A 72089-nucleotide genomic window follows, 5' to 3' on the forward strand; every position below is an offset into this window, starting at 1 on the left:
ATATTGTATAAAATAAATAGTCAGAGAATTGTGTGCACACGTCAAGGATTTGGTATACTCAAAATGTATCATTAACTCTATAGTTTACTTTATAGTTTATTTAAAGTTTTTCCAAAACAATTAAAAATTAAGTTTAATTATAACTCTTGTTAAGCAATTAAGTGTCCCTTTATATATTTTTTTTGAAAATCCCTTCTCTAATAATTTTAATGTTATTGTGATAAAATAATATTAGCAAGAAAATAAAGTTAGTAGTAAGTGTCAATGATCCACCAAACCGACGGATTTGTTGGAGACCGTTTTTAGAAGGAGCGAGAACAAATGAGCTACCATCATCATTTATATACTTTTCGATTGAACTTCCTCTCTATATAAATCGAAGGGTGGAGCACCATCAATTTTCAATAAAAATTGAGTTAATGTTTGTAGCGATCACAAACCGAACAATTAAATCATGTTGTAAAATTCCCATGATAAAACGTTATTGTAAGTTGATTAAAACCACGACTAAAGCAGTTTTTGTATTGAACACTAGCTGTGTGTCCGTTCTACGCACGGGGCTTATATTGTCTGTGCTTATAGTCAGTTGAATGTGACAAAAATCACACAATGTTGGGTTTCTGGACATTTGTAATTTTATTTCTTAAGTAGGTAGGCCATGTATTCTATGGAAAAGTACCGGTATCAAGGATCGTCGTCGAAAAAGGTTGTTATGAATAAATAGGTAGGCGCACGTACCCAAGAGATGGGCTATGGGCCTATTGGCTGTATGGTCCAGCGATTGCATCACACGGTGAGTAAAAACAGAAAGTGACACATTGGAAAAGCGAGTTTAGCATAATCCGTAAACCTCTGTTACAATCACCCACTGCAGTTGTGATTTTTTTACTTTACACTTTACACAATCGCCATTGAAGCGCCGTCAATGAGTGGAGACCTTGTTTGTAAGCTATTGGCGACGATCATTCATTGTCCCAGCCCAATACAACACTGATTCAAGGTCTTTTTTCTGGTTATCAAAACTCAAGAACAATTTTATACACAAATAATTGCTGGTTCCTGACCTGGATGATGCCTAGTTATTTAATTTCATTTACGGTTATACTATAATATTGCACTTGCGATTAATTAAATCCGTTATGTAAGAAAAACGTTTTTAATCTCACTTGGTCGGGATTTGCTTTCAAAACGTAATCGGAAATGGTTGCGATATTTGTAAACAACATTTGTAAACATATCAGTGATAGCTAGAAAAAATAATCTTGATCCGAACGGATGTTCGTTATTTCATAGATGATTATGTGATAAAAATTGTACGAAAATTTGACAAAAATCGCATAAAACTGCATTTTTGAACGTCCGTAATTTTATTTACAAAGTATTGAGGTCATATTTTAATTACTAAAGACACTCTCGCCAATCCAGTGAATACAATAAAATGTCTTGGATCTTGATAGGTACTCTCGTTTTCATGGAGAAGATTGCGTAAAATGCCATCTTGAGTGTTACAGACAGACAGACAGACCGAAATAGAGATAAGACTTGTTTCTGCTTCTTTAATGTATAAAACGTAAAAATAACCTAAAAATATATAATTCTGAGCAATGTACAGACAAAACTCTAATTTTATTTATATAGAAGATAGTTACTACCTTTATACATTCAAAGCTAATACTGTATTAAAATATCTTTTAATTACTTAGCTTTAAAAATGCATGTTACAATAACGCGAAAATATAACCTTTCTAAATATTTAAGTAAATAATTACAACTGAGCACCCTGAATATTATATTTTATAAAAAGAAGTGACATGTTTTGGACATTAGTCCATTTTCAAACTTCAAAATACATTAAACACTTAACCATTGTTTATATGGTTTGTTTGTAAATAAATATGATTTATATATACAGATGGTTTATAGAACTAGATAGGATTTGGAAAAACTTTTTTGTTACTGATTATTTAATTTTAAAATTTGGTCAAAGATTGGGTTTCTTGAAGGAATTTGGCTATTTAAAATATGATTTGGATTTTTTAGATTTTCTTCGTATATGAAATATTCTTCAGTTGAATCCATTCGATTTCCTTTGTTTAAAACTTTTAGAATTTTCATGTTGTTTTTTAAATTTGTGTAATTGTGGTTGGTCGATAAAAGGTGTTCAGCAAAGTTTGATTTCATGGATGTTCTGTTGTTACTCTTAAGAGCTTGAATGTGTTCTTTGAATCTAGATTTAAAAGAGCGTCCTGTCTGACCAATGTATAAGTGTTCACAATCAGTGCAGTTAATTTTGTAAATGCCAGATTTGTCATAGATGTCTTGATGTTCTTTATTTGTATTAATGTTATTTGCTATCATATTGAAAGCGTTATTTTTTGTTTTAAAGCCAATTTTGTATTCAGAATTTTGAAAAGTTTTTCTTGTAGTCCTGTTAAGAGTTGTATTGAATGGGATACTAATGAATTTCTCTTTCTTCTTTCTTTCTTTGTTTTCTTGATTTTGATTTTTCTTTCTTTTGATGTTTCTAATCATATTGTAGATAATGTTTTGCTTATATCCATTCCTTGATACTAAGTATTTAATTTTGTTTAATTCTATCTCGTAATTTTTCTTTGTCATTGGAATGTTCAAAAGACGATTTAGCATGGAAATTCATTAGTATCCCATTCAATACAACTCTTAAAAGGACTACAAGAAAAACTTTTCAAAATTCTGAATACAAAATTGGCTTTAAAACAAAAAATAACGCTTTCAATATGATAGCAAATAACATTAATACAAATAAAGAACATCAAGACATCTATGACAAATCTGGCATTTACAAAATTAACTGCACTGATTGTGAACACTTCTACATTGGTCAGACAGGACGCTCTTTTAAATCTAGATTCAAAGAACACATTCAAGCTCTTAATAAGTAACAACAGAACATCCATGAAATCAAACTTTGCTGAACACCTTTTATCGACCAACCACAATTACACAAATTTAAAAAACAACATGAAAATTCTAAAAGTTTTAAACAAAGGAAATCGAATGGATTCAACTGAAGAATATTTCATATACGAAGAAAATCTAGAAAATCCAAATCATATTTTAAATAGCCAAATTCCTTCAAGAAACCCAATCTTTGACCAAATTTTAAAATTAAATAATCAGTAACAAAAAAGTTTTTCCAAATCCTATCTAGTTCTATAAACCATCTGTATATATAAATCATATTTATTTACAAACAAACCATATAAACAATGGTTAAGTGTTTAATGTATTTTGAAGTTTGAAAATGGACTAATGTCCGAAACATGTCACTTCTTTTTATAAAATATAATATTCAGGGTGCTCAGTTGTACTTATTTACTTAAATATTTAATATATCAGCAGCCCTATTAAGTGAACACCTAAATTAAAACCTTTCTAAAGTATAAGAAAAACTACATTTTTGGTTTAATAACGTTTGGTTTGTAAAGCAAATTAAACCCAAGTGATTTAGTGTCCTTTTAGTGCTATGATACACTGAAATATAATCCTGTGTTTCAATTTATCAGAACCGACCTGAATTATAATGCCGCAGCATTTCCTCTACCCTCGAGGTTTACCAACTAAGCATTCAACAACTACATATTCATTGTCGCGGCATGACATTAATTGTCTTACACTCATTTTCACGTCGTTGTATGTAAAATACCATCAACTTACTCCAAAACATGTATTATTCAACATATATCGTGTCCTAATTCCATTACTCACTGTTGACGATGTGTTTTCGGTAACAACAACGTCTCATGGGAGAGAGGTGGCTATGCGTGTCGGGCTCTCTGCTACTGTTGTAAATGGTAATGGATTGGAATTATCAATATTGCTTTGACCATGATAACTTTTTAATTTGTAATGGAGTCACATATGGGTATTTAATACCTTTCAAAACAGACCCTTTATTGAGTTGGGAGTTGTACCATTGATTTAAAATGGATGTACTAGCCTGTAATACAATATTATCTACGGATAAGTATTAAATATATACTGTAATATATTAATAGTGGCTCGTTATAAGCTTATCACACCACGATATTTATTCTTATATCTATTTAACAATCGTATTTATGGGTTTATTTTGATAAATATACTATCCGTCACCTCAAACGTGCAAATTCAAAAGGTTCTCAAACCGGTTGTTTGGAGCCCAATTTCTTTTCATGTCATAATCTGTTCATCTACCAAACTAAATCCAAAATTAACTCTTTCCAAAATTGAGGGATTTTACTACGCAAAGGTTTAATCAAGCTTTCAATTAAACGTGAAGATATTGAAATAGTTGTCATCGTCCCTTGCATAAATGATTGATTAGTAGTTAATCGCCTCTCAGAAAAAGTGTACATCCATTTTACAGCCTCGGTAAAAGTCTTAATCCTTCACTCTCCCCTCTCGCAACACCAAGGTTTGTGTATGCTGTAAATTTCCTGATCATTTTAACCACCGTAATAGTTTTGTTATCTAAATATAGGTACTAATTGGTTTTTCGTTAATGTTAACAGGTTAGTGGGCTCACATAGCCTTGAACTAGCGACCACACAGTGTTTTGACCTATCCACGAAACGTATAGGGGATACTATATGATTTGATATTTAACTGGACTGTTTAGTAGGCTACATAAAAAGATAAATGAGTCGTATGAATTAATCTTTTTAGCGAATTTACCTATAGGGAAGTAGCTATTACCCTAGGTGGCATAGTAGTCAAAAGTGGCACTGTAAGACTTAGACACAGGACAGATATGATTTTTCACAAAAACACTATTTGTTAATACTGTAATATATAAGAATATACAGGGTGATTGATATAAGTGTGGCAGCTGTTTTATTAGAAAACTATAATAGATATAAAAAATACCCCCGCCACAGCAAACCTGCAGACTAAGCGAATTTCCATTTGCCTGATTGGATTTACACTAACATGCCTCCTTAAATATATCACATTTATTCCCTATTTAAAAAGAATTAGTTTAACGAGTACTTAGGTTTGCTGCAACAGGGAGGGTAAAAAGGTGTTTTTGTTGTAAAATGTTAATAATTTGGTAAGAAATTAATGTATTTTTCAAATTTTATCAATATGTTCATAAACAAGCAAACTACAACTAACAGTTGATTTATTCTCCATAAGAATAACATGGGAATTTTAAATTTACAATTTTTAGAATTTTCTCCGTAACCATTAGGTGCACAATAACGCTTCAATTTACTATTTGTTTTTTTATGCTCTACAAGATGGTTTGGAAAGAAACTGTGACCAATTTATACCCCATAAAACCCCCCATAAAATCCCCCATAAACCCCCGTTCCCATAGTCCGATCATGCTGGTTCGCGAACTCGTTCGAATAAATGTAGGTTTACACGTTTATACCAAATTTAATGAAACTCGTATCATTTTTGCTCGAGTTATCGTATTAACGGACACATGTATATATATATAAATATATATGTAAATATATATATATATATATATGTAAATATATATATAAATATATATGTATATATATAAATATACATGTAAATATTTATATATATCTTAGGCAGCATGCGGATGCCGATAATGGGATGAACCGCATTGTAAGTGGCTGACGGTGCATATGACTGCCGTATACGGCCGTCGTATGCACGTCGCATGTTAAATCAACTCTAGACATGGGTACAAATGAATTCCCAAAGTTTGAGGTGGCAGTCAAATGACGCATTTTTGATAGGAGTATGTACAAATGTAGTTCACCACTTTGCCACAAGGTTCGCTGATGCTTTGATAATATACACTAAGGCTGCGGCCAGACGGGCGTTTTTTTCACGCACAAACGCAGCGTGAAAACACGCGAAAAATTAGAGTAGCATTGAAACAAATAGGCGCCCGCTACTGCGGGAAAACACTCTGCGTGTGGCATACCTCATTACATTTAATGCTGCTCATATTTCTTGCGTTTTTTCACGCTGCGTTCTTGCGTGAAAAAACGCCCGTGTGGCCGTAGCCTAAGAGTATGTTCGAATCAGAACATGGCGTAGAATGACAGCCTAAATCTGGCAACACTGTACCATGGAAAGTGAATACTGCTTGTAGGTTTTTGACTGAGTGTGGCTGCCGGAAATAATTGTAGTCTGACCATCTGGTTTTTATTTCTTTAGGACTATACGACCTGTTTTGCAACGCGAAGAGAATAGTAGTGCAAAAGTTTCACATTATTCAGTTTACAATGAATGCTTAACTGTGCTACTTATTTAACTAAATTTGTCCAACTACTTTTAGACGTGGGGTTTCCTAGGCGATCATTACGGTGTGACTGTATCTTACGAGTGTTTAAAAATACTTTACTCTATAACGTGACTTTAAAAGATAAGCTTTCCGGTATATAAAAATGTAGAATTACTTTCTTCCAAACCACTCTGAGGCCAATAGATCCAAAGAATCTCACAACGTACCCAATTTAAGCAATTACATTTTTTACCCAAGGGCGGTCCCTGGGGGGTCAAGTAAGGTCGTGCGCCCACCCTGCAAATAAACCCGTCATACTAACAGTTACACTGCAGTCATCGATCACATAAGACCAATAGATGGAGCACGCCTACCTAACATTCAAGCAGCTGAAGCCAGGTCCGCCATCTTACTTAAGGATAGAAACGCTAGGTGCCGATGAAAACGGCACCAAAACTCAAAGTTCCGCTTCAAAATAACTTGACATTTAACCTACTTAGATTAAAGGTAAATCGTTGAAATTTCGTGTGAGAGATGTCAATAAGTCTAGGACACTGTTGCTTCTAATAAAAAGCTTAAGAGTTAATATTTTCTATTTTGAATATTAAAATAAATCTGTACTTTTAAATGAGTTTTAAAATATGACATGAAAAAATTCGTCAGCCATTTTTTTTATTTTTTGGTCAGGTGTTAAAAAAGGTGTAATTTGTAGCAAAAGGATTGCATTTTTGAATCATACATTTTTAAATATTTAGCTTTGTACTCCTTTATAGTACAAAATAGCTATAGTACAAAAACTGTACTATAGCGGCTACCCACCGCACCGCGTTGAGTTATGCGGGCAGGTTCTTCCTACTACCTCAATTGTAATTCAGTTTAGATCATTGACTATTGGGTACTGAAGGTTTAGATACTCAAGTTTAGAGCTATACAGAAAAGTTACTAAACTAATGAGAAAAACACGGAGGGTATATTCTTCGTTTTATTCTTTGTATTCATCTAAAATTAATATTTTTTAACTCTTTCGTAAAAATTAATATGACAGTCAGAATATAAAGGAGAGTTGTTAAACGAGTTTCAGAAACTATCTTGTGACTATGAAAATTTATACATTGAAAACCAAATTCCAGAAAATTATCAAACTTTAATACGATATAGATACATGTATTATAAATTAATTTTGTAGCTAATTATTCGTTTGTCTAAGTATAGCATGATTCTTATTTATCGCCTTTTTTGTCGTTTCAGAACTGCATCTAAATTTTGTTTGGACGTTCCTCCATAGATTGCCAGACCATAAGACAAATTGGAATGTATATGCGCAAAATATATTATAGAGTGTCCAGGCTACATAATAGTGACACAGGCCTCAAAACATATAACCCTGAAGAAACTTTTTGTGTATGATGATCCCATTTAAGATGTGTGTCTACGTAAAGTCCTAAAAATTTAGTATGCTTAATATTAATTATTAATTTTTTCACTTTCAACTAGGATGTTTAGTTCTATTGTTTCTTTTCTTTGTGAGGCCGAAAATACTATTTGGTTGGTTTTCTGACAGTTAAAAGTTTATTTTTTAAGAAAATAGGGTTGAACTTTACTAAAATTTGCATTACAGGCAAGTTTAAGATTTTGGTAGTTTTTAGCTTAACTTTTCGGCTCTAGGTAAAAAATATACTATTTCCTACAGTAACCAGACAAAGTGGGCTTTCTTGTACAAATTATAAAAATTGATGCCAATGTCGGTTATCCTCTTTGCTCATAAGATTATTTTTTATATGTAGAGTTATAAAAAGCTTCTAGAAAAAAATGTTCGTCCACCTAATATAGCAACGCTCAACACCTAGTACAGAAAGCCTTACTCCGGTGCACAGTCTTTACTTTGGCGCACAACAGTATTCCAACCAAACTAAACAAAACAGAGCGTGCGTTGATTATGCACGTAATCTGTGTATGCTTGAAAGATAATTAGGCAATAACTGAATATATTACGACTACGATCAGCTGGTGCAGCGTTTCCCTTTCTGTTTAGTGTTTGAATTCAACAAACCTTAAAAACGTGTTGTACAATGTTTAGAAAGACTAATTATTCATATGATTTATAATTATAACTAGTATAACTGTAGGGAAAATATAATGTGTAACACAAGTGCAAACTTCGTTTGCTCCCTAGTTGCACAAATAACTATAGTTTTCTAGCTTATTTTGTTAATTAATGATGCACCAGGACAAAAAATTAGAATGCGAAAGCCAAACAGATTTCAGATTTCAACAATACAGCGCAAATGATTAGGCCTATCGACTGTGCTCCAAGAAATAAATTACTGTGTGAGCACAATGAAAAATAAACAGCCTTGGTTAGATTTTGAGTGCATATCTGCAAGGAAGCGGGTGTTTATAATAGTTTACGCAACGATTGCATAAAGTTAGCAGGTGCCTTAAGAACTTCTACGAGTGTCATTAACACTATTTACGCGAGTTGCGTACACACTAATTTACCTACGACAGTGTTTTAATAATTCAAAATTACTACTCATAACTCCTAAGAGAGGTTATGTTTTCGTTTATGTCATTGCCACTGACAGTGATGCAACGAAACATTGTACCAGTGCACCGATCTACAATTAAATTAGCCTAAACAGCTGATTAATTTAAGCTCGAATCATTTTCTTTTTCCTCTCAACCCTTGAACCTCGTCGGTCAGTTACCCGTTTTGTTATGAGAAAACTATGCTGTTATGAAAGTAAACAATTCTGTTATAGAAAACTTTTCAATTCCAGGAACTGAACTAAAATGGCCATTAAAAAAACAGTCGTTGCTTAATTACTAAATTTATATCGTAAGACAAATACAGTCCAAGTTATATTGCAATATTATGTTGTAAATAAAAATGAAGTCAACAAATTATAAAAGCTTAGAACGAGCCAATCATTGCTTTTGTAAAATAATGGAAAATTCTAGTGTTACCATGGATTCTAAAATTTGTGGAATGCTCTCAACAACCTGAATAGGAAAGCTGATTAATGTTTTTCGGGTACTAACACCGGCAGTTTGTGGTGATAATTTTTTAGCGATTACCTAATCTACCGACCGCTTTTGTCGACTAGATTCGGTTACGCATTCATTACCTCTAGCAATTGAAAAAGTTTAAACAAAGATTTCACGTTGGCACGTAAAGAAATACTGAGTGGTGCACCTTAACGCTCGAATCGAATTGTGATTCTTGGAATTGTTAGGATTGTCTGGGAATTTTATTTAGACTAGAACAAAAGACCCCCGCTGCCTCACAGCTTTAAATTTTGAAATCTTTAGCCGGGTTTACACGATGCCAGTTGGCGAGACAATTGTCTTTGCCAATTGGCATCACGTGGTTTTGGAATTGTCGTAGGCCAGGCAAGTTGAACGAGAACCTGTTCACACGTGGCCAACACTTGCCCAGGCATTTTACAGTGAACCAGGGTACTACTACTTTAAAGATCTCAACACGCCTCTATAGGTATAGCTTCACACAAGAGATCTTTAAACTTCGTAATGGCAGATCAGCTCCATTATTGAATACTGAACAAATGAGTGTGTTTTAAAAATACTTCTGACCTTTATGCAATCTTCTAATATTGATTATGTTAAGTATTTGGTTTGTTAATTGTTCAGTTAATAAGCGGTAAAGAGGATTTTTTGAATCACCTCTCTTAAAAAGACATTTTTAATTTCACACTTACTCAGAAAATGTAACATTTTAAAATCAGGACTTAAGTTTTGATGTATTAGTTTTCAAAGAAATGAAATAATCAATCCTTTCATTCAAATTCTGAAAAATGACTATATTTGGCTCAAATAATTGCCATCTGAATAACTAGTATCACGTTTTAAGTATGATTGTTAAAACCGAAACTTTAATTCTGTCAAACATAATGTGGCTGTATGAGAAGCTCAGAGCCCAAGACAGGATGTGTATTTCCTGTTAAAAAATATGAGTAACCTAAGTAGAATTGGCAACAGTGTAGGCAGCCGTATCAACGCAAAATACTTATGATGTATACTGCTGACAATCATATGGAGGCCAGATATACATGGGAGCGCCATATGAAATGTAAACTGATGGTGGCCAATTTACATGCTTTTTGATACGCCTATTTATAAACAACAAATTAATAATATTGATTCACAATTGTATAAGTTGTGTAATTTACAGTTAATATACGCTATAAAACTCAAATATACTCTTTTGGTTCTGGGGGCAGCCACAAAACCTAAATTCTGATTGCAGCCATATAGATAGTGGGATGTATATATATAGGCCTATATATAAATATATATATATGAATTTGAACGGATGGTGTTTTTGGCCTCTAGGGACCTCAAAACCAAAAAGTAAATCGGTCCCGGGTCAGGTCTTACCATGAGTACTACGGTAATAGCTTATTCCCTATATGGGAAATTCGCTAAAAAACGTTAAATGGTAAGTGCCTTGTATTTTTTATTTAAAAAATTTCAATTAAGTCGAAAAAATATATTTTAGCCGCAATTTTTCCAATATGGCCTCTAACTTTGATTTTTCTTAGGGAACACTTTGTATCTTATGATGCATTCCAGTAGAAAATGTAATTTTAAGACGATTTTACTCTTGCGTTTTTTTTTTCATAAACCTAACTGATATATATTCAATCTTGTATCAATTAATAATATTCAATTTTCCTATATTTTAATACCAGCTGATTGGTTAAGAATTTATTGTTTTCTGTTGTGAGTCAGTTCTACAATTTAATGTTTTTAGTTTCAGTGTTTGTACATTTTACAATGTTCAAATATATTTCTCAATGTTTAAAGTTTATTTAATTTAGACACAATATTGGCGACGAGGATGAGTGAAATACTTAAGCTTAAAAAGGTATTAACTGCAGTCAAAATTCAAATTAGGAAAGCTTACAATGCAATTGTACAAAATAAAACAGTTAGAGAAGACATGAGTAGTGATGAAGTCACAGTGCGGTTGTCTTCATTACAGACATATTGGAACAGATTCGAAAATGCTCAATCTGAACTTGAATCTTTAGTTGATGAAGAAGATATTGAGCAATTAGCAACTGGCAGAAGCGAAATTGAAGAGCTGTACATTACAACCGAAGTGGTGTTAAGAAACAAACTGCAATCCGCAACCACAGTTACTAATCAGTCTTCAGTAGGTCTACACCCTTCTGTTACATCAAATATTGCTTTTGTTCCATTCGATGAAGGAGAATCATTTACAAACTTCGTTAAAAGATTTGAAAATTTTATTTCCTTGAAGGAAATTTCTGACGATAAAACCAAACTTTGCACATTACTTGCAGTGCTTCCACCAAAACTACATGAACAGCTTCAAGACCTTGTTTCTCCAGATGATCCATACAAGATGAATTACAAAAATGTGGTAACAGTGTTGAAGTATTATTTGGAACCGTTACCTAGTGTTATATCTCTTCAACACAAATTTTTGTGCCATGTTCAGCAAGACGAATCAACGATGGATTTTTCAATGGAACTGAAGAGACTAGCAAAGGATTGTCGTTTTCAATGTGAATGTGGGAAATCGGTATCAGACATGTTACTAAGAATAAGAATGCAGTTTGTTAGAGGACTTAAAGATAATGATGTAAGAGGGCAGTTACTACAGAAAGAAACAAGTACTTTCAAAGAATCAGTACAAGCTGCAATTTCCTTCGAATCCTCAAGACTTGAGAGCAGCATTATATCAAATCCTACAACAGCTGCTGTTCTTAAGCTAACAGGAAGTACTGAAAGAAAGATGCCGGAACAACAACAATATGCAAGCAAAGGCCCAACCAAGAAGACCGAAAGATATCATACAGTTCGCTCTACATTTGACCAACTACGTGGACGGTGCTATCGATGCGGGGATAAATTCCACAAAGCTGACAGTTGCAGGTACAAGGATGAATTCTGCAATTCTTGTAATAAGGTTGGTCACTTAGCCAGGGTCTGCATGGCAAAGAACAGAGCTAGGCATATCAACCAGATCGAGGACAGTGAAAATGTAAATGATATTGACCACGCAACGTACGACACATATAAGATACAAATGAATGGTTCTGACAAGTTCATGGTTGAAGTTACACTAGAAGGAAAGCCAATTCAAATGGAATTGGACACAGGAGCAGCTTTATCGTCAATATCATACAAGGATTATAAGAAACTAAATTTGAGTAAAAAGCTATTTCAAACTCATGTACAACTAAGAACTTACACGGGCGAACTTATCAAACCAAAGGGGGTAGTGTATGTCGAGTTTAACTTCAAAGACAAAGCATACTTTGGTAAGCTGTATGTTATTGGACAAAATGTTGAACCTATTTTCGGAAGAGAGTGGCTTAGGGAGATTAACTTAAAAATTGGGGATATCCGAACTATTCAAGAAAACTCGTGTGATCTTTCTAAACTCCTTACAGAATTCTCTGATGTTTTCAAAAAGGAAATTGGATGTATTCCAAATGAAAAGGTTCATTTATCCCTCCAAGAAGGTTGCAAGCCCATTTTCATCAAACCCAGACAAGTTCCATACTCACTTACAGGAAAAGTAGAAGACGAACTCAATCGACTAGAGGATACCGGTATAATCACTAAGGTGAACAATGCTCAGTGGGGAACGCCAATTGTCCCAGTGGTTAGAAGTATTATTTGTTGATCAAGTTTAGATAAAGACCTCTAGTTTGCGTTTTTGGTTTTCTTTTACTAGGACCTTCAAAATGAGGGGTCACTCGATGGGTCTTTGGATTTGAAATTTTTGAGTTTCCCCCAAAATCCCCCATTTTGGGGATGTACACCAAGTGGTGGTTATAGCCAAAAAGTACTTCATAACACGCCATAAAGGTGTGCCGAGTTTAGTTTTTCTAGTATGGGCCATTAAAAAAATAACAGGGGGTCTCCACACTTTTTACTAACCCTGTATATTCAATCTTGTATCAATTAATAATATTCTATTTTCCTATATTTTAATACCAGCTGATTGGTTAAGTATTTATTGTTTTCTGTTGTGAGTCAGTTCTACAATTTAATGTTTTTAGTTTCAGTGTTTGTACATTTTACAATGTTCAAATATATTTCTCAATGTTTAAAGTTAATTTAATTTAGACACAATACTAACCGTTTCAAAGATAATAATGGTTAAAGTTATGAAATTTCGAATAATTTTCGAATAACACAGTTGGCATGCTTGCTTTTTGCTTAGGCCTTTATCGAAACTCTTTCTTCTGCCGAAATTTAAAAACTTTAACCATTATTATCATTCAAACGGTTAGGTTTATGAAAAAAAACAAAAAAAATCGTCTTAAATTGGGGTTTCTCATTTTTGGCCTCATATCCCAATTTCGCTTCAAACCATTTTAAAGAGTTTAAAAACAAATGATCAAGTTTTTTGTATGGTTAATGGTTGAGGATAAAATAAAAAAAATGTAGATCTAAAATTCCATGTTATTCTTATGGGGAATAAGTAAACTGTTGTTGTTTGCTTGTTATTAAATATATAGGGCCTACTGATGACCTGGAAAAATTATTTATTTTATACTAAACTATTACTATAAAAAAAAAAAAAACACACACAAACAATATTACCCTTCCTGTAGCAGCAAATCTAGGTTAACCTAATGTAATTTAAATAGATTCAATTGTAATGTAAGACTAAATTACTTACGTAATTCCCGTCACAGCTCAATGAAATATGTCTATTCAGGACATGTTTCGGTGTTAAAACACCATCGTCAGCTTCAACTTACATTATGTCCAACAGCTCAGGGGCTACACACATGGATAAAAAAAAAATTCAATTGTAAATCCTATCAGTCAGGCAAATGGAAAATCGCTTAGTCTGCAGGTTTGCTGCGGCGGAAGTACTTAACTTTATAATAAGTTAAGTATGGTTTTTTGCGTGATAATTCTAAGTGTTAAATTCTAGCTGCCTTGGATTTATTATTTAAAAAAATTGTTGTTAAGTTGTAAAAATAATTTTAGACGTCATTTTTCCAATATGGCTGCCAACTTTGATTTTTCTTATGGAATACCCTATGTTTTATGTTTTTTAGAAAGTAAATGCAATTAAAAACGTTTTTATCCTTGGGATTTTTCTCTAAAGTTACTCGTTTAGGAGTTACAGCGTGTTATAACTAAGAAAAAATGACTTGCGATGTACATTCTGCATCATGTAGCTCCTAAAAGAATACGTTTAGAGCGAAAACACAATGAGTAAAAAATTCTTAAAATTGCATCTAGATTCTAATAATACATATACACATATAACACAGTTTTCCTATTTTTAAATTTCGCCGAAATTTTGGAAAATGGCCATTTTTGAAATAATGGAATTAATATTTGTTACCTATGTTGTGGGTTTTTTTAGAATCTAAATGCAATTTAAGACTTTTTTACTCCTTACATTTTCGCTCTAAACGTAGCGGTACTCGGTTAGGAGCTACACGATGCAGAATGTACACTGCAAGTCATTTTTTCTTAATTGTAACACGCTGTTACTTCTAAACGAGTAGCTTTAGAGAAAAAATACCAAGAATAAACACGTTTTAAAATTGCATTTACTTTCTAAATTCAATCATAAAATATAGGGTCTTCTATAAGAAAAATTAATGTTGGTGGCCAATATTAGAAAAATGGCGCCTAAAACTATTTTTTCAATTTAAACAAAAAATTGAAGGCAGTTACAATTTAACAGTTTGTTATAGGCAAGTATTAGAGTATTACTTAGTATTAATTAACTTTTATTGTGTTCGTCAAATATGAAAATGTAAATAAAGGTGTGTTGGGATAAGCTTAGTTCTTGGTCAAAATCGCTAAATTAGCACCCTAACCCAGTTATCATTTCTAACTTTATGCTCCTTTTGTAAAGGTTTAACAAAATCAGTGTAAAAAAGGCACCCTATTGACCAAACTTAACCCTAGATTTGTTTCTGATCATTATTTAAAAAACTACTATTAGCCTAGTGTGAGTTTCTCTAATATAAATGTTAGTAAATCTACAAAATAATTGTAGAATTAATCTTTAACCCATATTTTAAAACCAAAACAAAGAAAAAGTTTTTCATTTTATCTTGAATCGTTTATTATTTAGTCAATGTGGTTATTTCATGTTAAACATTCCCTCAACACAACAATAACCTTCAAATTAGAAGGAAAGGCTTAATTTTTCAGCCATTCTAAGTTTAATTCCTTTGATTTAAAAGCTATCTCCTATGATTCTACTACTTATCATACGCTTAACTTATCTACACAAGTTTGCAAATTGCACAGTAAAACGATTTCTTTAAACTTTCTAAGGCGTAACTAAAAAGTCTTAATTATTATAGGTAACGTTATCCCTGGTTTTATACAGATTACAGTACATTTTAGCTGACTAGCAAATGAGTACATAATCCAAATGTTAAATTGCTTACTGGCTTAGTGATAAATCACGATCAGCTGTACTGAAGTAAACACAAATCAGCAGTAAATGGCTTCTAATCCTTTTATTATGGAGAACATTTTATGTTCTATCTAATTTTGTGTTAACATTTTGGGAATCTTATTTTTCCATTTTTCCTGCCGTCACGGGATCGAGACTTCCTGCTAAGATTGAACGACCACCAAAAGGATATCTCTGAATATCCACGTAGAAAAATATTAGAAGGGGGGGTCTTCTAATATTTGTTGTGAGTTTTAATTCACCCTGTATAATATCCAAAGTGTTTCCCATGTGCCCTAATATGTCTTTTGGAAGGATAGTTATACAATTTTAAATTAAACTCCGCAAAGTAACGTGTTGTTATGAAAGTAGGGTGGGGCAGGGAAATATCCCTACTTTGAAGATGGCACTGTGAGTAGTGGGGGTGTGCTGGAGGAATGGGGTTAGGCTCAAATGAAGCTTTTGTTTTGGGAATTTCTAAGAATATCACTGTCAGTAGAAGACATGGCTTGTTTGAGTGAGCAATGTGCTTTTGCACTCGAATTGTATTTTTTTATATCAGTAATTTTTGTTGTGCAGCTAGCGTGCGCTGCGAACTTGTTATCGGATAGCCTGCCGCAAAGTTGTTACATTTTGGTGTGTGTGAAGGACATCCATGTATGTGGTGGTGTATTGCGAAGGATATTTGGAGCTCAAATAACCGTCCGGACTCCTAAAAACATGCTGAAGATCGATTTTGCAGTCTCCTCAACGTTCTGCTTGTAAGCATGCATCCGCGCTGGCGATGTCTAATCGTACTGTGCCTCGTATTATCCATGAGGACCTACGCCTCCATCCATAAAAGATGGTTGTTTCTCAAAAACTCACACAACGAGACTGGCAACAACAAATGCAGGCATGTGAAATCTTAATTGTGGGACTGCCTTATGCTGCTCGGATTTTGTTTGGTGACGAGGCACACCTCCATATTTCCAAAGCTGTAAATAAGTAGAATATGCTCTATTGGAGTAATGCTAAGGCTAGGGTAGTTCAAGGGAAGACCCTAGATGCCTTGAAGGATGCAATTCACCTTGAAGTTGGCCGCATCCCATAAAAAATGCTTCACAGAGTTATGATGAACTCCAGAACCAGATTACAGCTGTGTATTTACGATTAGGGAGACCACATGCAGGACATGTTGTTTTAAACCAAGTAAAGTTATATTAAAATAATCTCCCAGATGTAACCTTTTAATCCAAATATAAAGTTTGGTTCTAACATTTTTGGTTGTCTTTTAATGTACCTTCAAAATTAGGGATACTTCCCTGCCCCACCCTGTACATATATATCCCATAAATAAATGTGCATACTCAGCGTGTCTATTTAACAAATTACTGGGCAATATTGCCCCTTTGAAAATTTATTTTTATACTAATAGTAAAACTAATTGGGGATTTATAATGAAATTTTTATTCATTTGTATGTGAATTCTGAGGGTTTTCAATTAAACCTCAAAACTTGAATATCTATCCTATGTCATTCATCATATCCGAATCTTTATACCCTTAAACTAATGCATTAAATCTTAATTCAAAGGCAATTTAATTAATAAAAGAAACCCCAATGGATCCCTATTGCTCAACACAGCAATCTATTCTCCTATTGAAACCTTCAATCCAGTCAAAAACCAGCCATGGAGGTAAATACTTTTTGACTTCCAAAAATACTTAATTTCCAAAAGACGATTCCCTGATATTAAGTTCCACATATTTGCATGCTACTATACGAAGATTTATGAAATGAAAGACAGTAGCAACAACATTTAGGATTACCAAAAAATACTATGTCAGTGCAAAATGTTACTTAAAGCTTTTCTTCGGGCAATCTAACAGCCTCCTACAGTGCAAACAGTTTCTGTCATAGTTTTTATGAGAAGTGCAGAGACGAGGGTGCATTTTCTGGTTTTCCTGCTAAGGTTAATTATTTAATAGCAAGTTCGATACCTATTTCTCACCTCTGACCCAATACTCGCAGGAATATGGAGGTTACGTAATACATTGTATTAGCAAATGATATAGTATGTAAATGTAGTATTAAGTAATTAATTATAAGAACAGGCCAGAAACAAGTTCAGTTAGTTCCATTGGAAAATACCCCCTAATTTAATTTAATTTCATCATTATATTATGAATCATCTATTATGATAGAGTGAAAGAAAGATTGTATGCAAGCACGTATGTGAGCTGTTCCAGATTCTGCGCCACAGGGACAGAGCATTGACGGCCCTAGGGCTACCAGCCGCCTGTTGGTGTCGGAGTGAGTGCAGCAGTGTGTATGTGTGTGTGTGTGTGTGTGTGTGTGTGTGTGTGTGTGTGTGTGTGTGTGTGTGTGTGTGTGTGTGTGTGTGTGTGTGTGTGTGTGTGTCCTTAAACGTAATAGGTTAAGTAATTTTTGTAAAACTTTTTCGAGATTTGGCTTGTATGTTTAGGGCGAAATAACCTTGAATGAGTTCGCGAACCAGCATGATTGGAACATGGTTTAATGGGGGGTTTTGTGGGATTAAAGATCGTTTTTCCCATTTTTAACCCCTAAAGCATAACATTTTCTAATTTATTCTCTATAAACTATTTTTAAGAGCTTAAAAGTAAACTTTTGTAGTTTTCTCGTTGGTCCACATATTCTGAGGGAACGTGGACAAGTTTATTTATTATACTAAGCTACTAATCTATATCTATAAAAGAGGAACTATTTATGTGTATACGTTATAGATTCCGAAACCACTCTACAGATTGTAATGCAACTTTCAGGCATTATTAAGCGTTATTCAAGGATGATTTTTGTGAAGTTTGGTGCAGATCCGTCAAAAGGGCTCCGCCTCAGTGGCTCTGGAGTTTCCCTTGTTAACCTTATGAGTACTCATATTTAAATGGAATTACAGAATCTTAACAGCTGGTTCAAATAAACAATTTGATTCTGTGATGTTCAATAGCATTAAAAAGTTAATAGGTTTACCACCATACATTTATGACAACAGCTAATTTGCAACCAAAAGGTGAGTGAGCGTAGTGAACGAACTTCAACCTGGAGGCGAGTTAGCGTAGCGAACGAGCTAACCTGAAGGCAAGTGAGCGCAGCGAATGAGCTCCAATCTAAAGGTGAGTAATCGTAGCAAATGAACTTCAACCAGGACGTGATTGAGCGATGCGAACGAGCTCATCTTGAAAATGAATCAGTATTTGACATATAACCACATTAGGACAGGACAACGTCTGTCAGGCCAGCTAGTATTTTACTAAAAACGCAATTTATTACCCTATCCGTAGCAGCAAAACTAGATATTCATTAAAGCTAATGTTATTTAAATACAAGTAAAATCAAATCAGGAAAATGAAAATTAGCTTTGTTTGCAGGTTTGCTGTAGTGGGGGTAATTTGCAATAATATGATTGAGTTTGTTTGTTCCATAAACGTTTTATATACATATTTTAACCGTACTATACAATCATAAAATAGCGTACACATTTCATCTTTGTGTGTAGAAACGATTAGCTACCCTATGTTGTGTGTGAATCTCCTATTGTACTGTTTATCACCCAAGTGTTATGTTACATAGGTTACACATCGCTCAAACACCCCAAGATCCTGTTTGAGAAGAACTGTACTGTTCAGTGAAGACATTCTCAAACAGAATTGTAAATTGTAGGCCGAGTATGTATAATGTAACATAATATTCTACGTTGCATGGACACGAATCGGCGATCAGTATTTAGAATTTTTCTACAGTACCAGTATTGGTGGTTTTATTATTGTAAATCTGCACTTCCATAAAATGTATCAAGAGAAATGGAGTAATGGAACAAAGATGTCTGTCCAATAATATTACTAACTTTAAAAAGTTTGGGAATAGGTTAATCAATAGTTATTTTGACTTTGATTTGAAAAGTAAAATATTGTATATTGTACTTTAACAACTATTTATCTGCTGTAACCTTTTTAACTGTTTATGCAAGCAAGTGAAATTGTGTGTACCTAATCTTATGATTGATTTCTGTTTTAAAACTATGATAAATGTAGGCTCCCTTTTTCTTGTATTCTTTAAATGAATCTTTATAATGATGATATAGTGTTAAATAATGTTACTCACACTTACCTCGCTGGGGGCTCCACCCCCGGGCCCCCTTACTATTAGTCGTAATTATTTTTAAAAAAATAGTAGATAAGAGTCTAGTTGGAACAAAGCAGAAAGTGGAACGTTATATAAGAAACTCGCCTTTGGCTCGCTGGGGGCGGAGCCCCCAGGCCCCCTAGCTGTTAGTCGTCATCAGTAGTTTGGAGTTGTAATAAAGTTGTAGCAAAGCAGGCAAAAAACAGTCAATATTACTTCATATTAAACAATTTCACGAATACATTAGATGAGGTTGGTAAGTTAATTTCAAGCTCCACCTTAAAGAACTCCTTATAAACAATCTTTTTTAAAGTTGATAAAAAAAAATTAGCAGACAAGAGTTTAGTTGTAACAAAGCAGGAAGTGAAATTGTCGATATTCAAGCAATTTTATGAATATATCAGATGAGGTAGGTAAGTTAAGTCCGATCTCCAATTCAAAGCCCCCTCTAATAACAAAATAAATGAAAATAACTTTTTTAAATGCTGTACGATTATAAGATGGTAAGGAAGGTAAGGTACAAGTGAGTTATTGGTCAAACGAAGTGATAAAATAAGGATAATTGGGATCGTAATAGCGAAAATCAATATTAAAGTAATAACGATTCCAAGAATATATTAGATTGATAAGTTAATAAGTTGATAACAGTAAAGTATTGTATGAAGTAGATTTATGGTAAATATTCGTGTATATATTTATGAAAATAGATCAAGTAATGTTTGCTTTCCTGTCAGTTAGCCATAAACTGTATGGCAAATCCAGTTCCGCCACGAGGAGGCCAGGAAACGTTGGAACCATATTTACAATTATTTACAAATGTACAAGTTATTAAACTTTTGTGTAAGTTAAGTAGATTGATAAGTATGTAGATTGATAAGTGAATAAGTTGATAATAGTTAAGTATTATATGAATTGAATAGATTATAGTAGATATTCATATAGATAAGTAGACTGATAAGTATGTATATTGATAAGTGAATAAGTTGATAATAGTAAAGTATTATATGAATTAAATAGATTATAGTAGATATTCATGTATATATTTATGAAAATAGATCAAATAATGTTTGCTTCCCTGTCGGTTAGCCATTAACTTTATGGCATATCCAGTTCCGCCACGAGGAGGCCAGGAAACGTCGGAACCATATTTACAATGATTATAGTAGTAATATTTCAAATAAAAAGATGGTAGTAAATATCTATGAATATTCATGAAAATCAATTATGTAATGTTTGTTTCCCTGTCAGTTAGCCACAAACTGTACGGCATATCCAGTTCCGCCACGGGGAGGCCGGGAAACGTCGGAACCACAAACGGTAACACAATACACACTAAACACATAAAACCACACAAAACCACACAAAACACACAAAAATAAACTTAAGGTCGGGGGCTTTTGTTAAGGCAGCCCCCCTGTTGTACTGCCATGGATGTCAAATCACGACGGGGAGTTTTGTTTAAGCAGATCCCCTAGCCTACTGCTTCAGTCAAAGTAGGAATTAACGAAGGAGCTCGTCGTATACAACGTTCTTTGCATAGGCTACTCCTTCGTGGACCCTGTCAGGCTTTTGTTCGTAGCGTTTTGTTTGTAGCTTTTGTTCGTTGTGACCAGAACAACGATGTCGTCAGGATGTCTGACTCTACTGAGAAGGACGTACAGTTGACCATGCGTGAAACAGTCACTGCGAAGATCGACTCCAACGCGATCAATCGTCTGGCCCTGGCTTTTGTGGCCAGTCATGGAGTATGCCAGCATGAGAGGAAACTGGAGACGGCGGACGCGAAGCGGTGACCCCTCGACAAACGGGAAAACGAATTGAATCCGAGGAATACAAATCGGATCATGTTGTCCAGGGAGTCGCACTGTGATCAGACGAGGTCTAATAGCGGTCACGATCACTTTAGTGCCGTTTACGAGTCCGCTGTCAATGTTCAGGTTCCTCATGACGAGACACACGGAGCCAATCTTTAGTCGCAGGACATGGTCTGGCACGCCCTTGCCAGTAGCCTGGTTCAACAAGTGAACGTCCACATTCATACCGTCATCGTTCTCCTTGTCCACAGAATCAGCACTTCTCAATTCATGAACGAAACCGACCGTCAGATTGAGAACGGTGTTGTTGATCTGCTGGACATTGGCGTTCATGGTTGAAAGAATAGCCCGGCCTGCGATTCTATCTGTATGGTTCAGGTAACAAACGGGGAATACGAAGTCAATTAAATCGTGAAGTGATGTCACATATCTAATACCGCACAACGGAATCAGACTTGAGCAGCCTCAGAAAGTGGAACGTTATATAAGAAATACTACGTTATATAAAAAAGATGTAAAAAATATAGTAAAAAGATAACAAAAAGATAATAAAAAGATCGTTTGGTAAAAAGATAACCGACGCTGTCACTGGCAGTGACCCTGTTTTGTTGCAGGGGTTGATGCGGTGATATGCGCTGCCGATGAGAGTAGTGACAATAGGAGAATATGACGTCACTTGGGGCACGTTTTCCCATAAGAAATAACATGGGATCATTTTTTGGCCACTAAAACCAAAAATCCTGATCCCATGTTATTCTTATGGGAAAAAACATGGGGATCATTTTTTGGCCACTAAAACCAAAAATCCTGATCTTTGCCTAAATATCCCTATATAATTGTCAAACCTTATTTCTTACTTATTCCCTATAAATATATTCTATGTTAAGCTAAAAAAGCTATTTCTTATATTTATTGACCCTTACAAGTGTAAATGTAGAGTAGTGACAATAGGAGAGTATGACGTCACTTGGGGCACGTTTTTCCCATGTTATTCTTATGGGAATCATTTTTTGGCCACTTTTTTAAAAATCCTGCTCTCAGCCTGTACACCCCTATATAAATGTTCAATACCATTGTACAACTCCATTACTATTTCAAATCCACATCTATTCACATGTATATTCTCAAAATCATCAACTTGACAGTGCGAGGTTTGTGCGCGAACTCGGGCGCGCTCCCGGCTCATGGCGCGCTGCCTTGGACATCCTTAGCGGTAATCCATGAATTCTGACTACTTGGGAACCCAAGCCATTTGACATACAATAAATCACCCTTTCTCCTAATTACATTTTCTACTAAATACATGTCGTTATACTTGGTCTTTAACAACTCCTCTGTATAGAATCCTCCTCTGATTATAATACCATTTTCATCTTTCAAGATATAAGTCACAGGCTTTGTATTCTTAACTTCTGCTATTGTAAATAGCTCCCCTGTCCAATTCGGGGTATATCTTTTACTAAAAACATGTTTATACTTTGAAATTCTCACGCTATCACCTACCTTATATATTGGCTTTTCAACTTGTACTACTTTAGAAGTCAACCTCTCATGCACATATTTACTATTCTTAATATTCACTTGGTTAGGCTTCATACCTTTAGATCTATGCACCTTATTATTATATTTTCGAATTAACTTTGGAAGTAAATCCAACCATTTATAACTCCCCTGAGCACTAAATTCCCTATATAACCAATTCTTTAAAGTTCTCTGAAACCTCTCTACAATTAATTGCAGCCTTAGTTGTAAAAATGTGTGATAGTGATTAATATTTAACTTTTTCATTAGTTTGCTAAAATATTGATTAAAAAATTCTTTTCCATTGTCAGATTGAATGTTTTTAACCCCCTTTGGTAGAATGGTTTTAATGGCTTCTGTAACTACCAACCCTGTCTTATTTTTTAGCGGAGCAGCATAAGCTTTTTTAGAAAATGTATCTATTAAAGTTAAAATATATCCATTGCCAGATTTTTTACCACTGTTTGTCACTGTGACTGTGATGTAAATTCGTGTGTACTTTATCACACACATTTCACACAACTTTTATAAATTTCACACAAATTTTACACAATTTGTGAAACTATGACAAAAATTTCACATGAATTGTGAATTTCACTGTGACTGTGATGTGAATTCGTGTGTACTTTCTCACACATATTTCACAAAATGTTTATAAATTTGACACAATTTTCACACAATTTGACACAATTTTACACGATTTGACACACATTTTACATAAGTTGTGTCAAATCGTGTAAAATTGTGTCAAATTGTGTGAAAATTGTGTCAAATTTATAAAAACTTTGTGAAATATGTGTGAGAAAGTACACACGAATTCACATCACAGTCACAGTGAAATTCACAATTCATGTGAAAGTTTTGTCATAGTTTCACAAATTGTGTAAAATTTGTGTGAAATTTATAAAAGTTGTGTGAAATGTGTGTGATAAAGTACACACGAATTTACATCACAGTCACAGTTAGTTGTTGTATTTGATGATATGAATAGTCCAAATATTACACCATTTTTTTCAAAAGGTCGACATAAAAATATTGACTGTTTTTACTTGTGTAAATCTTGCAGCAAAGTACACAAACATTTATGTGATAATGTAAATTTCCTAATATTATCCAAACAAGACGATTTAAGTTTTAAAACATGTGTATCACAATCATGTTGGTAATGACGTTTCATTTAACCAATTTAGCGATCTCTTCCTCTAAAGTTTGGATAAAACTAAATATGGCTTTTTCATAATAGACAACGTGCTTAAAGTGGGGTCTCTTTGCTAGTTCGCCACTACTTTACATTTACACCTGTAATGGTCAATAAATGTAAGAAATAGCTGTTTTAGCTTGATATCGAATATATTTATGGGGAATAAGTAAGAAATAAGGTTTGACAATTATATAGGGATATGAGGGCAAAGATCAGGATTTTTGGAATTGCTGGCCAAAAAATTATCCCCATGTTATTCTTATGGGGAAAAACGCCTAAAGTGGGGTCATACCATCATATTACCACTACTGAAAGGCTAAATAATAATTGCAATTATAGATTTACATTTTCTAAAAAAGCTTATGCTGCTCCGCTAAAAAATAAGACAGGGTTGGTAGTTACAGAAGCCATTAAAACCATTCTACCAAAGGGGGTTAAAAACATTCAATCTGACAATGGAATAGTTATTTGTGCAACTAGTGAGAAAAGTGAGCAATTGACTCACTCGAGAGAAATCCTTACTCACGAGCCGTAGGCGAGTGAGGAATGGTTTCTCGAGTGAGGCAATTGTACTTTGAACTCGAGTTGCACATTATACTTTTCCTACTGTTACCATAGAACAAATAAATTTGTGAAGAAACATAACCTATTTTACACAGAAGTGAACTTTTAATAAAACATTTAATGTGAAGAGACAAATACAACAGTACAACAGCTGACCAGCTGATTTACAGCCAGTGCTGCCAACGCATTTAGCGCGCATATGACGTTGCCTGCGTGTTACGCGCTCACTATTTCGTGCCTTCACGTTGCAAATCTGGAGTGAGACAAAGTAATTAGAGTGAGACAATGTTAACATTGTCTCACTGATGAGCGAATTGGCCACTTTGCTTTCTCAAATCAGTGAGAGAACATGTACATTGTTAGGTAACTGTAGGAAAAAGAATTGGTTATATAGGGAATTTAGTGCTCAGGGGAGTTATAAATGGTTGGATTTACTTCCAAAGTTAATTCGAAAATATAATAATAAGGTGCATAGATCTAAAGGTATGAAGCCTAACCAAGTGAATATTAAGAATAGTAAATATGTGCATGAGAGGTTGACTTCTAAAGTAGTACAAGTTGAAAAGCCAATATATAAGGTAGGTGATAGCGTGAGAATTTCAAAGTATAAACATGTTTTTAGTAAAAGATATACCCCGAATTGGACAGGGGAGCTATTTACAATAGCAGAAGTTAAGAATACAAAGCCTGTGACTTATATCTTGAAAGATGAAAATGGTATTATAATCAGAGGAGGATTCTATACAGAGGAGTTGTTAAAGACCAAGTATAACGACATGTATTTAGTAGAAAATGTAATTAGGAGAAAGGGTGATTTATTGTATGTCAAATGGCTTGGGTTCCCAAGTAGTCAGAATTCATGGATATCCACTAAGGATGTCCAAGGGAGCGCGCGCCATGAGCCGGGAGCGCGCCCGAGTTCGCGCACAAACCTCACACTGTCAAGTTGATGATTTTGAGAATATACATGTGAATGGATGTGGATTTGAAATAGTAATGGAGTTGTACAATGGTATTGAACATTTATATAGGGGTGTACAGGCTGAGAGCAGGATTTTTAAAAAGTGACCAAAAAATGATCCCTATAAGAATAACATGGGAAAAACATGCCCCAAGTGACGTCATATTCTCCTATTGTCACTACTCTACATTTACACTTGTAAGGGTAAATAAATATAAGAAATATTTTTTTAGCTTAATATAGAATATATTTATAGGGAATAAGTAAGAAATAAGGTTTGACAATTATATAGGGATATTTAGGCAAAGATCAGGATTTTTGGTTTTAGTGGCCAAAAAATGATCCCCATGTTTTTTCCCATAAGAATAACATGGGATCAGGATTTTTGGTTTTAGTGGCCAAAAAATGATCCCATGTTATTTCTTATGGGAAAACATAACCCAAGTGACGTCATATTCTCCTATTGTCACTACTGATGAGTATTCTCATTGAGTCCTGAGGTCACTTAGGCCCTTGGTCAGGAAGTGCGTTTGGATGCAGAGTTTGGGCTCTGCATTGTGTCTGGCGTTCCCCGGCACGTCAGGTATTTGGTGCTGGGCAAGCGGAGGACGGGCCCCGGTGGACAGGGGTATTGATCTTATTCCTGGGGATAGTTAACACATTAAACCGTTCCTGGAGGTCCCTTGCTACACTATGCTCTAGAGAACACAAGCCCCCAACACAGTTTTGAGTAGCAGCTTGGATGAGTAAGATTGTATTAGAGGTGGCTGTGGTAAGATTTGAGGTGGAGATAAACCATTTCAGGCGTAGCTCCAAGGCCCATAGATTGCCACCACTATCGTAAAACGTGAGGGTATTGATAAATGTAAACGCCTACTTAAGAGGAAATTACTAAACACTTTCTAAACTTAGGATCTCATCTACTATTCAAACAGTTTCTGCTTAAAACAAATCCGTTCAATTTAATCTAAACACTTTATGCCGTATGCTTGATGTCTAATACTATGAACTATCAAGAATGAACTATGAAGATTCAATGGTACATTAGACAGTAAAGAGTAGAAGCAGACATTTATTGTTTATGTCGTTTATGAAGTAAATAAAAGGAGCCATAGTAAAACAGTGTTTTGTTAAAGAAAGTGTAAAATTAAAAAAAAATACCACTATCATACACGATAAGAGATATTAGTTAAAATAGTTTTCTAGACGGATCAGTTCACTGGCTGCCTTGAAACCTTATTTATAGCTTTCGGCGTCAAATTTAATTAATGGAAATCACATTACCAATCCGTTGGCTATCCATAATACTAAACAGAGAGTGTGCAATCTTAAATGCTTAAGTGAGAAATGCGGTATATGTGCAAACCATTGTTGTGATAGAATTACATTGAAGCGATAATTGGTTGAGTAGTTTAACATCAGATCGACCTGCCGTCATGATATGTTCCACAGCTGATTAAGAAGGTTGTGTGAGCTGTTGTTTGATCAAGTGATTGAGTGAACATTACAGCTGATTACTGTACGTAGGCCTAGCGTGTTGTGGTTACCCTTTGTTGCTCTGTGGAATAAACTGTTAGTTCGGAATGGAGCTGGTACCCTTTATCAAATCAACTCACAATGTTCAATTTGTCTTTTACCATTCTCTAGAACGTGATGGAAATAATATTTGTAACTAGCAAAATACCCGTCCTTCGTACGGGGTTGGCATATAAGTATAGAATTCTTATTGCAGTTGAGGGAGAGGACACGGTTTAAGAAGATTTGGTTCTTTTAATTTATAGGGTATGCTATAGTATAACACACCCATAACATAACCATAACATCTACCATAGCCATAATGTTCTACCACTGCACCTAAACCACAGAAAAAAGTAAAATTCTCATTATGTTATCACAGCTTTTTTTTGCTATTTGGTTCAAATTAGCTGTAGTCATAAATGCAAAAATTAATAGTGCTTCACCCTGTTGGTAAACATTAAACATTTTTAATGCTATTATTAATATCATAGAACCAACTTGTGCAGTTGAAACAGCTGACAAAATGCTTTAATTCCTTTTAAATATAAATACTCATAAGGTTAACATGGGAAACTCCAGAGCCACTGGGGCGGAGCCCGAAAGGATTTTTGAGATAAGAATTTGTCTATATAATGTTAATCCGGAATGTGAGCTATCATCATACAAAATTTTATCATCATGCCAAATTATAAAAACTAGTGTATATGTTGCTCGAAATCGAGCAATTGCAAAGAAGTAAAGTAGTTACAGTACCTATTTAAAAACAAATAACTTATTTAAAAACTAATGAAAGTCATAATTTCGGATGAGTTTAAAAAGACTCCACTCATAGATTACGTACCTAACAGTTCCATATAATCAAAATTTCTTGTAAATATTATAATTAATTTTTCAAAAGCTGATCTGGTTTTTCGAATTTTTCCCACTTATAGCAGTATTAGGTTGTCCGTGTTGATGTTAGTCAATGATAACGTAGTCTGCATGGTACCACCCATGGTCGCCAGTACATTTACAAATTTCAGTAAATTTTTTATAGCGATAACATTTTGTTTACATGGCTAAGAACTACCTGATTTTCTGCATAACCTCTCTGTTGCAATTTCATTTGCACCAATTGGCACTCATTTGGCTAGTTACTGTTATATCGTAAATTATATTTACCTGAAAAATGTAGAATTGAAAGGCCTAATGTCGTTCAGATGGTTTTTTTTTGTTTCCCTTATGTGAATAATGCGAATCCTTATTTTAAAATCATTTGACTTTCATGAAAACATATACAGTATTTAATCATTAATCTCCTTGCCATACCAGTTTAATTAGAACTTTGCAGGGGTTTCCTTTGCCAAACATCATAAAGTTAAGTCCATGTTTCCTACAAAATAGTAGCACTTCGGCTAACATCCTTGTTCATTGTTTGTGGGAATATTCATATTGTAGCTGTAGGTGTTCTTCATTAATCATTATATAGGTTGATAACGATGGTAATTTTTTTTAAATCTCTATTTCTTCTACTTAGTGGCGTTCTATGCTATTTTTCCACAAATCGGTTCTTTCAATGATTTCTCAAGAAATACAGTAGGCCCTACTATGTCAATTAATTTATCTTAATTGGTAAAATATATCAAATTGTCCAGGCTTTCTCGATTTTTTACATTTTAATATGTACGAATGTAAATTAAAATAGACAAAAACAAAATCAGTAAATGTACCTAATACGTTTCATTGAATAAAAAAAATAACAGCGATTAAATTATACAGCTGATCAAAATGTAAACAATTATGTTCTTCATAAGGATAGCATGGGAACCACTGAGGCAGAGCCCAAGGGACTTTTTCAAAAATATAAGGCCAGTTTGCAAATCTACGTGACACGCTCTTTCCAATGAGACGTCAATTGATAAAATCGGTTAAGAAATGGCGGAGGAGTTCAACCGACAGTTTCATGTGACGTATTAATTATATAGATTATATAGATACCAAACCTTATCGGTTTAGTATTTTTCGCGATTACTTGTCACAAACATCCATCCATACATTCCAACCTTCTCACTTATAATATTAGTAGGAAGTGTTTGCTCAAAATATGATTTAAAATGCATACATGAATAGTGTAACAACAGTACCACAGATTATCCAACAAAAAATCAGCTTGGTTCTTGCTATTTTGAATAATATCCAATGATATTAATAATTGTCATATTATAATACTGTCATGAGTATTCTGAATTACGAGGCGTACATGCAATCCGGATAATAGTTAAAAGGACAAGCTCAATGCTAAGCTGAAAGGACAAACAAATACAATCAGAAGGGCTGGCAGAAAAAAACACTAGAAAACATAGTTGATTTGGCTGGTATCGATTTGACAAGAGTTTTGTGTTGATTACAACAATTGATTACAAAGCATCAGACTACGACGCCTACATGTCAAAACTTTTCTTTTATAAAGATATAAAAAGGAAAAATTACCACAGAATGATAGCCTTGTTACGATTATAATCAGTTAAGTATTTTCCAGGATAACTGATTGAAACGATTCATCCATACATTTTAATCCAATCGTAATCACCATTCTTTGGCAATAAACGAAATTCAAGCCAAAAGCTTATTAATCTAATTTTCCTTCAGGGAGTTTTGTAATCTTTTATAAACTCCCTTATTTTTAAGGGGATTTATAAGTTATAAGGGAAACCCCTTATAACATATAACAGGATTAAGGATTAAGGATTAAGGGGCTTATAGGAGTACCTGGGGACCGAGCTTTGCTCGGGGAATTTTGTTCTTTGGTCAATGTAAATCCATCCCAAAAATATTATTTTGCGTCATATCTTTTTAATATTGACATCAATTTAATTTCTATTAAAATAACAATATCATAGTTTATTGAAATGATGAGAAAAAAGAGTTTTTAACAACTTGTTTGGTTCCCCTAAACGGCCCAAACTATAGAAAATGCCCAGTATATATCACGCTGAATTCGAAAAAGGCCATCAGCAGTAAGAAAATCTTTTCACCTTCCTGTCTTTGAAATATTAGTCACTGCAAGAACTTGGGACCGCTCCGGAACTACAACCGGAACCTTTAATTTACCCTTAATTTTTAAATTGTAATAAGTTACAATTTCCCGGAAACCCAGGACTCTTTCCGACTGAAAACGATTACATTTATAGTGAATTTCCCTATAGGGAAGTAGCTATTACCGTAGGTCTCATGGTAAGACCTAGGCCCGGGACCGATTTACTTTTTCATTTTGCTGTCCCCAGAGGCCAAAAACACCATTAGTTCAATTTTTTTATATGTATATTATATTGTTCGTCCGGAAAATAACTTGAGTAATTTTTGTCCGATTTTGGTTTTTAAAATTTGGTTTGAAGGTGTAAAGCGGGATAAACTTGAATGAGTTCGCGAACCAGCATGATCGGACCATGGGAACGGGGTTACGGGGAGGTTTTATGGGGTAAAAATGGGGGTTTCTAATTTTTTACCCTTAAAACACAAAATTTATCAATTTTTCCCCAGACCTTTTTAAAGAGCTTAAAAAACAAATAATTTAGTAAATCAAAATTTTTTTACCGTGAATGGTTACGGTGAAAATTCCAAAAAAAAATTTAATTTAATATTCCCATCTTATTCTTATGTAGAATATTGTAAAACTTTGTAGTTGGCTTTTTTATGGATATATTTTGATCAAACTTGGCAGATTTATTTATTTCATACTAAGCTATAGATATTTTAATAAAAAAACACACTTTATTAGTTTCCCTGTAGCAGCTAACCTAGGTACTCGTTAAACATAAATGTCAATATAATAGATTAATTGAAAATCAATCCAGGCAAATGGAAATTCGCTTAGTCGGCAGGTTTGCTGCAGCGGGGGTATTTGATTTAGCAAGAAGAACTCAGTAAGGAGACACATTATAATCAAATTTTTATTAGGTTTGGTTATATTACACTTTTTCTTTAAACAATATTTACAAGCAAATGATTTAATTTAGGTACTTACACATTTTATAGGTACACCATATTTTTAAGGTACCGTACACCACTGTTAACTTAGGTGTTGGCTATTTTAAGACCAAAATTAATCTCTTGACATTTTATCATCTAATGTAGGCCTACACTAAAGTATGTACAATGCTGAAGTATTTTGATGGATAGCCTCTAAAGCAGGAGTAAGAATTTTTTTTTTCATGGGGGGGGAGGTAAAAATGTATTTACGCACACTGAGGTGCTCAATGGCCACTCAGTAGTGCCGGACTCCCGTGGGCTCATTGTCCCCGGACTACCGGCTAAAAACCCCCTCGTCTCCTAGGACACTAGCCTGGAACTGTTTCGCACATTACTTCGTGCTAGGCCTTTTATACTACGCCCCTAGGGCTTTCCTTCTGGTTTCCTCAGAAAACTAAGGCCGATCGAGGTCGACCTTCTTATCCCAAATTATGGCCTCGACGAACTGTTTTACACTTCCAGTTTCCTTCCCCCTGGAGCATAGCTCCAACGATGTTGTCGGGAGTAATATCGACGCCGATCTCGGAGACTCGGCTTCCCATTCACGCTGCCAGCGGTCGAAACTGCGGTTGCGTTCTTCTCTGCCAGCAGTCTCTCTATCTACTTCAGGTCTCCTGCGGTAGATTGCCTGTCGCTCCCTCGCGAGATGAAAGACGGGGATGACACTGGCAATCACCATGACTGCAGGCTCGGAAACCGCGCGGTAAGCGGAAGCAACTCGCAAGGCACCTCGACGCTGAACACGGGAGAGCCAGTTACACGCCTCTCCAGCACGTGGGCCCAGATTTCAGCACCGTACAAGAGTACTGATTGGACGGCAGACATCAGTAGGCGGCGTTTGTAGGAGCGGGGTCCGCCGACATTTGGCATAACCCTACTAAGGGCAACGACTCCCTTAGCGGCTTTGTCAACAGTTCGCTTTATCTGCTCGCCGAAAGTCATTTTGCCGTCAATCGTAACACCAAGGTATTTTGCATACGGCTTGGTCTCCAATTGGGCATGGCCTACTTGCAAAGGAAGGACGGTGGGAATTCTTTTCTTGGTTAGGATCATGATCTCTGTTTTTTCAACCGCCAACGATAAGCCGTGGTCCCGCATCCACTCGTTGACACGGAGCATCACTATACCAAGTTTAAGCTCTGCTTCTTCAATGGTTCTGCCTGCAACCAGAGCAGCGACGTCGTCGGCGTAGCCAACGAGGCGGGTCTCGTCTGGCATTTAAGTCTAAGCAGACTGTCGTAAGACACGTTCCAGAGATCAGGTCCAAGGATCGATCCCTGTGCAGCCCCAGAAGTGACAGAGATCCGACACTGACCTTCGGTGGTGTCAAAAAGCAGGACGCGGTCTGAAAGGTAGGACTCAATCATTCGCAATATGTAAGGAGAGACGCGGAATGTGTGCTAGACCGCCTGTATCATGTCACTCCACCTGGCGGACTTGAACTCATTCTTCACGTCAAGAGTGACGAGGAGAACTAAGCGGCGTGACCAATGACTGTGGTTCTCCGCACTCCGCACTGCCTCAACTACCTCTTGGATGGCGTCAATGGTCGAGTGACCAGAACGAAAACCATGCTGCTGCGGGGACAAATCACCCACAGAGACGATAGCCTCGGTCAGTCTGACACGAATGGAATCACTTCTCCATCACTTTGCCAACAGTGTCAAGCATACGCAGTGGGCGGTATGAGGAGGGGGTTCCCGGTGCACTCTTCGCCTTGAGGATCAGGACAAGGCGAGCCACCTTCCACGCCGTCGGGAAAACGCCGTCCACCAAACAGGAGTTGAACATATCCAACATAAGCTTTGGATTGTACTCAACGACGAGCTTGAGGATTTCCGCAGGAATGCCATCAGGACCGGGTGCTCTTCGATTCCTGAGGGATCGGACAGCGGAGGTAAGTTCCTCTTCCCGAAAGGATGGGAACGTGCCAAGATTCCTGAATTCTCAAGTTGGTCGCACTGGGTGCTTTGGAAACAACGAGTCAACGACAGCAGCCATGGCAGTAGGATCCATGACCACAGGTGGTGAACGAGTCCCTAGCTTTGGGGTTACTATCTTGTAACCCGTCCCCCAGGGGTTGTTGTCGACGTCCTGACACAGTTGCTTCCAGCACCTGACCTTACTCCGGTTGATTGCACTGCGAAGACCTCACCTGGCAACCTTGTGCTCTGCCGGTCTGGCATTAGCTTCAGGCCGGTTTCTGGCACGCTGCGCTGCTTGTCGGAGGCTAAGGCATCTTCGCCGGAGTTCGGCAATCTCGGGTGTCCACCAGTAAACTGGCTTCTTCCCACAACGGGCAGAAATCCTGGGCATGGAACAGTCGCACGCCAATGAAATGAGACGCATTGTCGACGTGGCACGAAATTCGGCACTTCCGATGTCCCCAACAGTTTGATCCCCGATACATCCCCGAAAGGTGTCTCGGCAAAGACGACCGAGGTTCTAACGTCGAAGCGGGTTGGCCGAGTTGGCATATGGACGCCTACGCTCGGGAAGTACCCCGAAAACAATTGCCTGGTGATCACTTGCAGAGTAGTCCTCGGAGACTCTCCAGTCAGAAATCCGATTGGCTAGGCCTTCAGATGCCAGTGAGATGTCAGGGATGGTCTCTCCATATCCAGGGTGACGGAAAGTGGGACATTGCCCACTTTCAGAACATGAAGACCCAGCCTGGCTGCCATCTCTAAAACATATCGTCCCCTTGTGTTTGTTTGGGGTGAACCCCATTCCACCGCCCTAGCGTTGAAATCTCCGCAAACAATCACCCCACCATCGACGTTCAGGATCCCGTCCTCTAGAGAATCGACCATCTGGTGGTACTCTGCTATGGGCTGGTTAGGAGTAAGGTGGTAGGAGAAGAAAGATAAACCTCTGCTTCGCACCCACACGAAACCGTTTCCCGCACCGGAATCTAATATAGGTACCTTCCCGTGGTCAAGGACCCAGATGGCCGCCGTCCCAGAAACATCAGGAAACCACTGAGGAGAGCGTCGGTTCTGATATTGCTCACTCAGCAGCAACATATCGGTGCCTTGCTCGGTTGCGAATTGGTACAGCAGACCGTCAGCTGTCCTGCTCCTTTGCATGTTAAGCTGAAGGGCACTTATCATTTCTGGGTGGATTGGCGGATCTTATGCAGTGCTTGCTTAGGAAGCAAGTGTAAGGCAGGGTGCACACTGGAGAAATCCGTTTCAGGAAACAGATTTCATTAAATGAGAAACTTTAGTTGCTCGTAACACATGGATTAGTTTAACACAGGGCAGTGCACACTGCGTTGCATGAAACTTTAATTTCATTCGTTTCTTGAAACTGGTTTACATGAAATCCAAAAAACAGATTTCGTGTAGGCTTCAGTTTCACGTTTCTATTAGTTTTATTGACTTACCTCAGTGTATTGTTATTTTTCCTCAGCACTCGGAGCTAACCTCCGGTTGGTGTCCTTCTTTATTATTAGTGGGCTAAGTAATTCCACTAAACGTTAAAAAAGAGGCATTGGCATTCTAAAAATGTAAAAAATGACAGGATCACTGCATAATTATATTTGGGATGGTATTTTATGATGTATTCTGGTAGAAAAAGTAATTTTAAGACGATTTTATTCTTGTGATTTTTTTCATAAACCTAACCGTTTCAAAGATAATAATGGTTTAAGTTGTGAAATTTTTAATGGTTTTCGAACAAAACAGCTGGAATGCTTGCTTAGGCCTTTATCAAAACTCTTTCTCATGCAGAAATTTCAAAACTTTAACCATTATTATCTTTGAAACGGTTAGGTTTATGAAAAAAATTACAAGTATAAAATCGTCTTAAAATTACTTTTTCTACCAGAATACATCATAAAATACAGGGTGTTCCATAAGAAAAATCAAAGTTGGTGGCCATATTGGAAAAATGGCGGCTAAAATAATTTTTTTGACTTAATTATAATTTTTATAATAAAAAATCCAAGGGACTTACCATTTAACTTTTTTTGATATCTCTTATAGTTTTCGAATAAAACGGCTGGCACACTTATATCAATCACCCTGTATAGCTTCCAGAGCAAATTCAAGTTTTGATATTTGCCATTTTGCATCATTTTTGTCGACAGGTGACACGCTGCTACGCCAACATTTTTTCTTCACAGGTAGTTTGGGAGAAACATTCCTAAGTAGACACTTTTTTCAAAATCATCACACTCTTGTGTACAGATAATATAGGCTAAAATTGTTATATATTTTTTGTAACATCAATATCCATTGTTTTTGCCTTGTATTAATTATTAGTGTTAATGATTGTTTTCAGCACCTCTGTAAATGACAGCTAAATTTTCAAATTTTTTCCTATCCGTAACTTACTTAATTTAAAATAATGGTTGCCGTTGGTGTTCAATAATTAAATAAAATAATGCTTAAAGATAAGCTTTGACAAATGCCGTTTTGCGACATTTGTCGACTGGCGACACGCTGCAATAAGAACATTATAAAACTTTGCTGGTGAGAAGTTTGGGAGAAAAATCCCTTGACAATTTTTAAAATCATCACGCTCCTTTGTACAGATAATATAGGCTATAATGCTTGAAGATAGATAGCCTCCAGAGGAAATTCGAGCTGTGAGCTGTGACATTTGTCGGTTTGCAACATTTTTTGACAGGCGACGCATGCTGCGCCACTATTTTAAACTTTGCCCTAACTTAACGTATATCATATCAATTTGCCAAACTTAGCTCAGTTTGAAAACGTATAAGAATAACCTATTTTAAGTAGGCATAATCTTACAAATTGTACATAGATAATCGTAGAGCCTGAGCTTAGCCTCCTCTTAGAAAGGCCATGACATATGCATAAAATAGTTAGGTAGCTAAGCCACATAGGCACCTAGCTCAACTTGAGGGGTAAACGTTTGCCGGGTTGATCCTTGTTGGTGAGTACCAAAAAGGAAACTTAGGTATAAAAAATGGTTGTTAATCCAAGTTTGGTTGTCCTCGATATAATTGCACTATTAATTGACACTGACAAATGATAGGCTAGGCTATAAGTATATTGGTAAGTATATTTGGTATCTAGTGCTGAACTTGTAGCCATCTTAAGGCATACATAACTAAAACCACAGAGAAGTAATATAAACACTCTTCCTCTGTAGGCCTAAAGCTACCTAATTTTATTTGGGTTGGGATTAGTACTTTTTTGAGAGTGTCATTATGTACTGAACACACCTAGATATAGGGTATTAGTGATTCATGAAATTGTCCATTTATAAAACGCAGAGGATACGCGTCCGGTAACCGGACGTGGATTAGGCGTCCGGCAGTTACTGTCATAACCTAACCTAACCAACCAAACTAACTGATGATGAAAATATCGAATGAAGGTTAAATTCTGTTCATAAAATAAAATTTTACATGCCAAAAATTCTAACAAAGATGTACAGTTAAGAAGAAATGGCATTCAAAGCAAAATCTTTGACAAACAGTGAAAGCTTTTAACGGGATTCGAACCAGGGACCTCTTGCATATAAGCCGAGTACTCTATCCACTACTTTACGAACACCAATGGCTGTAAATAGTATCGTTGTGGTAATGGCGTTCCGGGCCCCCAAAACCCGGCGATGTCACTGCGGGACGCCAAATCCACGTCCGGTTACCGGACGCGTATCCTTTGTGTTTATAAAAAAGCAACCTAACCAAGTTACCTAATGATGTACCCAGTACTTAATACAAAAATTAAGGCTTAGACCTTTGGCAATTAGGTTTAAAACGGAGCAAGAATATAAGGATTAGTTAAGAAGAATATTTTTTTAATGGATTAGAAACTCATTACTCTGGAAAGTTTTATAATGTAATACAAATTCTCATACATCAAACGATTTACTCTATGAATGAACTGGAGCAAAGTAGAGTCGTTCTCTTTCTCGGCGTCTCAAGTTGACAAAATTGTAGGTCTTAAAATGTAAACAAAATGATAAGAATGGCGGAATGTTTTCCCATAAGGCCCATGTTAAAATTTCAAAAGTTTGTACTGATATTATGGCGAAAATAGATTTTTCCTGGCTATACCACTAGTCTAGAACTTATTTTTGACACAGAACTTAGTTATTCCGTAAGTATAAACGTTTTTGTGTGTGCCAATTCCCAGATCGAAGTAACAAGTAATCAAACCTTACTTGTATTTTATGTAGGATTGTATTAGTAAAATTGGGGATGTATTAACATAAATACGCCTACCTGATTTTGGGACGGTTGAAAAACTACGTTCACTGAAATATTGTTTATTTCTCTTTTAAATTAATGCTGGAATCATGTAGATAATAATTTATAGTTTTCAAAATAAACATGGACTCTTACGTGACCGTTCCCTTTTGTTAAATTTCTGTGAAGAGCAAACTGCAATTTCCTTGTATTGTTAACCTAATTTTGTTCAAAATGATATTTCTAGCTATACTTTTACAGTACTATTGTATGGAGTACTGTATTTAATTTGTTTTCGTTGATTATATCATAACTAGGTGAAACCAGTCGAAATCGACGGTTACTTTCAATGCTTACGTTAATTCATCTAACTGCGATAAATTGGGTGGAATATACATATTTTGAGCATTTAGCATTGTTTAAAGAGTAATAAGTGTAAAAACAATAATGATATTAATTGCGTTAGTTGCCAAATTTGGTTGATCATTCAATGAATAAAATATTCCCCATACCGTACGTCATCGGAGTTATAAGTAGTATGTTATATGGTATCTCTTCCTTTGGAAGAACCTTTAAATAGTATTAAAATCGTATTGGTGGATCTTTTGTAGTTAAACACTTCCGTGATTTCATCAGTGTAATATGATTTTATTTCAAAAGAAAATATTATTTGGGAAGACATATTCTAACTTCAAAGGGAGGTATATCCGTTACAGTGTAAGTTTGATTTTTCCTTTCGTCACGTCGCGTCAGTTCTTATCGTACTTCTGTGCCAATGAATGAACCTTCTAGCATAGTTTTGAGAAATTGATTGTGGGGCTACTGTTAAAGCTGGAATTCCTTGACATGGGGGATGTCAGTTAGTTGTCTCAGCCTTATCAATAACAAAAAGTTGTCAGTATAATCTCTCTACTGAATGTTAGGTGTAGTGGAATACTTGAAGTGAAGTTGGCTTTTATTCTTGAACTGTTAGGGGCCTCCTAGTTCATATGGTCTTGCGGCTTCATTGGCAACAAATAATGCAAGTGACATAGCAATGGGACATTTCCAAAAAGCAAAAATACTGTAAATTGGCTGTTACGTATATATTGACGTTTACATATTGTTAATCAACGTATCTTATTAAGGATTATGTGATCTAGTTTAAAAGGAATATGACCTTTCTGTCAAGACATTAGCTGCTTAATTAGTATTTTCTCTTTGTACCATATTATACAGTCAAAATGTCGTGTTATTTTTAAATAATGTTACCAACCCAGTGCGCCAAAGTTCGTAATATAGGCAGGTGCAAATAATTTGTCAAGATAGGTACAATTTTAGGCAAGGTTTCTATGTTTGGATTTTATTAGACACGATAAGAGCAGATATTTCTACATAAATATTTGATATGTGTAGAAGAATATGATCAAATGTAGGCAAAAGTGGTGAAAAAGGCAGACACCAAACCGTAAAATAGATACAACTAGACATTCCATCCCCATGTTAAAGTTGTAGCCAGGTTTAAATTAACATTTGTCTTAGTTTATGTGAGCCACCTACAGATTGCGCTGATCTAAATTACTGATTTCTGCCGATTACATGATGCTTTTTACGAAGTCAAACTGATGGAATGACTTATTATGAGCTATAGCAACTGTTGTGACCCAGCAACTATGTCAGTAACGAAAAATAAGGTACAAAATACAGTTTTAGACACTAGCGCAATCTATGACTGGCTCACACAACTACATTCTTTTTTAGTAAAAAATTGGCGACAGATGATCCATATAGATGGGATGTCTAGTTCAATAACAAATAATTTAAGAATTGCTGTGATGAAAGGATTTTCCACTGATTTCGTAATGGAACGTTATATTGCAAAACATGACATGATAAAGAAGAAAAGAAATTTTAAAATCAGAAAATAACATTGCAAATAATTATTTGGTAGAATTCAGTAACTCCCAATAAATGTGTGTTGTTTGAAATACAATTTAAAAATGAACAGCTGTTCCATTAAACAGTATTATCCACATGGCCAGAATGTAAACAACTCTGTGGAGGGATCTTTAAAGGCTTCTGGGGCAGAGCCCTAAGGGATTTTGCTTAGTTTTTCTTTAGATAACTTATCTACAGACCAAAACCTTTCTTTGGACACCTCTACCAAGTTTCTACGCCCAGCCGTTCTCTCAAATTAGTGGGGACAAAGTTTCCAATTAAATATTTAGATTCCCCCATGTTAATCTTATGGAAGAAACTCAAACTTTGATGGCTTGTGGGGAAAAGCCCGAGGATTTTTATTACTGGAATTGGAAAAAGGGGGTGTCTACAGAAAAAAATACTTTATTTTGACACGTCGTTTGTAAAAATTCGTCCATCATTAACGGAGGAGTAGTGTTTCGTAGAAATCGCCTTCACATTATATATAAGGATATAGTAATTTACAATTCATATTAAACTAGTGTACCTGTTGCTCGAATTCGAGCAATTGCGAAGCATTACAGGCGTTATTTTAAAACATAATTTCCGTTGACTTTATAAGAGTCGACTCAAAGATTGTGGAAATACTCAAGATGTACACAGCAGTTAGATATAATCAAAATTATTTGTAAATATCTTATCTTTTTTCAAAAGCTGACCTTGTTTTTTTGTGTTTTCTACACATTTTTTCCACTCATAGCCGCATTAGGTTGACTATAATAACGATTATAAATGAAAAAAAAACATTATTTCTATTTCTTCTACTGTACTTGGTTGTGTTCTATGACTTTCCTGTTTCCATTGTTTGCAAATCGGCTCTTTCAGTTATTGCTCAAGAAATGTAGCACAGTGTTAATTTAGTTTTATTTTTAGTATATCAAATTGTCCAGTATTTCTCACTTTTTTCCATTGTAATTTTAACAATTATACCAACCAAGTATCGTCTACTACAGATGCAATATGCCAAAGAATATCGTCTACGTGCAATCTCCAAGAAAAGAAGTGGTAAAAAAGGCAGAAACCAACCCATACAATAGATATAAGTTAACTCCATAAGAAATAATTTTAAGAGTTACTGTGATATTAGGATTTTCCACTGATTTGTTAATAGAACATTATATTGCAAAACATGGCACGATTCAGAAGAAAATCGATTTTAAAATCAGAAAAAACCCATTGCAAATACTTCATTTTGACAAATTTAGTAAATCACAATTTAAATTTTAACAGCTGTTTCATTCAAAAGTAGTGTAAATGTATGCATATGGTCGTAATGTAAACAAATCTGAAGAGGGATCTTTAAAGGCCTCTGGGGCAGATCCCAAAGGGAATTCACCTTGTTTCTCTTTTGGTGGCTCATCTACAGACTAAGACATTTCTTTAGAGACCCCTACCGAGTTTCTACGCCCAGCCGTTCTCTGTAATTAGCTGTGACAAAACCCCGTTTTTTCTCCATAAGAATAACATGGGATGGGAATTTAAAGGCCACTGGGGCAGAGCCCCAAGGGAATTTACTACGTTTCTCTTTTGATGGCTTATCTACAGACCAAGACCTTTCTTTAGATACCCCTACCAAGTTTCTACACCCAGCCGTTCTCTCAAAATAGCTGTGACAAAGAAAAACAGTTTCAAATTAATATATAGATTGATAACGGATATTTTGTAAGCACTGTGCTTATAATTAATTATGCATGTGAATATATATATATATATATATATATATATATATATATATATATATTATCATTTCTTTATCCTCTAAATATATCAAATATCAAAACTGTTGAACTGGAGAAATATCAAAGTTTTTAAGACATTTAAAGGAATATTGAGATCTCAGGGTTCCAAAAGAAATCCTCGAGAGAACTGTTGAGGCTATGGGATAATCATAAGACACATCCTCCAAATTTACACAGAACGTAGCAATAAACGTTGATTGATCCCTCGGGCTGTTTCAGCTACAACACGCTGCGGAGTGCGGAGCCTTGCAACAGCTCACAAACGATACACTGTCAGGACATCAATAACATCTATACTATTAGTTAAGTTTAATATAGTGTAGAGTTAACACTGTAGTAGCTTTTAAAATTACTAATTAGTACATGTCTTACAGATTTTTGCAATTTATTAGGTAAAAATAAAATTTTACATATCGATAAGCTATTTATCAAGAATCATGAAAACTATTTTGTCATAATGATTATTTATTAAATTTAGTACTTTCTTAAAATGTCCTCACTTTAAATAAAAGCCCTTTTTCAAACAATATTCTGGCTTTTATAAATATTTTATAACTTTTCGGGAACTGACCTTGTTCATTAGTGTTAAAAAAAATATAAAGCCCTCATAAGGAATTTTCCTGACTTGCAGCCACATAAAGTTCCCCATGTAAAAATAAATGGAAAGTCCAACCCTTGCTAGGAACTGACCCTGAGCTTTATTAGTGTCATAGCCAAAGCTTAAATTACCAAAAATTGAGTTCTTTGAATTACCATTTGTCTAATGGATTCAAACTTACTTTGGCTATCAGAGTTCGTTGCTTATGCCTACTTGAGGAACCAGCCAAACCCTCACATTATAATACTGTTACACAATCATTTCACATATAATGACGTTCATAGTAATCGGTCGATATCATAACATGTTTAAATTTGTTATAAGCACTACCACTGTTTTTTGCATTAGCCGACTCGGTGCAAGTTTACTTAGTCAACAGACATTATAAAATATTGGTAGCCTACAAACTATTTAAGATTCTGTTGGGTTGGGTATCGGATATTTTTATGCGTATTATCTATCTATCTATATATTAATACTTATTTAATACGCAAGCAGATTTTTTGGGACAATAACTCCACCGGAACTACTGAACCGATTGACATGTTTTTGGTGTCATTGGAAAGAGCGTAACGTGCGTCAGTCTTGAGTTGTGCAGGAAACTTTCTTTTTAGGTAAATAATTAGAAAGTGAGGCCCTGGGGCCCATTAACGTTTTGTATTTCTCCATAAGATTAACATGGGAAACAAACATTTTTATGAAACTCCAGCTGTTGTCAGAAATTAAAAGTGAGAAGAAGAACATATGTTAATTGTAAAATTGTGACAGAGAGGTTATGCAGAAAATCAGGAAGTTAATGGTTATTAGGTGCTATTAAAATAAAGATGTATAAAGATGTAAAATAAAGATAAAATATTTACAAGAAATGTTGATTATATGGAACTGTTAGATACGTAAACTACGAGTCGAGTCTGTTAAACTCATCGGAAATTATGACTTTTATTAGTTTTTAAATAAGTTATTTGTTTTTAAATAACTACTTTACTTCTTTACAATTGCTCGATTTCGAGCAACATGTACACTAGTACTTATTTAATACGCAAACAGGGTTTTTTGTGACAATTACTCCCCCGAAACTACTGAACCGATTAACATGTTTTTGGTGCCATTGGAAAGAGCGTAAAGTGAAATTGAGCAGGAAAATTATTTTTAGAGAAATTATTAGAGAGTGAGGCTCTGGGACACTTTAAAGTTTCGTATTTCTCCATAAGATTAACATGGGAAACAAACATTGTTATAAAACTCTAGCTGTTGTCAGAAATTAAAAGTGAGAAGAAGATCATTATGTGAATTGTCAACAGTCAATAAGTTTGCTAATTTACCAGTTTGCTACTAACGTTTACTGACTTGGTTGAAATGAAATATTTAAGGCCGATTCGTAAACTATGGAAACATAAGAAAGTCATAGAACATCACAAAGGAGAAGAAATAGGAATAATGTTTTTTTTTTTATTTATAATCGTTATTATGGACAACCTACTGCGACTATGAGTATTTGTAGAAAACAGTAAAAAACAAGATCAGCTTTTGAAAAATGATAAGATATTTACAAGAAATGTTGATTATATAGATCTGTTATGTACATCTTGAGTATTTAAATAATCTTTGAGTCGAATATTTTAAATGGCGTAAATAATATTACAATGAAAAAAACCGAGAAATCCTGGGCAATTTGATATAGGAAATAGAAAACTGAATCAACACTGTGCTGCATTTCTGGATTAAACATTGAAAGAGCCAATTGGCAAACTATGGAAACATCGGAAAGTCATCAAGTAGAAGAAAGAGAAATAATGTTTCTAAGGATAAATGTGCCATTTGCATTGATCTTAATATACATGTATGATATGAGTCACAAATTATGAATAATTTAATTTTATTTACTTTGATAACTCTTAATTGACCTATAGTTCTGCCCACTAAAATTTCAATTAAATCTACCTCGGGCTTTTTCTCCCAACTCAACGGTTGACACTGGTTTTATTTCTCTCCAGACACCTAAAATAATTGTCTCCGAGAGGGGGTGAGCTCAAAGGTAAACCTGGAGCTAACGTGACGGATGATTCTCCCGTGATTTGTTACTATTAAGTTAGAATTTTCCTCTTATCAAATCTTGAGGTCAGCTTTATTGTTGGTTTGTTACCGAAAACCTATCGAAAAAATAATCTTAATAGTCCGGAAAAAATACACTTTGTGGTTGGAAAAATTGCTTTAAGAAAATTGAAGCCATATTTTGAAATCATAAAATACAGGGCAATATATAAACAAAAATCCATAAAAATCTGATCATGGGAACACTAAAAAATTAGGGGGTTTCAAACATAAAAAATTCAATTTTTCACAACAGACAGTTACAGTATTCCCCACATAAAGTGTAAAGCTGCTATTTTTTACTTGTAAGTAGGCAGTCAAATAGTCCCAAGAAAAGGTTTAAACGTTTGACTTTATATTTCTGCCCCTTTATAGACCGAATATTTTGAAACTTTACACAACTTATAGAGTAGATTTTTAAAAAAAATCTAGAGAAAATGTCAGCTCCCTAACCCTTGTAGGATACAAAATGGTGGCACATTTTTTAATTGAATAATTATATAAATTTAATTAATTTATTATTACTTATTAACTGGTGACGGCTCAGAGTTTGGTTAGTTTTGGACTTAGGGGGTTCATTAGACCATGTTCTAGTTTCCTTATTCTTACTTATTAACTGGTGACGGCTCAGAGTTTGGTTAGTTTTGGACTTAGGGGGTTCATTAGACCATGTTCTAGTTTCCTTATTATTACTTATTAACTGGTGACGGCTCAGAGTTTGGTTAGTTTTGGACTTAGGGGGTTCATTAGACCATGTTCTAGTTTCCTGATGAAAAAGCCTTATTTCCTCAGAATGATAATAAAAATATATTTATAAAACCAAAAACATTTTTGGTTTGCATTGTCAGTTTGAGTTATGATTTGTGGCATTGTATTTTATTAATGGAGGAGGAGTTAAATCTGTGTAGTGGTAAGCCTGGCAGTGTGGGCGGGGAGGGGGACAGCGTCACCACCTTGCAGCTTCTACCTAAACTAAGATGGTCTAACAATGATAATGTCCTTTACTGTGAGCAAGTTAGCGAAAATATTGAAGCGCTCACTATTGCTAACGATAATCAAACAAACATTGATAACATTGCTAATTGCATTCGCCAATCGGTATCTAAGCACACTTCAATAGAAAAAATGTTAGTAGGAGAAATAATCAGCCTTGGTTTGATTTAGAGTGTTATTCTGTGAGGAAGCGTGTGTTCCGTTTATTAAATTTGTATAGGAAAACCAACTCAGATTGTGTTAAGTATAAGTAGATTGCAGAGAGCAAGAATTATAAAGCAGTGTGTCTGGTTAAAAAACGTTCATACTATGAAAGCATTGTAAGTGATATAAGTCAAAGCTCTGATAGCAAAACATTTTGGTCCGCCGTCAAAACTTTTAAAAAAAGATTGGATAAAATAATAGGTAATATCACTCCAAATGAATGGGTGAATCATTTCCGGAATTTGCTAAACTCCTGGCAGGTCATGTGAGTTACGCGGCGCCTCTTATTATTGATGATAGTTTAGATAATGCGTTTACCTTATCAGAACTAAAGAATGTTTTGATAAACGTCAAGTAAAATAAAGCACCAGGCCCTGACCGAATACCCTATAAATTTTTTAAGCACGCGCCGGATGTATTATTGTTGAATTTATTGATTATTTATAACAATATATTCAACAGTGGTTCAGTGCCGGAGAGTTTCAAAAAGTCGATAATTTTTCCGCTCTTCAAAAAAGGGAATATAAATTCCACTCAGAATTATAGAGGGTTGTCTTTCATAGATTGTGTAGGGAAATTATTTGTAGCTTTGATAAATAATAGACTCGAGACTGGAGTGATATTAATCAGAAAATTACAGAGTTTCAAGCGGGGTTTAGGCGAGGGTACTCAACAATAGACAACATTTTTAATCTAGGGTGTATGATCAAATTACGACTATCAGTTAAAGGGGGGGGGGGGTAATTATACACTTTTTTTGTAGATCTGCTTTTGATACTATCGACCGAGGGGCTTTAATTTTCAAATTGTCGTGTCTTGGGGTCTCGATAAAAATGACAGCGATTCTACGAGATTATTACTCAGGCATATCAACGGGGGTTTGGTGTAAAGACGGTGTTACTGAAAGTTTTGACACCTCGATAGGTCTGAGGCAAGGTTGTATATGTAGTCCTAGTATGTTTAATCTATTTGTTAATGACCTACCAGAAGTGGGGGGGGGGGTGGTTGCAATTTTGATGGAAACAAAATAAATATGTTGATGTATGCAGACGACATCGTATTACTCGCCCCAACAGCTACAGTTTTACAACATATGATCAACAATTTGGAGAGGTACTGCGACACATGGAACCTTAAAGTGAACTTGGATAAATCCAAAGTAATGGTTTTTAGAAATGGTGGGAAGCTGCGAGGAGGTGATAACTGGTGGTACAATGGCGAAAAAATCGAGATAGTTAAAAGCTATAAATATTTGGGAGTCACATTCACTAGTAAATTATCGTGGAATGATCACTTAAAAGAAAAGTCAGGAGTAGCAAAATTTGCCTTGCATTCTGTTTGGGACGGGTTGATGACAAATCGTGATATTCCTGTTGCTAGCAAAATCAAATGTTTCAATTCAGTTATTAAGTCCATTATTTGTTACGGCGCTGAAGTCTGGGGCTTCGAGGAAAACGAGCATGTCGAATCTGTGTTAAAAATGTTTATTAAGAAGCTGTTTAGACTACCATATAATACCCCGAATTATGTCCTGTATTTAGAAACAAATATCGAAAAATTATTCTTTTATACTGTGTCTTCACACATTAATTACATCCAAAAAGTTCTTTAATTATCTAACTATCGTCTACCTTACATTCTAGCTAAACTAATCATAAAAAAAAAAAATAATTGGAGCCGCGAATGGAAATCAATGGCTAAAAAATGTGAGTTAAATATCAATTTGAATTTGGATTACGTGGGTCTTACAGTTATAGGACAGGAATTGACAAGTGTAAATGAACACTTAAAAGCCGTATGGTGGGGAGATTGTGTAGGAAGGGCGTCTTTGTACCACAGTCAGTTGCTGTCCCTTGACCTTGACCTTGGCGACAGGAGTCCACTCTGTGATAACAATGTTGACGTTATCTCTTGGGCCATAAAAGCTAGAGCCGAACTTATCGATTTAAACTATAAGCCTTGGTTACAACGAAATTATTTATGTTCGTTATGCAACCTTCAGGAAAATGAAACAACATTTCACTTCATAGCAAAATGTCCTGTCTTTCAGCATTTAAGAAAACAGTTTTTTGGGGAACAAACTTTAAGTCAAATGGATTATGAATTATATTTAAATGGGATGAATTGGCGGATACTTGCTTAATATTTGAAAGCCGCTTGGAAATATCGATGGGCATTGATAAACATATTTAACTTTGACTAGAGCATTGTATAATTAGTTATAGTTTTTTTTTTTTTTACTTATGTTCATTCCTTGTTTTATGTATTTCATATTAATTGTGTTTAGTTGACTGTATGTAACAAATTGTCTGTCTCTCATCCTCATGCTCAGAGTACTTAAATTTTGACGTGTTTTTAAGTAGCTTTTTATTTTTATACTTTAGAGATTGTTATTATTTTTACTAAAAGAATATTGTTTTGTGCCAACCACAACAGACGGTTTTATAACCATTGTTGATTTATGCTTTTATGTGATATAGTCAATGTTTTTGTGAAAAATAAAGCATTTTTCTTATTCTTATTCTTAATGGAGGAGGAGATAGAGGAGGAGGGTCAGATAAGGAGGATGATTAGAGAAAGGAGGAGGAGGATAATTTGATGATTGATAATTTATTTATTTATCCTGCCCTGGCTTAGACCGAAGGTCCACTCTTGCCCAGGACACGCTCCACAATTGTACAATGTTTTTCAGATTACAAACTGTTTTGGTTTAACCACTATATATAGAAAACACAAATATAACCTATTGTACTATATTCTTATTTAAAAAAAGTTTACAGTTTACCCTTTATTTTTTTTTTTAATACAACACTTAACAAAAATATAGTTTCAGATATTATTATTCTTTACAGATTGTTTTGATCTTAACTAGTATCGATTCAACAGTAACATTTTTACCTTTTTTGTAAAACTGTTTCATTCTAAACTTGTGATACTATTGTCTAGTCCATTCAAAAGTCTAATTGACGTAACAACAAAGGAATCCGTGTATGTTTGGGTCCTATGAATGGGAAATTGTATGATTTCCTGTCCAAATCTAGTCGTCCTTTGATGTACATTATGTAAAGCTCGATAGTACTCGTTTAAGTATTCAGGCTTAGAGTATTCAATTATTTTAAATTCTAAACTCAAAACTATTAACCATCTTCTTTCTTTTACTTTGAGCCAACCCAATCGCTTATAATAAGGTGTAACGTGTTCGTCATACCTCATTCAAAATATGTATCGAATACAAGCATTCTGTGCATTTTGTAACTCATTAGTCATTTCATTATTAAATTCACAGTATGACACAATAGAATAATCAATCACAGGGAATACAAGGGAAGAAATCAGTTTTTAGCGAGTTTTTCTATAGGGAAGTAGCTATTACCGTAGGTCTCATAGTAAGACCTAGGCCCGGGATCGATTTACTTTTTCATTTTGATGTCCCCAGTGGCCAAAAACACAATTTGTTCAAATGTTTATATATGCAAACGCTAAGTTAGAGTATAACTGCAATAAGCATTTTGCCAACTTATATGCCAAACCCGTACGAAGTACGGGTACTCTGCTAGTATATATATGTGTGTGTTCATCCGGACGATAACTTGAGTAATTTTTGTCCGATTTTGATGAAATTTGGTTTTAACGTGTAGGGCGGAATAAACTTGAATGAGTTTGCGAACCAGCATGATCGGACCATGAGAATGGGGTTTAACGGGTATTTTTATGTGGTAAAATAGGGTTTTCAAATTTTTTACACCTAAAACACAAAATTTATCAATTTTTCTCCAAACCTTTATAATAAGCTTAAAAAAACTAATAATTTAGTATATCAAAGTGTTTTGTACGGAGATTGGTTACGGAGAAAATTCAAAAAAAATGTTAACTTAAAATTCACGTGTTATTATTATGGATAATATTATAATGTGTTCTAGTTGGCTTGTATATGGATATATTTTAATCAAACTTGGCGGATTTATTTATTTCATACTAAGCTCTTGATATTTTAATAAAAAACACATATTATTAGTTCACCTGTAGTAGCTGACCTAGGTACTCGTTAAACATTAATGTAAATTTAATAGATTAATTGAAAACCAATCCAGGCAACTGGAAATTCGCTTAGTCAGCAGGTTTGCTGCAGGAGGGGTATTTTCTTTAATCAAAAGAGGGTTGAAACCTGAGTCGTCTATACTGGTTCAGATTTTTATAAATAGCCTTGGCAACTTGATCTACTTGGCTACTCTATGATAGGTGTAATTAATTTCGAACAAAGTAACTTAATGTGGCTCATTCTACAGTAAGGACTTGGTACACAATTTGTAATTAGAAACCAAAATTCAAAAGTATACTGTAAATGTGAGTACATTAGAATGGAAGGCTTAGTACGGATCCTTTCATATCACTTATTCATTAGTTACACATTCATTAAGCAATGCTGTCCAAAAGGGGTTAATCACATAAAGAAGATTAAATTGACATAAATACACAAATCACGTACATAATTATTACTTACAAGCTCTATCATACCAATATCTATCATATTTAAACTAAACATACCATTAAGGCAATAGCAGTGCAAATGCCCTTGCCTGTTAAATGGCAACCTCAACAATTAGGTAAAGGGCTAATGGTGCCTTGCGTGGGTCCATAGTCTAAATACACCCTTCTCTGTTAAACTACAGCTAATGAGTTTACATATTTAGTAGAAAGGGAGAGTTACTGCGTTGAAACTTTTTATATAACTAGTGTCCCTGTTGCTCGTATTCGAGCAATTGCTAAGTATTAAAGGCGTTATTTTTAAACGAATAACAGTCATAATTTTTGATGACTTTGAAAGATTCGACTCAAAGATTTTGGAAATACTCATGATGTAGGTACATAACAGATTGATATAATCACAATTTCTTGTAAATATCTTATCATTTTTTTTTTAAGGCTGATCTTGTTTTTTTGTGTTTTCTACATAGCCTTACTCATAGCCGCATTAGGTTGCCCATTATAATATGATAGATAAAAAAAAACATATCTATTTCTTCTCCTTGGTGGTGTTCTATGACTTTCCTATGTTTCCATAGTTTGCAAATGGGCTCTTTCAATGATTAATCAGAATATGCAGCACAGTGTTAATTCAGTTTTCTTTTTAAGATATCCGTTAATCCAGGCTCTCTCGCATTTCAACATTTCATTTCAACGAAGTCAGTAAATGTTTGTAGCAAACTGTTAAATAGCAAACTTAGTATACATAATAACATTATATAAAAAAAAAACATTTCTGTTTCTTCTCCTTGATGGTGTTCTATGACTTTCCTATGGTTCCATAGTTTGCAAATGGGCTCTTTCAATGATTAATAAGAAATGCAGCACAATGTTAATTCAGTTTTCTTTTCAAGATATCAATTTATCCAGGCTCTCTCACTTTTTTCCATTGTAATATTTACGCCAACCCAAATTCAAGTAGTAAACATTTCATTTCAACCAAATCAGTAAATTTTTGTAGCAAACTGTTAAATTAGAAAACTTATTAACGGTTTACAATATATGTTCTTCTTCTCACTTTAAATTTCTGACAACAGCTGGAGTTTCATAACAATTTTTGTTTCCCATGTTAATCTTATGGAGAAATACGAAACTTTAAAGGGCTCCAGGGCCTCACTCTCTGATTATTTCCCTAAAAAGAAAGTTTCCTGCACAACTTCACGTTACGCTCTTTCCAATGAGACCAAAAACATGTCAATCGGTTCAGTAGTTTCGGAGGAGTAATTGTCACAAAAATCCTGCTTGCGTATTAAATAAGTACTAGTTGCTCTGCCCGTGCTTCGCTACGGGGTGAGAATGCAGAAAAGAATCATTTGGTTTTACTTTAAGATACTATAATATACTATAAGGAACAGTTACAACACACTTACCAGGAAAAATATAGGCAAAGGCTCAATCGTACCTATTGATGATTTAAATGAATATCTCTTAATGTATTACAGTACCATCATTTTATAAAGTGCAAAAGTCAAAATATATGCAAAAGTATAACTCATTGACCACATGGCACCAAGAAACAATTCTCCTTGTAAACAAATTAAATTAAATAGCAGAACAGCATTTATGACAACAGCTGGAGTTTCATAACAATGTTTGTTTCCCATGTTAATCTTTTGGAGAAATACAAAACTTTAAAGGGCCCCAGGGCCTCACTCTCTAATTATTTCCCTATAAAAAAAGTCTCCTGCACAACTTCACGTTACGCTCTTTCCAATGACACCAAAAACATGTCAATCGGTTTAGTAGTTTCGGAGGAGTAATTGTCACAAAAAATCTGCTTGCGTATTAAATAAGTATATAGATATAGATAGATTGCATTCTCTCATTGGGTATGGGGATGATTGGACTATCCAATTGAAATTGATCACAACTTACTATGTTTAAAATTTATTTACCTTGTGAGTAAGCAGTATAAGTGTAAAAATGTGTTTGAAGTATTAGTAGACGTACGGTATTTTAATTTTACTTATATAAAAACTATAACATATGCAATACTAATCAAGAAGTTATTTAAATAACTACAGTCGGAAAAATACACAGCCCTCTCACCACATCTTGGAGCACGGCTAAATGTGGGAGAAAATATACTTCTAAGTTAATGTTGAACTTTAACTACAATTTTGAACTTGATTTACTTAAATATTGTAGTGTTAGAGGTTGACAAACTTAATCGTATATTTATTATAAATATATATAATCTAATATATTATCAATGTTGTCAACAAAATTCATAAAAAAACTTACACAGATGCAAACGGAATTTAATGCATTCCCCTTTGTACAAATTACCATAGACAATTAGAAATTAATAGTGTATTTCATCACTAGGGCCTAAAGTGACTCTTTTTGACCCGAGGTCAAGTTTTACGATGGAGGCGAAGCCGATGTCGGGAAATGAACGAGGGTTAAAAATTCACATTTTGCCCGTGTAATGAACTACATTTTCCGTCATATTGCATCATTAATTAACAAACAAAGCTAGAAAACGAAATAATTTTTATGTAAAGATAATTGAGAGGTTATCTTTACATAAAGGTGACTTTCAGCTTGTTTTCAATTCTGCTAATGCAACTAGACAGCTGTTTAGTCAATCATTGCGTCCATTACGACTGTGTTACAGTACATTATACCATCGATATGTCGAGCGATCGACAACAATAGACTGAAACCTTACCTAATAAATCAATCAATAAATAATTTCGAATGATACGATTGCCACAGTCGAAATTTATAACTGTTTACAACAGAACATTTTTACTCCCTAGAGACTAGAAATTATTTTTATTCCCTATGCTACTTTAGACCAGCAACGCATGCATTATAAACGGCTGTTTTTTGCTGCAGTATGACGAAAATTCCATTTATAATAAATCGTTTGCTGAAACAACAAAAGCAACTTGATCAAATATGCTACTATCAGCTTCTAGTCATTGTTGACCAATCTGCTAATCCTACAACAACAACGTCACTTACCCACACAGATGCGAGTGAAGCAACGGGAGAATTGTAAGTTAATTACTGTGTTATCAAACCTTTCTGATTTCAGGCTTATTAACTAATTAAATATATACCTATTATAAGCAAGACAAAACTCAGTAATGAACACCTTGCTTAAATAGAAAAACTTACTGGAAATGGAGAACGTAAGGTAATATTAGGGTTTCTTTCAATAATATCAGTTTATAAGTTTCTCTTTATGTTATTGCTGATATACAGTAAAGAACATGCAGATAATAACCATGAGATAGGCTCCAACAAAGAAAGCATACCATTAATTTAGACTGATGAGCACCTGGCTTTTAAGTGATTGCTGAGCAAAACTCGGCTGCAGTCGGTGTTGTTACTTTTTAATAAGCACTCGACGGGCGTCGGTCGCTTCATTAAGTGGCTCTCCCGCTACTGTAAATTGCTTGCTGACGTAACCAATGCTATTACAAACGTTGGTCTCGAGTATGCAGCTGTGAAAATGACCTGTACCAAAATAGTTTTGAAAGTGATCCAATGAAAGTGGAACCAACCTATGGCTTATAGGAATGTAAACCGTCATAGCTTTAGCGTATCGCTGTCACTAAGCACATTGCTCATAATTATTGTAGGGAACAATAAACTAATGATAAAATTCGTAACTTATCATAAAATTTTTAAAATGCATCTTTCGCTTGATATAAGATTGACATTGACGCTGTTGTGGACAAAAATGTCTCAAGGGAAGATTGTAACAGTCTTATTACGATGTTTCAACCCCTAAAACGACCAAAACCTCCAGATTAATAAAATGTATTGCATTTGATGTAATAGTGTCACAGATATAACGGAAAATATACCTGTGGTACATTTAACTGAAACTATTATGTGAACGCCTAATGTAGAGTCCGATGTACGCGTAAATACATTACATATAAAACTAAATAATTAAATTTAAAATATTGGTCAATTAAATGGTGAGAAGGTCCACGTTTATATGATGAGGAAAATCAACATACTTCTGAGAAAATCAATTTCATATAAAGTAAATAAATTGTAACCTGTATTTAAGAGATCACTGTTTCTCCAGTTTCTGCATTGCATGTTTAGTTGCCTTTCCTTGCCTAAACATTTTTGCTTGTAGGGACTGTAAAATTGAATTTCTTTTTAAATACGTTAGTAGGATTCTATCTTTGGAACAAATCCAAAGAGATAGTCTACGCGGTGTGGATAAAATAACTTAACCTTGTTGGAGTCAGCAGGGGCTTACATTAAGCCGGACCAAAATCCCTGTTCCAGATTCTACTAGTTCAATGTATTACCGTGAATATCGCATTTATAAAGAACTCTTCTTTGAAAGCAAGCCTTGTAAAATTATGATTAAGTGTTGAAGGCTACAAAATACGGAAGAAAATTATTCTTGTGCAAAATGTAATAGCAGTAAAATGTTCAAATGTAGATTATATTGAAATAAATAGCCAACATGTATTCACGAACATTCACAATTATCTTTTCTACTAATGTAAAATAACTTATATTTCTGAAGCACTCTTGTTTTGGTAAATCCTATATATATATAAAAAAAACATAAAATATATTTGAAATTAATTCCTTGGTTTGATGGGGGGAAACGTAATTTAATCACTGTACGATCAACGGTTTGTCTTATATCACTAGTGAACACCTTACGTGATAAATATATTTTTTTTTACGAAGAACTACTTTGGTTTGTAATTTGAGGACAAAAAAGAGCAAATAGATTGTTGATTGAAGCGTTCTTCTTAGCCTACTTTCTATCTATCTATCTATCAACTGAAATACGTGATCAGCAACAAGGAATTTGGGAAACGTCTCCAATGATGCAGAAAAACACATCACAATCATTCCAAAATACTTGTAGTAACTGCTCTATATCTAGTAAATGATTGACGAATGCTAACTGTTAGTAGCTAAGTAATTATTATAGATTGCAGGTTTTTGTGTCAGACCAACAGAATCTAAGATCTTAGAAGTGGATTCTGTTTTAGAAACACTGTTTAAATTTGTGTACGTGAAATAAAACATTTAAGCAAACTAGTAATATTTACTGTGTTATTAGGTTTCGTGATTTTAACTTCATTGGTTGCCGTAATATTTTAAACGTTAGAGTAATTGTCACCTATCTTATCCTTAAGGAGGGTGTTAAGACCCAATTGATATAATCCCAATTGATATAATCAACCCTATGCACTTTCATATTATACTGTAAAAAGAAGAAATAGAAACATATGTTAAAAGAACCAAAACAAATGGTACAAGAAAAACAATGTAAGAATAAAGAATTAAAATATGAAGTGAGTGTTACATTTATGTCTAATAAAAGTGTATTTAAAATCAAATTATCAAAAACATTATGGTCCTTCGCAGCCACATTAATTGTGCACAGCATCTATTGTAAGTCCATTTTTATCAATTTCTACAGTTTGAAGATTACTGTTTTCCACCAAGGAATCAACAGATTCACATTGTGCTGTTTTCCCATCCAGGAATCAGAAAGTTACACAATCACAGTCCAAGTTTTGGGATATTGGACCTGAATTTACATATCTTATTAATTTTTTGTACTTTTGGCCCTTTTCAATTACTTTACCTTGTGTGTACAGCCACACTTGGTCCCATTGTTAGACTACAACAATTCAAGCTAGTTTCTTCTAACCCACTTCTAGTAACATGACGGATGAAGTAGTTAAGAAACTTAAAAGCCAACTTGATGCGGTCCAGTTTCGTAGAAATTGTGCTTTAAAGAAAATAGAAAGTTTATAATCTAGGCTTAAGCTTAGGAATAACCACCGAGTCTGAAGATTGTGAATCCTTTAAAATTCGTAGTGAATCCATTCATGAGTTATTTGAGGAATTTAACACACTCCAATCAGAAATAATTGCTTTGAAAAGTCAATTAGATGAATCAGATTATAGTAAAGTAGAAGAGCTTTCTGATAGTGTTAGTGACAAATATTACTACATTTTAACTATTATGTCAAAGATTGTCCCTCCCGAAATTGAACAAGTACAACCACCTAGTTCTAGATCTGAAACGAACCATTTGCCCGTACAAAGCCAAGCAAAGTTACCTAAAATTAGTTTGCCTACATTTTCTGGCAAATTCAAAGAATGGCCTACCTTTTATGATTTATTTAGACAACTAGTGCATGAAAATAAATCATTGTCAAACATTTACTTACTTAATTACTTGAATACTTGTAGTTTCCGTCCGTAGTCCAGGGCAGGAATTGGACAGGTCAATAGGTATACAGTAATAGGCTAATAATAAAAAATAACTTATAATAAAATCACATCCTAGGCCAAAGGGCTCTGTTTTTTAAAATTTAGAAAATCTTCCACATCATAAAAACCATTTTTTGTGAGGAAAGACTTGATTTCTGTTTTGAATTTTGAGAGTTTTTGAATGTTTTGAAGTTGTTTTGGCAGTGCTTGGAAAAGTTTTAAACCGGAATAGTAAGGTTTTTGTTCAAACAATTTTAGTCTGTGTTGTTGAGCATGAGTTCCTTTGTTTCTAGTGTTGTATTTGTGATCTATGAAATGAGGTTGAATGTGTTGTGATTTTATGTATACTACTGCTTCGTAGATGAATATGCATGGGACAGTCAAGAGTCCAAGCTGGATGAATGCATCTCTGCAGCTGGCATCTGGTGGCATGCCTAGGATGGTTCTTATTGCTTTTTTTTGCCAGACAAAAACTGTTTCCAAATTCTTTTTGGTGGAAGAACCCCACAAAATGATGGAATATGAAATGTACTGCTCGAACAGTCCGTGATAGACGAGCCTGGACAGATCATCGCTGCCGTATGACCTCATCCTACGTAGAATGAATAGTCCTCAAGCAAGCGATCTCTCTAATCCATAAATGTGCTCGCCCCATCCGAGTCTATCATCCAGCCTCACCCCTAAGAAGTCAGCCGTTTTTGATTGTTCAATTTGGTTCTCTCCTATAAATAGGTTCGGAGTCCTATTATTTTTGGAATTTTCTTTTTGTGCTGTTTGAAAACACAAATAGTTCGTTTTCTGGGAATTTAAACTGAGTTTGTTTGCTTCAAAAAATTTAGAAGAATCTGAAATTTTTTCATTTGCTTCGCCCTCCAGAGTCTCAACATCCTTACCCTTCATGACCAATGTTGTATCATCGGCAAAGAGGTAGACATCAGACTCTGGAATCGCGTTGGTGATGTCATTAATGTAAACCAAGAATAGGAGAGGTCCTAAGACGGATCCTTGCGGAACTCCGCTTGTGATTTTTTGAGGAGTCGACATGACATTTTTAATTTTGTGATTTGATTTTCCTCTAATTTCAGTAATTTGGTGTCGGTTTGTCATGTACGACTCAATCCATTTGAAAACAATTCCGGAGATGCCAGTTGAAGCCAATTTTTCCAAAAGAATGATATGATCGACACAGTCGAATGCTTTTGACAAGTCGGCGAAGCAACCCACCACTGTCTCCCCAGCCTCAACTGCATCGATACAATCATTAACAAAATCAATGAGAGCCAATTTTGTGGATCAGTTTTTTCTGAAACCATACTGTCTATTACGGACAATATTGTTCACTTCAATGAATTCAGTAAGTTGCTCCGAAACAACTTTTTCGATTAATTTTGAGACTGACGGAAGAAGCGAGACTGGACGATAGTTGCCCGGATCGGTTCTGTCCACCTTTTTGAAAAGAGGTTTGACTTAAGCTACTTTGCAGTTTTCGGGGAAAAACCCAGTTTTTAAGGAAAAATTTGTGAGTCAACGGCGGTAAAATCTCAGATTTGCAAAATTTCAGTGTGTGCATGCTGATGTCATCGATTCCGCTAGATTTTTTAGATTCCATTTTGGAGAGGATATCATCCAGTTTTTGAGGTGTGATCTGAGAAAAATCGGTCATTTTGCAGTCTGTATTATCATTGCTAGGAAAACCTGAAAATTGGAAGCCTAGGTGGTTGACATTTACAAGGTTTGATACGTTTGCAAAATATGTGTTAAATGTTTCTGCGACTTAGCAAGGATCCTCTATGGTTCTGTCATTTATTTTCAAGCTTATATTGGTGCTATTATCTTTCTTTTGTGTTCTTAAGCTATTAATAACATTCCAAGAGGCCTTTGATTTATTTCTTGATGTGGTTATACTCTCTTGAGCCCAATTTAACTTTCCTATTTGGATTTTTCTCCTAATTGTCTTTAAGTTCAATGTATTTTTTCTTATCATGGGCTGATTTTGTGAGCTTCCATATTGAGTATTGCTGGAACATATCCTCCTTTGACCTTTGAATGTCCGCTGTCATCCATTTGGACCTTTTCATATTTCCTGTTTTTATTTTATTTTTAACTAATGGACAGCTAATATCAAAGTGATACTTTAACGTGTCAATAAAGCTATTATACATCTCGTTGACATCATTTGCCACGTACACGGAATTCCAGTTTTCATATTTAAGTCTAAATTTTAATTCTCTAAGATTTTCTGTGGTTATGTTTCTCTTTTTCTATCGAGGTTTGATTTGTATAGTGTCTATTAGAATTATCTGTATTTACATTTATTTGAATAGAAATGGCACGGTGATCGGAAATATGAGGTTCAATTGTTGAAGCATGTGATGGTATAAAATTTGTGAGGAAATTGTCAATACAAGTGCTAGAGGTCTCTGTAATCCTGGTAGGCTCTGTTATATTTGGTCTCAAGTTAAAACTTTCTATTTCATTAATGAATCTATGATAACTATTGTCTTTCTTTAATAAATCTATATTGAAGTCTGATCCTACAATTATATGCCTGTCTTTTGTATCCAAATGCATTAAATATTCATTTAGTTTGTTGAAATATTCATCTAGGTTATTCTGGTATGGAGATCTATAAATTGATGCAACAGTAAAAAGTTCTTTATTTATGGTAAAATTTATTTCGGAACATTCAAAAACTGTTTCTTTGATAAGGTTATTGCAAATTGTTGTTGGTTTAATATTTTCTATAATATCACAGTGTATGTTTTTAAAAATAGCTACTCCACCTAGGCCCCTATCTGTTCTACCATATCCAGCTAGAAATTCATAATTTGATATGTTTAGTGCGCTTAGGCTCACCTGGTCTAATCCATGCTCGTTGATTAAAAATAAATCTGGCTTTTCTGAGAGCAAAATCTGTTCAATAATTTCAATTTTATTAATTATACTTCTGACATTAAGATGTGTAATCTTAATGTTGTCACAATCCTTTGGCCTAGTTGAGTTAATATTTATGTTTTTTCTTGGTTTAGGCTGGTTTCCAAGTTTTTTGAGGACTTGTCACAGCCTACTGTTTCAATGAACAGTACAACTAAATTGCACAATAGATAATTCCCTTTATCGTTTAGGTGCAGCCCCTGCTCCGTATAGCAGCTCCTATCAAGCAAACTATTTAACCCTATGAACGGAAAGTTTTTTTCTAAGCAGAAATCAAAGATTTTTTTGTTCTGTTTCTTTATTAGTTCATTTTTTGTCTCAATGACAAATCAAGTCATCCAAATCAGTTTCCAAATCAGTGTTGGTCAGTAGGTTATTGTTGTTGGATCCATCCGAAGAGGTGTTTCAACAATCAAAATCTGTTTTGGGTCAATACCTTTTTGTTCTAGTTCTTTCAAATTGTTTACAACTGTTTCAATTTATTGGACAGAAACATCATTCGTACCACCTACTACGACAAACATAACCTTCTTCCCAATAGGCCTGTTAGCCAGCTCGTCTTTCAGATCGATAAGGACTTTGCCTAGGGGGGGCGCACCTGGAAGCACAGTATTTTGTACTCTGTATCGGCTTATCTGTTTTAGCCTACTTCCGCACCCTCTTGCATGACTGTCACCAAAAATCAGCAGCCTTGGCTTGATAGGTTTTTCCCCAGAAACCTTATTCAGCTGTTTAGGCCTAGGCCCGAGACCTTTAGTTAGATTAACACTAGAGTTCTTATTTTTAGGGTCCCTATCTGGCCTACTATCAACTTTTTCCGCAGCCTGCCCCGTCCCTGTCAAAGCCTCAAACGAGTTTGAAACCGACAGCGACCGGTCAGGTCCCGGAACCTTTGCTTTGCTTCCATTATTCTCAAATTTCTTTGAGACTAAGGGAGCCCTATTTACTTTACCCCTCCTAACCACCACATTCCAGCCGCAATTTTTGTCTGTTTCGCTTGGTCCCTTCAACCCTAGGTCTAGTTTGTCTTTTAACTGAATTAGTTCAGTTTCCTTTAGGTTGAGTTGCTCTTGCAGAACTTTTTCATTGAACGGTTCATGTACCTTATTGTTCATGTACAAATGATGCATTGAGGTTAGCAAAGAATCTCCCCATAACTGATGTCAATTATACCATTATTTGGAAAAGTTTTGTATCTAGATTCCAAAATAAGCGTAAACTTGCTACATGTTACTTGGATGAAATACAAAACATATCTCCAGTAACATCAAAATCTCCAAAGCTATTGAGAAACTTCATTGATACCTTGTCTGAAAATACAAGTGCTTTAAAAACACTAGGCCTACCTGTTGAGCAATGGAGCTTTCTCTTGCTTCACAGTGTTGTTTGCAAAATCGATCATAAGATGCGCACTGATTTTGAACTTAAACATTCTGACATTGAATTGCCTACTTTTGACCAATTTTTGAGTTTTCTAGATGAAGAGTGTAAAGCTCTTGAAACTGTTCAAACTTCTGTGACAGAAGTTTCTACAAATAAACCGTATAAGCAATACATTAATAATAAGCCTTATTTTCATCAAAGAGCCTGTGTATCTAATCTCAATGCAGTAAAGTGCTTATTTTGCAAGGAAGCCCACACAATTTATAAATGTGAACGTTTTGGACGACAAACTCCTGCTCAGCGTAGGGATTGGATTAAAACACAAAATGCTTGTTTAAATTGTTTGCGGACCTCGCATAAACTAAATGAAAAACTAGCTGTTTTAAATGTGGAGCAAGACACAACAGTTTACTACATAATGATGATATTGGCCTGACCAACAAGGCTCAGGTTAGGGTAAGGCAGAATAATAAAGTAGGTCCTAATGAAAATTCCATTCAACCAGCTGAAAAACTTAAGTCAAGTCCCTTGTATACATGCAGCAGTGTTAGGCCTTCTTTAGTTTTGTTAGGAACTGCTTTAATTCATATAAAGGATAGATCAGGTCAATTCCAACCAGTTAGAACTTTGATTGATTCTGGATCTCAGACTTCCTTTATAACTAAAGATTGTTTGTCAGCGCCTTTGCCTTCCCCGAAAGAAATTCAACGAACAAGTATCTGGTATTGCAGAATCTACTGTTTTATCTACTAAAGGAGTTGTATTGTGCACTCTGAAACCTCGTTTTGATTCTGAATTTCGCCTTCAGACTAATGCTGTGATTCTGAAGAAAATTAGATCTCAAATGCCTTCTACCTCCCTTCCAGAATGTATCAAAGACGAATACAAACATTTAGAACTTGCAGATCGTACTTTTGACGTACCAGGAAAAATTGAATTTTTGTTGGGTGCAGACGTGTGGGTACACGTCTGCCATCTATTACCTCAGGGTTGAGGTAATAGATGGCGGGCGGATGCCTGCTCCCAAAGGTTACCCCGTTCCTTACCACAGTAGTTTCGGATATATTTTGATGGGTCCAATTGATCTTAATAGCAAAATACAGCCATATGACCAGGTTTCATCTATTGTTTCCAATGTTGCAACCATTGAACATTCTCTAGATGATCAACTTAGACGTTTTTGCTATTAAGATCTATTGGACCCATCAAAATATATCCGAAACTACTGTGGTAAGGAACGGGGTAACCTTTGGGAGCAGGCATCTGCCCGCCATCTATTACCTCAGGGTACACGTCTGCACCCAACAAAAATTCAATTTTTCTTGGTACGTCAAAAGTAGGATCTGCAAGTTCCTAAAGAAAGTTCCTGAAGAAGAAAAATGTGAGATGATCTATTGTAATGCTGTAAAACGGAATCAGGAAGGAAGATACATAGTTCCGCTCCCTTTTAAAAACGAAGATCCCAAGATTGGAGAGTCGTATGGGAACATGAAGTCGTCAATCAAAGCTATGAAAAGAACGAACAACTATGAAGTCTATCCAAAAAATGGTGTAGCTCAAACTATTATGTATCATAATATGTCCAGTCACTACCGTCGGATCTATAATGCTAAACCTCGCATTAGCACTGGCCCACCTTTTTCTCACAGACCCAAGCGACACAATACATCTAAACATCATACTTGGAATAAAAAAGAAAGTGAATTTATCTACAGAAGCAGAGCAAGTCATCAGTTTCAGCTCAAGCAAATGCTGTAACTACTTAATCACATAGTTTTCTAAATGTTCCTTATTGAAAAGAAAATGTTTCTTTTGGCGGGCGGTATGTTAAGACCCAATTGATATAATCCCAATTGATATAATCAACCCTATGCACTTTCATATTATACTGTAAAAAGAAGAAATATAAACATATGTTAAAAGAACCAAAACAAATGGTACAAGAAAAACAATGTAAGAATAAAGAATTAAAATATAAAGTGAGTGTTACATTTATGTCTTACAAAAGTGTATTTAAAATCAAATTATCAAAAACAGAGGGTAAGATAATACATATAGATTACTTGTTTATTGTGTATATCCTCGTTATATCTAGCAAACTTAATTTATTTAGCTATTCCGTATTCAGATTTTTAACATTTAATAAAGAACATATTATTGTTTTACATTGAAGAAAAACTAATTTTTCCTACAGTCACCCGACAAAGTTGGCTTCCTTGTACTGTTTATAGTACAGAAAGCTGCCAATTGCTGCATATTTATACTTTGCCGTGCGGTTTATACTTTGTCGTACGGTTTATACTTTGTCGCACATCAGGATTCCAACAAAAAAACACAAAACAGCGTGGTTCTATTATGCACGTAATCCGTGTACGCTTGGAAATAGGTTAACAACACTTAAAGATAATAATACTATGAGCAGCTGATTGACTATTATAACTACGATTTAACCTGTCATTTCGTGTTTATAGTTTCGGTATTTCTGAACTTTCTGGATTTTTCTTTTAAACGTTTTTAAAACATTCCTACGATCTTAATAAACAAGAAAATACCTTCAAAGAATTTTTTTTAGGCGCAGAAACCACTTCAAATTACAAAAAACATACGGAACTATATTCTCAAAACGCGGAGCACATTTCTTGCCGAGGAGAAATAGCGGAGTGTTAAAAGGACAAGGTACTACTTTCTCTAGGGCACCTATTTGTGTTGCCAACTGAACCTAAAAACGTGTTGTATAGTGTTTGAAAGACTAATTATTTATAGTGGCTTTATAGTGACTGTAGTAAAAATATAATGTGTAACACGAGTGCAAAAGGCTTTTGCTGCACTCGAGATCATTCCGCACTCACCTGCGGCTCGTGCGTAAACATTGCTCTTGTGTGCAGCAAAGTACCACTTTGCCCACTAGTTACACAAATAACTAATTAATAGAGTAAAGGTGGTGCAATTTTTATTGTTTGAGGTTTAATTATACATGTTGTTTTGTCATACAACTTTTAGATATTAATTAGTTGAGGTCAATGATGATGAGTCCATTTGACAAACGCAATTCATTGTATCTCAAAAGCGTTAACAGTTTATAAATAACAAGGACACTTTTTAAAACACCTTAAGCTATAATTGATGCAGGTTTGTAATGGAAGTTTTATAATGGAATGCTACTATAATGGAAGTATTTGTATATTCGTACAAACGAGCGTATTTTAAAAGGATATCAGTACAGACGAACTGAAAAATACTACGGTGTGTTTTTGTAGATCTTTGTGGACAATTACATAAAACATTAATACTACTACTGTTTCACTTGTAATTACTGGTTGCGGATAGTTTATATTTGTACGTAATTATTGGACTTATAATAAAACACAATACACATGATTGAAGCCCACTAGCCGGAATACATTGTACACAATTAACCAGAAACCAACCATTGTTGCATCTATATAACTATGCAGCAGAAATGATTGTAAACATTGATTGTTTACCTCAATTCTTTTAAATGTTAACGCGAATTCAATGACCCACATTTTTGAGGACATGCTGAAAAGGACCAGCAGAACAAACCCGGAACTAAATTGCATCTAACCAATAAATAAAAACAAGTATTTGCATGAGCAGTGTTAATACTTTTTACGGGATTTTCTACAAATCCTAACTTAGCACATAAGCTGAATCCAACTACTGAAAATTAATTTAAGTACAGAAATATTTCGGTAAAGGGGTTGAGGTGGTAACCATTATTTTAGAATAAGCGATGTCACCCATGTCATTCATATGGATGGTGAAGTCATAATAATGTAGATAGTCCCGTGTTTTATGCATACAAACGAAATTTAGCAAACTAAATTTATTTGAATATACCCAGGTAATATTTTAACATTTACCAAAAGAACACGTTTTTCAGATATTCATAACCAAATTTGGGATAGCTTTTTTACCATACAGGACTATAATGGTATAAAATACAGGATATATAAGGATATGTAATATAATATAATATATTAAAAACTCTTTACAAACAGCTAGAACAGTATTAATAGAATAAATAGTAAAAATATAATATTTTTGTGTTTAAGTAATTACGATAGATAAATTTCTAAAAAATTTTACTGATTCAAATATTTATAAATAATATAATGAATGAAGAGGTTCATTAAAAATACGTAACGGTTTGCGATTATTTTAGAATAGTCAATTTCATCATTAGTGGTTTGATGTTTTAGTGACATAATTTAAATAGGAACACGAGTTGGACCATTAAGACCATTTAAATCTATTTAGACGAACTTTTTGGTACTTGCATGATTTTCATAAATGAATAGTACAAAAAGAAAATTCGTCAAAGCAACAACTAAAATGATGTGAGTAACAACTAGTCCATCTTATTATGAAGGGTCACCTTCTAGTTGTACCGGCGTCTAGTTTGTTGTGTAGTGAGGTTTCACAAAAAGGGTCTATGAGGGGAGTATCTTAATTTAGTTGAGGTCCACAAACTTAAAGGACACCAGTATAAAAAGTCTAGCATTACCTCTGAGCAAAGGACCGTAAAGAGGGATCATGAAGTCGTCAAGCTTACCTCGTAACCTTATATACTTGGGCTAACTGACGACCAGACGAGCTTGGGAAAACATCACAGGAACAATGAATGGGATGGGTCTGCACCGTACTGGTGTGAAAAGGGGCTTGGACTCGTTTTATGACTAATTAGGCTATCTTACCTATGTCTGTAGTCCAAAAGTTTCCATCAACAGCTATGGTGCTGACTATATTCGTTGCAAGCTCAGAATTATCAAAGCGAGCAACTCGTCAAAATAATAATATTGATACGTAAAACACGAATCTTTAACGAAGACATGGGTATAAAATAGAACGAAATACGATAGTGCTATCATGATGGCAACTAATCGGACCCGCGATGGCAGTAGAGTAAACCCCTTTCTCTTCTGTTACCTTCACTATGAGCAAGGCCAGCTGCTCTTTGTGTTATACAAGTTTAGAAGTGACAGTGGGATTTGAATTGTAATTTTTCTTTGAGGATATGATCTGTTATTTCTTCTTCTTGTATATTTTATACTTCCAGTGTGTCCATTATGAAGACTGTTTAAAACCGTTAGACTTAGAACAAAATAATAGTCGCATCTACCTGACCAATCTTCAACTCCAGCGCGTCTGATGAGCTCACCCAAATTGGATTTAAATCTCTCTTCATGAAAAGGCTCGTCAAATATGCCAACCTCATCTGCGATGAGACGTACTCGCATGCCGGATCTGGATCTAAAGGGATACTCCAGAAATATACATAATTTATTTTTATATTACATTTCTTCTAACACAATAAAATAGCAAGTGTAGGTTACCGTTACAAAACTTAAATTGGATTCGTTATTCTTTTGTGGAAGGGCTTTAAGGGTGCATTAGTTTAAACAAATTTGGCATACGGTACATCATTGAGCAATTAAATACTTCATTACAACTTGTGTTTAGAGTAAAAACTTTATTGGTTTATTAGTTGCTTTTCAATATAAATTTTCTTTAGCCCAATCTATAATATGTTATCATAAAAGAGCGTTTTTTATGTAGGCTGACGTCTTAAAACGTTACAATCAACTTATTTAAAAGAGCAACTATTATGAAAAAAAACAATTACAGTAAAATTTTCTTTTATATAATCTTTGACTAATAATACAGGTATAATTAACACAAAATACAATATTGCCTCGATTATAATTTAAATTATTCTTTATTTCAGTTGTAAATATATAACGATTTAAATAGATAATGCAATATTCAGAGCTTTCCTTCTTTATAAGGCTGTAACAGTGCATTGATCCAGGAAAATATACACGAGTATAATATCATGTTAATGTGATAATTTATTATATTATGTTAAACATTGTAATTCAACTTTAATCTTATTATACAGGGTGTCTCGCCCAAAGTGATCCAATAGCCAACTTTTTTACTATGAGATATAGATTTAACTTCTTAACTTTAACTTCTTCTTTTGGCACTGTTCTTTATTTTTTAAGATGTTTTTAAGAGTTTAAGAGTGTCTCATAAGAAGTTAAAGAAGTTAAAGTTAAGAAGTTAAATCTATATCTCATACGTTTTGCAATCTTCTGACTAAAGATTGCTTCATAAAAATGTTTGGTAGATTTTTAATGGTCTGTTTTCAATTTTTCAATGCAGCAATAATTTCTAACATAAAGAGACAAAGCTACTGAATAATGTTAACTTTAAACAATACCGCCTCCACATCTGAGACTGACAACGTCCTAAGCCACAGAGCAATGACAAATGACTTCAGACCTCTCACCAACGGCTGATGACCAAGTAATGGTGGTCTCTTACAGTTTCTTTACCGAATCTTGTAGATTCGGTTGATTGTTGGTTCTATTGATGATTCCAAGAAGCAATTAAACGATTATTGGTAATGTGATTTTATCAGTAACTTAAGTTGTATTCAAGCTTTTTTTCAGAAATACAAATCAATAACAGTCCGTAATACTTTCAGTTACGAAGAAATAACATCTTAGTGCATATGAATGTTTATTAAATAGTTGGATGGGTGATGGAAATAGATACAAATCCTCCAACATGACCAGTAAAAAAAAAAAACAGGTTAAAAGAGGAGCCTAAAATAACAGTTCATCACATGTGGATGTATTCATTCATTTGTAATACTGTATCACGAAATTGTTTATTTAATTATATTTCTTCAGGTTTTTGATTAGTTATAAAACTAGGTATGTACGTACAATGCAGTTAGTTGTCTGCTTGCAATATTGAGCGGAGCTAGCATATTAATCCAATACTTTTCTAAAGTCAATGCTGCATCGGTTTTTGTAAATTAAATATATACTTGTAGTATCCAATTTCTTTGTTATATTTGGTTCACATAAATGGAATGCCTATTTGCAGTATCCAAAGTCAGTAGTAGGCTTACTTCTGGTCCACTTAAATGGAATGTCCATTTGCAGTATTCAAAGTCAATGATACGTCTGGTTCGCGTAAGGGAATTGTTTGCTTGCAGTATCCAAACTCAATGGCACTTTTGTTTTGTCTACTTGCCCAAGTCAATGGTTCATTTGATTCACATAAATGGAGTGCCTATTTGCAGAATCCAAAGTCAATGGTCCGTCCGGTTCACGTCAATGAAAAGTCTACTTGCAGTATCTAAACTCAATGGTAGGCCTATATTTGGTTCACATAATAGGAATTGCTATTTGGAGTATCTAAAGTCTAACTACAGTTTACCAGCCTAATTCCGGCGACCCTAATTTTTGGATATTAATTTTTTTGTAAATTATGCTGATATTAATCCAATTGTTCTTCCCTTGTTCTTTGTACGGTATTAGTAATGTGCTATTTTAGATGATTCATTGACTAACACATGTTGCGACTCTTCTTTACCATTTTAATGTTATCTCGCAAATAATGTCATGGTGACCAATAAACCTATAAGACCAATGTTAAATTTCTAAAAGTTTAAATTCACGTAGGGAAAATACCTGTGGTCGGATTTGTACCATTTCAGATTTATACCTTTCCATGGTTGGTTACTATCACCTTGCTAAATTTCATGCAGATCGCTTCAGCCGTTCAGGAGGAGTATTTGTAAAACAAAAGCAGGAGTGTAGCATAAGAGCTTCGCTCCGATCAATTTTACTTAGCTTTTAAGTAGAATCTATTAACACAATATTATAGTCGCACGTTTTTCATGGGATGATTAGTGGCTTTCCTTATCGTTCAGTCAAGTTGTCTTTGTTTTTTGTATTAAATTAAATGTCTTTTTTTCTACGCTGTGGCTACGGTTACGGGTACCCGTAATACTAATAGACAGTACGAGCAGTCCATGACGTCACTGATTGATATTCTTCTTGCCAAGGCCAAGGCTGGGCAGTGTATTTTCCTGCCACCATGAAGCTGTACGAATACGAATAGATTGTTTACTTCAATTACGTGTATGTAATAAAAGAGCGAATGTATTATTTGTAGTAAAATTTTGTTGAATTAATACCACAAATTACCATTAGTAAATAATCTATATATATATAAAATCCAATGTAGGCTATGTATGTATGTTTGTTTGTTTGTCCTTTATGGACTCCGAAACCGCTCGACAGATTGTAATGAAACTTTCAGGCATTATTAAGCACTATTCAAGGATGGTTTGTGTGAAGTTTGGATGGGTTGCGCTAATTTCACAGGACTAATGTAATCATCCATCCTGTGTCTTGTAAACTACTTGTTCTGTAACAAACTCACTGAGAGCATTTGGCCATTACCATTACCAATCCCAGGTATCAATATTTAATGAATGTAATTTTTTCGGCCCAGGTGGTAGGCTTTCACTTATTTAAAAAATCTTATAATTTAACTATTCTAGAAAGTAGTTAATACAAGAGTAACTGTACTGTACTGTAGGATTGTTAACAATACTTTATTACAATTTACAGCTAGGTACCATTAAGCCCTACGAGTAAAACTTCAGAAACATGACTATGGAGTAGCTGTAACCTTAAGTTATAAAAATTTTTTGCTCAACCCACCTTCGGAGATAGGCCTACCAAATGAGTCTCAATAACGTTATCCGCCTTGTTCATCCCCGCCCAGTTATATTGTTAGCCTTACATAGTACAATTTCTAGCTTCGGTGGTATGACTCAAAGCTCTATTCCCATCAAATATCTGCTTCTGTACAAAAACAAGAAGTTCCATATAGTACAGGTAAAATAATACCAAAAACGCCTCCAATAACAAAAAAATTGGTCCGTTGATGAAACTTGGTGAAAACTTTCCTTTTGTCATAAGAATTAAGAATCTAAAGAGTCCATAAACATATTTTAGGTGGAAGGGTGTTTTTGGGGGGGTGGGGGGAAATATCAGTTTGAAAAACTGAAAGTTATATTTTGACGAAATATAGGCATGTGACCCATGTTTTTGGGGTTATTTTTTATGCTAAAACGAATAAAAATAAGATCCAGACGATATAACCTCCATATAAAGAGTTTTTGTTTTGATTACCTCTGATATTCAATAATTTTCCCAATTAGTGCAGGTAAGATGGTACAAAAAATACCATAGTATAACAAAATTTGTCCGTTGATGGATCAGGGTGAAAACCTTTCTTTTTCCATAAGAATAATGGATCAAAATAATCCATCAAAATACCCCCGCCTCAGCAAACCTACAGACTAAGCGAATTTCCATTTAGGCATACCGGTATCTGATTGGATTTTCAATTAAATCTAGGTAATTTTTAAATACCTTTAGCACTATTTTTTACAAATACCTAGGTTTGCTGCTACAGGGAGAGTAATATAGTTTGTTTTTAATAAAATATTAATAGCTTAGTTTTAAGTAAATACTTTTTCCAAGTTTGGTGGAAATATATTCATAAACAAGCAAACTACAACAGTTTACTTATTATCTTTAAGAATAACATAGGAAATTTAAATTTACAATTTATTGAATTTTCTCCGTAACCCATAACCTTATAAACACACTTAAATATACTATATTATTTGTTTTTACACTATATTAAAAGGTGAAAAGATAAATTGAGGAATTTTATGGTTTGCTCCCCAAACCAATTGTTTTGAGAAAAATCAATTTTTACCCCATAAAAGCCCTCATAACACCCCGTTCCCAAGGTCCGATCATGCTGGTTCGCGAACTCATTCAAGTTTATTCCGCCCTACTCCTTGAACCGAATTTAATCAAAATCGGACAAAAAATCGTTCACGGACGTAATTTTTTTTTCACCGACTTCTCTACAACAGTAGTATTTAAACATCCACAACTAAGTATTGCTGGGTCATCCATTTAGTGGTTGTGACAGCACTAGTGTTATATTTGGGAAAGGTAAAAAAAAAGATTTTTAAAATACTGGAATCTGAGGCTGCTATGGAGAAAGTCATATCAACTTTCAACTCAAAAGGTTCAACAGAAATTGAAGTGAATGAAGCTGGAGAAACTTTATTTTTCGATGTATGGGGAGAAAAAATTGTAAATATTCTCTACATTGAATTGCAAATTCTATAAAGACTATTTCAAAAGTCTTTGAAAAAGGCTAGTTCAAAACTGGAACCGCTGCTACCCTCGTCGGATGTATTGTTAAATCATATAGGGCCTAGATGTAATAAAGTTCAGCTATGGTTTGGTAATAAATTAGTGCCTAAACAGAGGGGTTAGACACGACAGGATGGAAATTTGTTGCTACCAAATAATATGACATAAGATGTAACCCCAGAAAATATTCTGAAGTTGGTGTCATGTACATGCAAAGGCAATTGTTTAACAAAACAGTGCAGCTTCAAGAAGAGTGTAATCACATGTACACACCTACGCAAGGTGTGAAAGCCTTACAAGTCTGAATGCGGAAGTAGAAGAGAAGGGACCAACACTCATTTACCAAAATACTTGAATGAAGGCAAACCATTTTTGTGAAGAAGATAATTAGCCCCTATGAAAATGTTTGATCAAGATTGATCAAAACTTGGTCAAACTTGATCACTTTGGTTCAAAGTTGACCAAACTTGATCAAGTTTGGTTAACACACTTGATCAAGAATAATTTCTTGATCAAGTATTGACCAAACTTGATCAAGTTTGGTCAACACAGTTGATCAAGAATTATTTCTTGATCAAATATTGACCTTGTTGATCAACTAGTTTTTCAAGTTGATCAAACTTGATCAACTATATTTGATCAAGTGTTATCCCCTCCCCCTGAGACTAACTGGGGTGAGTAGCGTAGGTCAGTCTTGCACCAACGTCCGAACGTCTATGTTGTGCATTTTTTCGTTTTACACATGTTTTTATTCAAACTGTCTACATTATTCGTTCGAGCATTAATTTAATTTTCACTAAAACAGTAGCATTATCAGCAGTTAACATGTTCGTTTTAGTAAGCAGTGTTTTCTTCATGTGCATTATTACTGACATTAAAGTGTTATCAGTGAAACTCAAGTTCGATTAATTTTCATAGTGCGTCTACAGTTCAGTGCATTTTGGTACATTTAGGTATTTCGACATCGGATCGCGCAAAACGTGGATAGTGAGTGTTTATGTTATAAGTGTGTGAATACAGTGAGAAGTTTTCGAGCTGAATTTGACGATTTCCTCTCATCGACGCGGAGAAAGTTGCAAAGGGATGCCAGTTTGGGTAATGGTTAGCTGGTCCCGTTAAACCCCACGTGAGTGACAAATGGAATAACTACTCCTGCGTGATTCACTTGAAATAAACTGACTCCATCCACGGTATTCACTGAAAGCATTTGCCGTAGTTTGTAGGTGTAAACATACTTTACCTCTTTCGGAGTCTAAAGCTTAGTGGAATATGAACAAATTTACCTAGGCCTAGTTTGAATATTATCGATGAAGTACTAAAAAGCATGTATTTTCAAAGCTAATTACTCACTAGTAATTAAGACATTTTTACTGCAAATATTTGTTCCTATTATTTTCAATATTCAATACACATCTTCTAGCACTCATTAACATTAGTTTCAATATTTTGTCAATTTCTCGCTCAGTTTTGATTCACGTTACACATTAAAGATTCACATTACACAGGATTTGATCAACCTTGACCAAAACTTGATCAACCTTGATCAACACTTGATCAAAACATGATCAATAATTGATTAATACTTGATCAACCTTGACCAATACCTGATCAAAACCTGATCAACTTTGACCAATACTTGATCAAAACTGATCAACTTTGACCAATACTTGATCAATGTTTGATCTGGAAATGTCCCATAACCGGATCAGACCTGATCAAGTATTGATATTTTTTTGATCAAAATTTGATAAGATATTTTCATAGGGGAGTATAAACCTTATTATACTATT

General features: G+C 34.7%; 1 protein-coding gene across 1 annotated transcript; it reads right to left on the reverse strand.

Moving 5' to 3' along the window:
• Window positions 1–21358: 21358 nt before the first annotated feature.
• Window positions 21359–21964, reverse strand: LOC128995837 (ATP-dependent DNA helicase PIF1-like). Its single transcript, XM_054420860.1, has one exon. The coding sequence runs from the start codon at window positions 21962–21964 to the stop codon at window positions 21359–21361; it is 606 nt and encodes a 201-aa protein (XP_054276835.1).
• Window positions 21965–72089: the final 50125 nt, after the last annotated feature.

This window comes from Macrosteles quadrilineatus, unplaced genomic scaffold (assembly GCF_028750875.1).
Source record: "Macrosteles quadrilineatus isolate MER2022 unplaced genomic scaffold, UCM_ALF_1.0 Scaffold_1__1_contigs__length_201487025, whole genome shotgun sequence".
Lineage (NCBI taxonomy): Eukaryota > Metazoa > Arthropoda > Insecta > Hemiptera > Cicadellidae > Macrosteles > Macrosteles quadrilineatus.

Bases quoted from the DNA above. Each gene is read 5' to 3' on its own strand.
- LOC128995837 (XM_054420860.1), bottom strand. From the start codon at position 21,964: ATGAACGCCAATGTCCAGCAGATCAACAACACCGTTCTCAATCTGACG.